The sequence below is a fragment of the Cyrtonyx montezumae genome, unplaced genomic scaffold (genome assembly GCF_038088225.1).
Source record: "Cyrtonyx montezumae isolate F1298 unplaced genomic scaffold, pur_monq_1.0 scaffold_61, whole genome shotgun sequence".
NCBI classification, from domain to species: Eukaryota; Metazoa; Chordata; class Aves; order Galliformes; family Odontophoridae; genus Cyrtonyx; species Cyrtonyx montezumae.
The window spans coordinates 461419-522366 of NW_027072069.1; the positions used below are offsets into that span (position 1 = coordinate 461419).

At 46.3% G+C, this 60948-nt stretch overlaps 5 protein-coding genes across 5 annotated transcripts; 2 read left to right on the forward strand and 3 right to left on the reverse strand.

Moving 5' to 3' along the window:
• Positions 1 to 20580: 20580 nt before the first annotated feature.
• On the reverse strand, positions 20581 to 29230 carry CALCOCO2 (calcium binding and coiled-coil domain 2). The gene is made up of 13 exons (XM_065750040.1): positions 29149 to 29230; positions 27615 to 27803; positions 26987 to 27089; positions 26497 to 26630; positions 25903 to 26028; positions 25292 to 25419; positions 25086 to 25176; positions 24808 to 24930; positions 23989 to 24075; positions 22959 to 23054; positions 22433 to 22574; positions 21998 to 22035; positions 20581 to 21515 (listed from the first exon to the last, which is right to left on the reverse strand). Exons 2-13 carry the CDS (start codon positions 27792 to 27794, stop codon positions 21333 to 21335), a joined length of 1431 nt encoding a protein of 476 aa, XP_065606112.1. The 5' UTR covers positions 27795 to 27803; positions 29149 to 29230; the 3' UTR covers positions 20581 to 21332.
• Positions 29231 to 30094: 864 nt separating this feature from the next.
• ATP5MC1 (ATP synthase membrane subunit c locus 1) lies at positions 30095 to 32020 on the forward strand. The gene is made up of 4 exons (XM_065749960.1): positions 30095 to 30168; positions 30687 to 30764; positions 31012 to 31187; positions 31777 to 32020. Exons 1-4 carry the CDS (start codon positions 30127 to 30129, stop codon positions 31889 to 31891), a joined length of 411 nt encoding a protein of 136 aa, XP_065606032.1. The 5' UTR covers positions 30095 to 30126; the 3' UTR covers positions 31892 to 32020.
• Positions 32021 to 33649: 1629 nt separating this feature from the next.
• UBE2Z (ubiquitin conjugating enzyme E2 Z) lies at positions 33650 to 45367 on the forward strand. The gene is made up of 7 exons (XM_065750007.1): positions 33650 to 34074; positions 35834 to 35906; positions 37816 to 38003; positions 39863 to 39974; positions 40546 to 40658; positions 41171 to 41261; positions 42805 to 45367. The coding sequence occupies exons 1-7, from the start codon at positions 33734 to 33736 to the stop codon at positions 42973 to 42975; spliced, it is 1089 nt and encodes a 362-aa protein (XP_065606079.1). The 5' UTR covers positions 33650 to 33733; the 3' UTR covers positions 42976 to 45367.
• A 105-nt stretch (positions 45368 to 45472) lies between these two features.
• Positions 45473 to 48969, reverse strand: SNF8 (SNF8 subunit of ESCRT-II). The gene is made up of 8 exons (XM_065750008.1): positions 48910 to 48969; positions 48548 to 48598; positions 48040 to 48178; positions 47628 to 47732; positions 47332 to 47404; positions 46626 to 46767; positions 46334 to 46408; positions 45473 to 45891 (listed from the first exon to the last, which is right to left on the reverse strand). The coding sequence occupies exons 1-8, from the start codon at positions 48961 to 48963 to the stop codon at positions 45754 to 45756; spliced, it is 777 nt and encodes a 258-aa protein (XP_065606080.1). The 5' UTR covers positions 48964 to 48969; the 3' UTR covers positions 45473 to 45753.
• A 424-nt stretch (positions 48970 to 49393) lies between these two features.
• Positions 49394 to 55797, reverse strand: GIP (gastric inhibitory polypeptide). The gene is made up of 6 exons (XM_065750009.1): positions 55777 to 55797; positions 53878 to 54005; positions 52791 to 52937; positions 52330 to 52461; positions 50464 to 50556; positions 49394 to 49417 (listed from the first exon to the last, which is right to left on the reverse strand). The coding sequence occupies exons 2-6, from the start codon at positions 53949 to 53951 to the stop codon at positions 49408 to 49410; spliced, it is 456 nt and encodes a 151-aa protein (XP_065606081.1). The 5' UTR covers positions 53952 to 54005; positions 55777 to 55797; the 3' UTR covers positions 49394 to 49407.
• Positions 55798 to 60948: the final 5151 nt, after the last annotated feature.

Below are 60948 nucleotides of genomic sequence, written 5' to 3' on the forward strand. Positions count from 1 at the left end.
AGGCTTCTTTCCTACCTTTAAATTTCCCTTCGAGGAACCAGGAGGGTTGAGCACCCGGGACTGACAAACCTGAATCTCCATTTCGGGGCTCTCCCTCCCTTTCTCCAAAATATGGCGTTGAAACTCCAGGAGGTTCCTCAAAAGCTGCAGCCCCTTTGGAGTATATCCCTCTTTGCCCCCCCCCACAGTTTGCCCACCTCCTGCTCACTGGGCAGAGGGTGGCTGACACTCCAGAAAGGGCCCATTCTGCCCTCACCGCTGCCTCCGTGATAGGAAGAGGTGTGGTTGGAGCCTGTATGGCTTTGTCTGCGGAGCAGAAACCCGAGGAAACTGGAGGCAATGTGGTCTGGGTGCAGCTTATGAAGCAAACGCTCCTGTCCTGGAGCAGAGAGAGAAAATATAAATGCGCATCTGCTACTGCAAATAGAGACATTTGCACATCCTCAACCTGGAAACAGCCCCATAAATACCACTGGGTGTCTGTGTCTGTGTTGTCTCTGTGCACGGCCCAGCTCTTCGAGTGATATTCTTTTATATATGGCGAAATGTGCATCTCCCCATACTCCCACGTGTGTGTATGAGCGGCTGTGCATCCATCCTGCCCTGAGTCCCACCCCACTGGAGCAGCACTTTTGCCTGAGCACATATCCCCTTTTGGCCGAGAGCAGCCATCACTGCACACGCCAGGGACCAGCTCAGCGTCCCCCAGGATCCTGCTCAGCTCAAGCAAATTGTTTCAGCTGCTGTGGGATAAAAGGGGAATTGCTTTGTGCTCAGCTTGCTGTACTTGTGATGTTTCATTCATTAGGAGCCATCCCACTCCTCTGAGCTATCCCATTGCTGAGTGTGGGTCCTGCAGGCAGCCTGCAAAAGGCGTGGTCACGTGGACGGTGGGGATCAGCTTGATTTTAGGTGGAATCCGGAATATCTTGGGGATATCCTCAAAAATGTGCCTGGGACTGGGATCCCTCTGAGGGAGGTGAACCCAGGTGAGAACTCAAGCAGGTCAGGAGCTGCCCTCCCACCGAGCACGGGGCAGACTGCAGGTGGGAACCTCACATCATAAACCATAAGCAAGTGAGCCTGTTCACATCCTGAGGATCTCTGTGAGGTAGCATTAGGACTCTGGCTGAACTCATTGCTGAAGCCCTTCCTGCTTCTTCTCCAGCCTGGCTCTACTTCACACAGTGGGTCATCATCTATTCCAACCTGTCCAGTAATTCGGAGGTATTCTCATACACAAGACCCTTATGTTTAGGACAAAGCCATTAGTATGACAGTCATGACCAATTCAGACAGTGCTGGATGTGATGCCTTACATTCCATAAAGTTCCCCTGATAGGAATAGGATGGAGCTCAGCATCCAGTGAGATGAGTGGTGGCCCCTCCAGCTCCAGGCTGGGGGCACAGAGTTGTGCAGACCTCAGCTCCTGCAGTGCCCGTTGCAAAGGGAATTATACTTCCTGATATTCGTGGCAAAACGTTTGGACTGAGGTCTTCAGAGCAGACAAAACATCAGGGATCAGAGCAGAGCACATCCACAGGGCATCCACTCTGTGGAAATGTCACTCGGGTCACAGTCAGAGGGAATTTGGGACAGTGCTTTTTTGGATGATGACGATTAATTGTTTTCATCTGCATTGCCAGGAGAGATTTGTGCACAACCAAAAAGCGGCCGGCTGTCTCACTCAGGCTACTTATGTCTTCTTGAGCACTGTCCAAAGGGAGCTACCCCCAGGCACAGGGATGGGTGGGTGGGCTCAGTGTCCCCTGGATGGAGCAGAGAGCACAGCAAACCTTCCGGGAGAAATTCGCGTCCTCCCCCCGCCTCAGCTCTTTAATCCAATCCGAGTGCTCAGGATGAGATGGGAACAGAAATAGGGAAGGATCGGGAACTCCGTGCCGTGAGGGGGGTAATTTCAAAGGTCACATCTCCCCCCTCTCCGCCCCGTTCCTCGTTCCCGGCCCCCTCCTTTGGGCAGAGGGTGGGGACACGGACTCCGCCTGGTCGCGGGATCCTGGGGACCTGAGCAGCTTTAGCAGTCGGTGAATGCCCAAACCCAGGTTCAGGTAGCTCCTGGCACTTCCAGCGACCAATTCACAGCTTCACACGGTTTAAATTGAACCCCGTGGCTCATTCCCAGTTGCGGGGACCGTCCAGCTGAGGTCGAGTTCATTTGGGTTGGGAAATGAATGCGCGGCTGTGAATTAATTAAACACTCAAACAGCATTTGTCAGAATGGGACAAGATAAAAAGCCGAGTATCAGCCGATGGTCAGTGAATCGTTTGCTTATGGCAACTGCCAGACTACATTAAATTCCATGCATGAATACAATGGAGGGATTGTCGGTTTACGAGCTGCACACGGTCGGATGCTGATGCTCTGCACTGCAGAAACTTAACTCCATCCTTTTCCGAAGGGCAAAAACACGGGGAAATCCCATTACTCGAGTGCGAAATCGCTTTTCTTCCCCTCTTTTCTATCTCAGCGGAGAAGACCTGGGCTTCCCCCCTCCGCCCTGCTCATTCTTGTCCCCGCTGGCAGCTCCAGGAGGATCCCAGGCGAGTGGGACCGCAGCTCAGAGCCACGCAGGTGTCGGCACACGGGGGGAAGCCGGATCCGGACGGCAGAAGCAGTTTCCGTTAATTAGGAAATAATTGCTTTGGGAATGAAGACATAGTCTCGAAAGATCACTGCAATAACAGTTTAAAGGAAAAGAAAATAAAGAAAAGAAAAAAAGTTAATTGCGACTTTCTACACGTCTTTGTTAAAGAAGCGCGGTCATTGAATTGGAGCCCGTAAAATGGCACAGGAACACATTTCTCCGTTAGTTTTCATGTTCACTGCTCTTAATGCTCTCCTGATACATACGGGCGGCGGCAGAACCGAGCAGAGCCGACCCAGCTCACATCTCCTGTAACACGAACAGAAATACCCCAAAGCTCTCCCACTCTTTCTTCCTACCAAGCGAGGAAATCCCTCTCATTTCCCCTCGGCCGTTTCAGTGCACAATCACACGCACGGTGTCGGGTTCTGTTGCAAACTATGCAGATCGAGGATCACCACGACCAACTTTCCATCGGATTTCATTTGTTTTTCAGCGCTGCAGAACGATGGGACACGGACCGACCCCGAGAGCCGTGAGCCCATTCCCACTCAGATTTCCCCTCTCCCAGCTCGCTGCCTTTGTCGACGTCGCCGAGAGAGTAGATCATCCAAGCCACAAAAATGTATTTTCTCTCCCTCCGTTAACGCAGCGGATAGAAAAGGTCTCTTTTTTTTCCCCCTTTCTTTAGTTAAATAGTACAGGAAAAGCAGAACAAAATAAACCACCAAAAAACTGACAAGAAAGTTCCGAGATAACATTGCAAAGTGGAGAAATAATTCCAACATTGATATATATATATAAATAAAGATCAGAAACGATTGATAAATATATATATATATATATAATATAAATATATATATATTTGCTATATATAATAAAAAAATATATAAATATTTATCAATCGTTTATCAATCGTTTCTGATCTTTATTTTTTTTTTCCTGGTCGCTCTCTGTGCTGCCCGAATTTTGTGACTTCCCTAAACGGGAGCGAAGCTTTCCTCTGCCCTCCCTCACTGTAACGTCTCAGCGTTACCTCTTTTCAAGTCGCGCGGGAAAATGGACCGTTTTTCTTCCCTCATTGTGTCAGCTCCGGCTTTGGGGATCCCCTGAGCTCCTGGATCCCTCTCTGCTCCCTCCGACCCCCACCCCTGCTCTCCCAGGAGCTGATCAGGGCACAGTGTTCCCCTCTCTAAAGGCGGTTGCTTCGGTTTACCCCCATGACCCGGATTATGAAAAATAAGCCCAAAGTGGAGACGCCTCTTTATGATGGGGAGAGGTCCCGCTGCAGTGGGATATCATCTATTTCGTTATTGCTGCTCGAGGAGATCTGCTAAACAGACTTGCTGCCAGCACTCAATAACTTCTTTCCTCCCCCCCCAGAAATCACAGCTTTCCTGTGCAATCACAGATGGAACAGGATCTGAGGAGAAAGATTTCGGTGTCTTTAGGGTGGATTTCAATCCTGGACCTCACCAGGAGGAGCAGAAGAGGTAAAGATGCCCCCCGTCTCCAGGCACCTCTGGGGTTCGGGGGTTCCCACAAAGTGCCATTACTTCAAGGAGAGGTTTGTTTGTAAACGACTCAGACGAGTGCACTTCCACATCTCACCTCTGTTTTATTTTGCTTTCATTTCCTTCCCACTCTCTGGTAATGTTATCCTGGAGAAATCTATGGTCTTTGAGATTCTGGAGGTGAAGGCATGGGAAACACCCTCGGCCTGGTGGGAGAAATCCCAGCCTTTCCCCACTGAATCAAGCCTCAAGTTCACGGCCTCAAGAAACCTTAGAAGAAATGAAATAATGCATTTCCCAGCAACATTTCCCAACCCAATTTATATCCTTTCACACCTTGATTTCGACGCAATCTCTCCTTCCTTGTTCTCCAGCAAAGAGAATCCATTTTCTTTCCCTAATTATCGAGCAATCAGGATGTAAAAAATAAAAATAATCAGATTGTGACATAATAAAAAATGAGAAGAATAGGAAAAAAAAAAAGACAACAGCTGCATGGACGGCATTAAGAAAACTATAAACATCTGGGCATTCTTTCCACCGTTTATCTCTCTGTTTTAAAATCATTCTCCCTTGCTCCCAAAGACCAGCTTGCCCGGGAGCATTTCTTCCTGTTCAGTGTGGTGCAGTGTTTGGAGCTGTCTACACACCATGGCTCCCACTCTAAAATTCCCCATTATCACAACTCTGATTTTCTGATATTCTTAAAAGTCTGGACTTAGAAACACTCAGATCCCAAACCTCCCAAGGAGCTGTGGTTTTGCTCTGCTTGGCTTCAAGCACAGAGCTGTACCCACCTGAGCTCTCCACCTCCTCCAGTTCCAGCTCGCCTCTCCCTGGGGAACCTCTCTTGGAGCATTTTGGTGCTCTCCAGCTGTGCTCTTCTTTCTCGTTTTAGTTACTCCTCATCAGATGCTTAGTAATGCAGACAGAGGGTAGCTTTGGTATCTGAAGCACAGCACAGGGAAAACAGAGTCACAAACCCAGAGTTATTCACTGCCACAGAAGAATGTTCTTAAAAAATATTTTCATCCATTCCTTTCCACAGATTTCCTCCTAACATTGCCCAAACCCGTTTCTACACAGCAGAAGAGGCAGAGAATGTGCACTTGTCCTTACCACCAGGGATTTGACTCAGTCACTCATTCTCTTCCCATTTCCAGGATCTCACAGATTTTCCAATACCTGTGCCTAAATCATTGTGTATTCACCATCTGGAGAGGCAGACCTGGCTTCTCCCTCCTTGTGTAGTGGGTACGCCACGCCAGCACTCGTCTGGCAGATGGCTACCAATTAATAGTGCCTTCCCACTGTCATTATGTACAACTTCTGCTGCTGACAAGTCACGTACGGCGAGACGCCAGGCAGTGCTGGCTCACTGCATGGATGCCAGAGCCAATAAATGCTTCTTGGTCCTCAGTGGTTGTCAGCGATGTCACCACCCGTGCAACTTAATGTAATAATGTATTGCTGCATCCAGGCCCCAGTGGTTACTGTGCCAGCGGTGGCTGCAGAGTTTCCATTCATTATTAAACGTGGTAGGAACATTACTGATGGTTGCTTAAGAAATTAAGAAGCAAACGCTGCGTCCTCCTGACTGCAATAATCTCATCTTCTGAGGTTTTGTTTTGCTGTTTGTAGGTAACATCTTTTCCTCGCGCATTCGGTATCCAGACATGAAAATCCTAAAACATCAGTACAGACTCCCACTGTTCCCTGTACATCTTGGGTGTAATATCCCTGGGAGTTTGGACCAAGGCTGCTGCAGTGCCTCTCTGGGCTGTGCTGTGGGGAAGGAAATCTAGAACAGTGCCAGCAGAAAGGAGTCAGGGCCCTCCGTGGGCCACGTCCCTCCCTGTCTCTGCTAGGACATAAATCCTCAGTTATGCACCGTAATGAAAGAATCTGTGCCATATGCACTGGAACTAATTAAATCTGAATCTCGTTCTCAACGCAGCGGATGCGCCCTGGGAGAAGCACGGCTCCTCCCTGCACACAGGCAGAGGGTAACATCTTCCTGCAGGCTGCCAGCTGGAGTGACATGCCCATGAAAACCACTGAGCAAACATTTCGGCTCCTGGGCTGCGTTCAGCCTCGCATTCTGCTTTTGTTCTGCTGCTGTTTGTTGAAGGAGATCTCTGAACTAAATGTGAAAGAACCCAAATGCCTCCAGTGTACCTTCGGGGAAGCAGAAGAAATGGATGTTGGGGCTTGTTACACCGACAGCTCCTGAATCAAGGCTACCAGAGGACAAATATTATCTGAAAAGCAATATGTGTGGGAACTGATGCAATTTTCACATGCCAATAATCACTTCAATCTCATTTTGTGTGATTATATTATTGCAAAGGGATTATGCACTGCTGAAACTCAAGATATCCTCCAGCCTAGATTGTTTCTCAGAGCCTTCAGTTGACAGTCTTGGTGTTCATAATAATTATAGCTCACGATTATCTTGATTTGCCCAGCTGTTATTGATATAACTCATCAGCTAGACGATGTCTGAAGTCACACTGATAAACTGAAAGCTGCTGCGTGCATAGAAAATATGATGGAGTGCAAAATAATAAACCAGTTACAGTGAATGATCTCAACAAAGTAATAGTCCCATGCAGTGAGACATGAAAGCCTTCCAGGAAGGGAAATTTACTAGAATTGTTTCCAGAATACACAATTCAAAGTGAGCAGAGCAAAAGAAGCTCAGATTATCTCAGTAAGGAGCTAATAAATACCAGGGAAATCAAGGAGATGCTATTCGAGGTTTTTACACGATAACATATCCCGACCATATTAACCATCCACATCTCAGCTCCTGAGGACAAGTGGCACCAAAGAGGGGTGGGAACCCCTCCCTGCTTTATAGCTAATTGATGGAGCTCATGTAAGCACCTTCCTGCAGAAACAGCCCTTATCCTAGCTTTTCTCTAGCTCCCATTTCTCAGGAATTACATTACAAAGTGGCATTCGCTTCCTTCCTCTGCCCATCTGACTTCCAAGTGGGAAACACTCCCAGGACAGCCCCATCCTCCCCCCCTGCAATGAACAGCGGGGAAATAGCACGTGTATCAGTGCAGGGACTGTAAAGTGCTTCACAGCCAGATGCAGTGAAGGCAGCTGGACCTGTGCTTGCCCTTAGCTGAAGGGCAGCGTTGAAACTTCATTTTCTTTTTGATTAACCCTCGGATTAAGTAATTTAAAAGGAAGGAAACTGGTTCTGCTGAGTGACACTAATTTCAGTCTGATTCATTTTACAATGTTGTAAAAACAATTATGTGCCTGGCACCCTCCAGAACATTGAGCACTGTTCAGTAACCATCAGATCTAGTGAGATGAAACTGATACAGCTTGTTAGAGCAGAAACTTATTAAAAATGTGCTTTGCAGCCAGAGATGGTGAACAGTGGCTTATTTTTTTTTGTAATACAAGCTCAGCTGTCTTCCTCCACTTAAATAAAGAGGTGCAGTTGATATGATCTCCTTGGATCTGGTTTTTAAAGGAGTCTAGCTCTCATTTAGTCATTCAATTGAAGTACTCTGACTTTCCAGAAGTATTCACAATCAGCAGGGTTATTTTTAAGGTGCTTTCAAAGGACTAAACTTCCTTAGCAGCTTGAGACAGATTTTCAAGCTTTTAGCAGTGATATAGAAGTCAGCAATGGTCTTTTCCCATTCAAGCTGTTACATAATGAGTGTGTTGCCAATTCACCTGCTCCCAAGGATCTGCTATCCTGGCCTTACTCACTGCTCAGCACCCTGATAGACTCAAAATTCCAGCTCTCCTGGAACGAATTGCTTTGATTTGCTGTTTCCTGACTTTGATTACAATCCTAGTCATTTTAATCCCTACACTGATACTCTGATTGGTCAGAACAAGGCTCTAGAGACAAATGTTATGGGATCTCTCACTGCCTGTGAGTCAATAAGAGCTGAAACCTTACTGAAAAAAATACTGAGGAGGAGTATCTTTGCTATCTGATCCAGCCCTGTGCCATCGATTGCTGAAGCAGGAGCAAAAACCAAGTTGAAGCTATCAAAATTGTCTACACCACAATGCAGAGAACAGTTTGGTTCTGTACCTCACTCTGTGGGTCACAGAGGAAGTCAGTGAGAAGTTCAGTCACAGAGATGGTCTTCTGCCAACTAACACCACATTCTGTGCCTCAGTTTCCCAACTGCCATACGACATAACAATATTTTCACAGTCCATCAGTGATGCTTTGTACAGAAGGTGTTTCTAACATGCCTTGCTTTAGTGCTGCCTGGACTAGTTTCAGAACTAAAGGGAAAAATGAAGAGATACTAATTATCTTGATAACTGCCCCTCAAGCTTGCCTTGGCTGTTACTCTGAATGCATTTCATTATGCTGAACTGGTGCTTCTCCATTTTCCTTTACACACAAATGTTCTTCCAGTCTTCTGCACCGTATTTCTACATAGGAAACAGAACATCATTGATGTGGGTAGCATCATTTGTAATCAAGCTTCTATTAAAATATATTAAAATATTAATATTTTATGGATACCTTGCATTGGAATGAGCCTTCTTGAAACACAGACACATCTGTTTCCCAAGGCAAAACAGCTCGTATCACTAGCTGCTTCAAAATAGGATTGATGGTATAGCCTAAATTCATTCCTGATGAGATGGAGTTCATCCACTCAGTCTATGTTACAAAGTTAACTAGTGTTAAAAATTAAGTAAAAATTGAGGATGAAGCACTGATTACCCATTGTTTCACATTACTGTTCTGCAGAGTTAATACGCAGCAGTAAGCTATGGACAGCGGGTGAAGATCTCAATGAAATATAATCAAGATAGCTCAGCTATCACTACATAAGGGTGTTCCCAAATTAAATTGCTGCTCCGTGATATACAGCTGCAAGGAGAGTGTGTACCACTGCTCATAAAGGTGTCACAGGTTGAGAATGGCTACTCCATTTTACAACTGTAGGACTGCAGAATGGACGTATTCATTCAAAGTGGACTGAAAGCATTTGAGGAAAGGCAGCAAACCCCATCCCTTCAGGCTTACAACACTTCTCCCACAGATTCCACCTCACTTGCTCTTGGTGCTACTGAACAACTCGCCTATCAACACAATCCATCCTGATTTCCATTTACTGTCATAGTCAAGGTTGGATACTCAATAGTTTTGCTGCTGGTTTCGCCAAGGATTTCTTAACAGCTACTTCAGCTGAAAAATATACTTTTTTATCCTATCTTACCCTTATCCTATCCTTACCCAGTGTGTCCTTGTTGTCTGTCAAACCAACAACAACAACAGAAAGCAGTGACAACAGCTGTTTTCCTCTTTTTCCTTTCCTTTCCTTTCCTTTCCTTTCCTTTCCTTTCCTTTCCTTTCCTTTCCTTTCCTTTCCTTTCCTTTCCTTTCCTTTCCTTTCCTTTCCTTTCCTTTCCTTTCCTTTCCTTTCCTTTCCTTTCCTTTCCTTTCCTTTCCTTTCCTTTCCTTTCCTTTCCTTTCCTTTCCTTTCCTTTCCTTTCCTTTCCTTTCCTTTCCTTTCCTTTCCTTTCCTTTCCTTTCCTTTCCTTTCCTTTCCTTTCCTTTCCTTTCCTTTCCTTTCCTTTTTTCCTTCTTTTCTTCTTTTCTTTTCTTTGGAAAAGGGAAAACTAGTCATTGACATGCTCAGTTTGAAATTATGGCCTGAAACTGAACACAGAGTTGATGCCAACCTAGTAATCGCTAGGAGTAGAAGGGAAGGAACTGGCATTAATTTGCTGTCCTCTGAGAGCCACAGGCTACACTGTCTGTGACCAAGTACATTCCACAGAGGGTAATAGCTAAGTCTGAAACCATCCTGCATGCAAAGAACTTGAAAGAAGCTGTCCATAAAAGTGGGGACTCCTGCAGGCAGGAGATGCTCCATGCATGCTCTCAGGGCTGTTTTTCCCCACCGAGATGGTTTCCCACCGATTCAGTGTAGTCTATCCCCCTCTGCCGGCCACCCATGAGCCATCCATAATCTGAGAGCTGCAGGAAACCCAAAGCCACAACAATTAGAAAGCGGTGTTGAAAGAGAGACGGGTGGCATCGAGCAACAGGCTGAAGAAGATAAGTTAATATAGAGTCACGTTTCAGGATCAAGCGGACATCTTCATATGGCAGAAGAGGTAAATAATACCCTCTCTGAGAGTAGCACTGAAATGTTGATTTCTTTTTACTTCTTACCGCCATTGTCGTCTTCTCTGCAGAATTAACAGTGTTCTGGTTAATGGAATAATTTGTCAGATGCATGCATACATTACCTGGAAATGAATGAACAAGATACAGGGTTAGGAAGGTATTAGCCTCCTCTCTTCTTCTCTACATGATCCTGGTCACACTGCATAATGTACAGAGCATCTTAATTAAGCACAGAAGATTTAATGGCACTGAATATGATCAGCTCTATACTGATCCCATTACTCTAAAGAACCCAATAAATGAGGCTCAACAGCTTCAATTTCACTTCACTGCAATCTCATCAGCATTCCAATTCCATCACTTCTGAGAAATCAGCAGTTTCAATTGAATAGAGCCCTCTCTCTCAGTCAGGTCCCATTCTACAACTACTTATTAGCAGAGCTAATTCTGTGTTAGAATGATCCAGAGCTACACAGCAGAACCTCTTCCAGCCATCAGCTAAGCCAGGACTTCTTTTCATAAAGAAGCAGAAAAAAAGATGTCTTAACATGGAGGCAAATCTTCTTCCAGCATTTCTTTTTCTTATAACTATCTTAAATAGCACCAAAATTATGGTGAAAGTCAATTTGATAAGTATTTATGGAAATATTAACAGGCCTAAAACTTATTTTCAGCTTAGATACAAAAAATATAACTACTACAAAAAGAGCTAAAGCATTTTATGCATGCTTTCATTCACGGAACTGAGGTTCTACAGATAGAGATTATTAACATTAATGGAATGCTTAGAGATTCCCAGATAAATAAACTTTGGACAACCAAACCACAATGTTTTCTCTGTCCCTTTGCAATGTCTTATATATTTGATTGTCATTAACATCTGCTAACATAGTTTACTCATGAAGCTACTATGCAAAGGGTCAGCTTATGCTGAAGTAGCAAAATGTGTAAGGTCAACATTACAGATAAATATCCTCAGAGGATCTCGAGATGTCACCAGCACATAAATCTGCAGATCAAACTTGTATCTACCAACTCTAAACGCCTGGGATGGAGAACATGAAGCCAATTTGCTTCTAAACTTGCTTGAAACACATGAAGAACACAGGTAACTCATTAACCTATAGAGCAAAGGTTATGAGCACAGTTAATGTCTCTACTGAACCCTTTCCTATGCTAGATATTTTTCCAGGACAGTAGCCCAGCTAATGCAGAGCTAGGAAAGATGTTGAAAATGTCTATTTCTGGGATGTATGTCCCAAACACTGATTCAACAGAGCCCATGGCACGTGAGGTGAAATCAGATGATCTTTAAGGTCCCTTCTGACCTAAGCCATTCTCTTACCCTGTGATCCTATGACTGCCTGCTTTCAACGAGCTAGAGTCTGCACGTGCCCTCTCCTCCACCTCTTACTGCCTTAACTTTCGTTCTTTCCTAGGAACGTTCCCTACAAAATAATGATGAGGTCAGATCAAAGTCAAACAGATTTACCTCCAAAAGTAAAGTGTATCCAAAGGTCCACAACAAACCAGAGTGAATTGAGGCTCTGCTTCTAAAATTATCAGGAATTCATAAAACTAGATGTTTACTGAGGTTTGTATATTAGACTTCATTAGGAACATGACTCCAAATGTCAATCAAAAATGCTTTGGTGAGGGACTTGTAGGGAGCAGGACGATAGGGCTTAACTGGACTCATGAAAAATGAGTATTGTTTAAGGGCTCATTCACTCATGAGGTAAAAAGTTTTCCTTCTCCGATGAGTCCGAAGGGCCTGAATTCTGGTCAAGGTGATTCCATCTCAAAATATTAGAAGCTATTTCTGAATGAGAGTTTACGCAGCGGCATGTAAAGTAGATATTTTTTCTTTTGACAGCAATGAATTCTTTTGATAGTGATGAATCTGAAGAAAATGACCAGTGAATGCTATTTATGGCTGACTGACCACATCAAAGCAAGGCTAAACTGGATATTAAAACAGTAGCTCAGTGACAGAACAGCAATCTTGAAACATGGAATGGAAGGGTTACCCTTGAGCTGTATTGCTGGAAGATCCTACCCTGTCCAGGTTTAATGTCCTCAGATTTGGTGATGAAGATGCCTCTTCCCTGACAGCCACCGTCCACTTTACAGATAAAAGTCCTGTGTTTCCTTGATATGCTATCAGACTGCAAATCATCACCACTGCGGGGAGAGAAACAGAACAGAGGGACTCTTCAAAAGTTATCAAATGCTTGCATTAAAGCTGCTTTCTAAGGTAGACTTTCTAGATAGTTTTTGAATCTTTTGCAATGGTTTTGCAAACAAAATCTAACTGTCACAAGTAAATGTAACATCTGGCTAATTTTCTAGGTAATTAAGTCAGGAAAAAAAAAAAGGTATTTAGATCTTCATCTCTTTGATTGCAAAAAATAATAAAGAGCCCTTCATATGTATACAGGTTAACCAGCTCACACTTGTAAGGACTTGATCTTCTGTTCACCAATCTGTTGAGATGGTATAACTGTCAGGAATGCTGTCCTCTCCTCATCATCTCTCGTTGCCCAAAGTTTCAGGAGAATGAAGAGCTGTAATTTCAAACTTTCCCCACCGAGGGAGATGCAGCATCCCCTTTCAGTTTGACCTCAGCAATAAAGCAAGGTGGATTGTTTCTGCTTGTTGCAGACACGTTATTTATCAACTGCATGTTTTAGATGTTAATCTGGGCAATTAGTCATAAAGGACTACCAAACAGGCCAACAGTTTCTTGCTGTTTCAGAAGCCACCAACAAATGCTTGAACAAACAGTTCCATTTATATTTCTGATGAGTGGTGAAAAACAGATTCCTGGAATACAAGCCTGAATTATGCTTTGTTTGAGTTGGGAACAGAGCCATTTGTAGTGCTTCTTCATGTTCTGCACTCGAGGCACAAATCCAGAAAGTACTGGCAAGAGATATTAAGTTTTGACTTCTTGCCTAACTTCAGTCATTAAGAGAGAAATATGTATCATGATCACAAGCAAGCCCTTCACAAAGATTAAACATTAGGGATAGTGAATGCTTGCAAAGTGCAAGTGTTAGAACAACAGGGGACACTCCGGGGCAATAAACAAATACTTTGCCTAATGACTGGTAGCATATGTCTGAACAAACTGCATCAATGGGGGAATTCTGGGACAGCCTGCCAAGCTCTGCAGAAGCAGACATGAAAGCTTTTTTTAATTGTAACACTGCAAATGACATTTTGAAATCATGTCATGACCCTTGTGCGGATGTCAATAGACTCGTCCTTCAGGGATCGACTGCACCACAACTATTTTGGCTTCTCCGAGTGCAAAGGACGCGTGAATGCTCTCGTGATGCTCCACGGTGATTGGTGGCCACTGGAGATCCTATCACGAGGAGTTGTTTTTACAAGAGTTCACCTCTATCACGGTGGCACCGGGCAGCTAGCACCTGCAAGGGATGGAGCGCTGGGAGCAGCCTTTAAAGACGACGGCTCCCCACCAGGCATGGAAGAACCGCTGAACGAGGGCAGCTCGAAACCTGCGGGACCTCAGGGGACCCGAACCCGCGACCCGAAGTCTCAGCGCGGTCGCAACAGCGCCATCTCCCGCCCAGGTGAATGCCAAGCCGCAGCCCCTACCCCCACTCTCCCGCCTTCTGATTGGACAAAACGACAAGCACCGCCCCCCTCTTCCCCGCCCCCTTATTAACATGTTGCCGCTCCATTGGGTCGAGCGACCAGAAAAGCTTGTGACTGGATAAAAACCGCGAGGGGGAGGGGCAAAAAAAAAAAAAAAGAAGCCTGCGGTTACGTCACTTCCGTGAGCCGAGGAAGCGCATGCGCATTTCAGCGCCCCCGCCTTTCTCTCCCGCCCACTTCCGGCTGCTGACGGCGCCGCTTCGCTTAAACGGCCGCAGCCAATGGGAGCTGCGAGCTGGTGTGAATATTCATGAGGGTTGAGGAGGGGTGGGGGTTGTTGGGGGCTGAGGTGTCTCCCGAGGGCTCTGGTGCTGGGGGGGGAACTGAAGGGCTTCGCTTGGGGCCCTCCTGTAGAGGTTTGGGGGAGGCCAGAGGGGGGTGAGGGGCTGTGAGGCCCAGAAAAGGACGTTTTCCTGGGTGGGATTTCAGGGCTCGGTTTTAAACAGCCTCAAGTTTGATGCTGGATCCGCACAGCTCTACCAGGGCTGCCCCAGCTCTGGGTAATGGCAGTGTGTGGGCCTGAGAGCAACTGCGTCTCAAATACTTGAGAAAAACGCACCAAAATCATCCTAGATAAGTAAGAATAATAATAACAAAACCAAATTAGCAGCCTCGGGGAAATGAAATTAGGTGTTGAGGTCTGCTGGTGCTGCTGACACAATGGGCAGGACCATTTACATCCAGAATTTGTGGCTGATGTATTAATTCAGTTCCTGCTGCCATGGAAACAGATGGAGCTGGCAGAAAACAGAGCAGGTTGTTCTGAGCTAATTGTCTGGCACACACGAACCTGGATTCCCTCTTCTTTTTGTGGCACCCTATTCTTTAAGCTAACCTGTTCCATTTCCATAGCTGCCCACAGCAGATTTGCTAGAATTCATTTGAAATGAATAATGATCCTGATACGTTTCACAAGGTTAAGAGTTTTCCAACACCTACAGAATTAAAGATCCAGTGAGCTTCTGTGATTTATTTGAGTAATCTGTGGTGCACTCAGTAAGGTGCACCCAAGTGGTATATAGGTATGTAGCTTCTCAGATCAAGCAGTGTATTTTTCTCTTGTTGCTTGTAAGCACAAATGTTGGGACCTGTACTGGGACCCAAGATAATTTCATTCAGGATCTCACGGTGATGCAGCAGGTCTATATTCTGTCTTTTATTGGGATTATTTAGGATAAAATGCAGGAATCTCATGTTTAGGGGTTGTCTTAGAAAAATTCACTGAAAAATATGATACAGCTTTTGAAGTTAATGCTTCTTTTTTTTTGCAAAATAGGTGTTAGGATTATGGGTATTTTTTAAGAATTATTGCTTTAGAAACAGAGCGGTGCTTTTGTAGGTAGCTAGCAAGAAAGTGTGTGTCCCCATTTTAATTGATTGATTAAGAAAAGCAAAACAAGTCATTGAAGTTGTAATATCAGAGAAGGCACTTCTTGAAGGTGTGAAAAACACAGCGCTGCCTGAAGGATTCTGACATTGCCTGTGTCATCTAGTGAACAGCCCTTCCTTTCCAACATACTGGATCAGATCTATCCTAGCAATCACCCTCCTTAAAGGAGAATCGTCAAGTTCAGTGTCTCCACTAAGAGAAGTGTGGGTTCATAAACTGCTACCATCAGGTAATAACTCCTAGAGATTAAAATTCCATATGCAAGCTGTACTACATAACATACAGTACCTGCTCTCAGAAATATAAGTGCAACTAAAAAGGAATTCACCACACTGTGTGGCTTGTGAAACTGCAACTTGCTATTAAACACAGACAATTGTAGTGTAAAAAATATTCAGAGTCTTTAGATTTCCCATATTTTTGTCTTTTTTTGTTGTTGTCATTATTTGTTTCTGGTTGCATTTAGATGCTATAATCATGACCAAGGCCCCACAGGAATACACATTATAAAAGCACATGCAATATTCTAGTCTCATCCTGTTAGTGGAGAAGGGATGCAGGCAGGGTATGAGACATACAGATGTAAGTGCCTCAGGGCTTGAGTTATCAACTCACTCTCACAGCAGCTGCTCCCACTGGCAGATTTCTTATGGATCTGCAGAGGATTGGTACAGGCTGATGAACCCCACCAGATTTTTCAGGCTGGCAAAACCATTGGGAAGGGTTAAAAACTCCCTGGAGTCTGAAGAACATCAATCCCTTTTGGCAGCCATCCATTTTTTTCTCCATCCTGGCTCACTTCTTGTGCTGTGCAGCCTTTCTCAAAATGAGTGTTAAATCTGGTGAGGGAGAGGAGGATTATGCCACACATTTTCTGAGAGACTTTGGCTAAATTCCTTCATGTTTGTGTGGCTGTTTCTGTATCTATAGCACAGAGGTAATATTTAATTACATAATATAGAGCATAAGTCTCTTAAGACCCACTTCTTCAGTCCTTGTGAGGTTGTAATGTGGAAGGAGCTATATTTTAAAGTAATTAATTTAGCATCTGTGTTGCTGATGGCTTTATTGTATTTTAGGCTTTCAGTGCCAGACTAGTAATTATGTAAGACTATAAGCCCTGGGCACTCTGAAGCTAGTGGAAGCTTTGTCACCAATGTCATTTTTTATTTCTATTACATGGTAAACCAGGGTGCAAGTGTACCTTTAAGCCTAAAGTGACCTTGCATACAAATTTTAATGAGCTCTGGAGCTCTTGAACTCTTAAATAGGGCACCATGTAGTCCCACCTGCTTTGCAAGAGGGATGGGCACAAATATGGCTGTGCCTTGATCCAAGCCAATCATAATATATCCCATAATATAGCCAATGGAGAATGGATGAGTGAGCTCAAGTTCTTTCCTTGACGGCTGAAGTGTTGCATGCAGCAGGATGTTATGATCTCTGCAGACAGCTAAGCTAATGATATTTTGGGGAGTGACTAAATAAGGTCAAGGAACATTGTAGTTACTGGCCAGATCCAGTGAACCACAGAAACATTGCTATTTGGATCAGGGTACGGTGTTAATTTTTCCCTGAAGGCAGTTTGGACTGACTAGGGAGGTTAAAAAAAATCATCCTGAAAAGTCCTGTTTTTACTAACAACAAGAGACAGTCTATATGGCATCACTTCAGTAGCTCTACTATTTAAACTGTGATCAAAAACTAACACAACCCTCTATTTGCTGAGATTTACTACTTCACAGACCAACAGAGCGAAATGTAAACTTCAGCACATCCATCTTTATTCCACAAGCATCTCTGGTTCTGTTATCCCCCTTCCCAGTCCCCCTGGATGAATAGCCCTCCCTGCCTTGCCATGCTGAATAGGCCAGGTGACTCCAAAACCAGCCACCCAGCAGATGCTTCAGCACTACCAACTGTTCTGAATCCCCCACCTCTTCTCCAGTTCATCTTTTTTTTTCCCCCCCTTCCTTTCTTCCCCTGTGTCCTACCAATCTAGGCTGCCTGGCACATGCTGCAAGCTGCAGTCCCACTGGAGTGATATTGTGATGGAAATGAGGGAGGGGATCCAGGCAGAACTGCACAGATTTACAGCACTCTAAGGGTTTCCATTAAAATCCTTGACAACTTGTTATTTATGAGTAGACCAACAGCTCTTCTAATATCCAGGGCCTAGACCCCATTCACTTCAATAATGCTGGTTTGGAATAAATGAGCCAGAGGATGGAAACCAGTTCTGTTAGTATAATGGAGGAGGCTAATAGCTGTTTAGAGAAAACAACTGATCTAATTCTGGGACCCAACCGTTTCACCAATGAAACTGTAAAGATTTGATTCTTCAGTGCTTTTCAGATAGGGATTTAATTCAGAACAAAGCGTGTGATAAACAGCAGTATTCTGATTTCATGCCTTTATGTACCCACTTTGACTGTCTTATTTGTGCTACTGTGCTAGAGCTAAGGGGACTCACTAACTCCTGGATAAGCAAGAATAGGTCATTTTGAATCTCCACAGCAAAACAAAGACAAAGAAAAAAATTGTCCTCAAAAAATAACAAAGGCAACAAAAAAAGCTCCACCTAAGTAATCTTAATTTTTCAGTCTCACAGGGACACGTGAGCATTTCCTTCCCCAGATTTTTCTGAGCTGCCCCATCTTAAACAGCCTGGCAGTTTGTTTCAGTGTTATTTTTAAACCATTTTTTAACCATGATTGCATTCCCTAGTCTGTTCCTTTTCCCATAATTGACATGCCAAATACAGAAGCACTGCCACTTGCTAAGAAAGTACAGCCCTGATCCCTGAAATAAGGACTCTGATGTTCAAAACACTTTAACTCTTAGGATGTGCATTATACTGCTGTAAAGAATTATCGATCTCTTCTGCTGTGTCTTAAAATCAATCTGACAAGTTGATTATCAAGCAAAATCACTCAGTTGCTGGCTTGGACATGGCTTTCCTTCTCCTCTATTGTTCACCTGCGCCTTGTCTATTTACATTCCTTTTGTTAGGAACCTTTTAATTTTCTTTCTGCTTCCTCTGCTCTCTGCAGGAGCCTCATTAAGGTGGAGAGAAGCAGCAGCAGGACTCCCAGCCTGCATTCTGGCAGCTCTGCCAGATGGACCCCACTCTATGCCTCTATCTGTCCTCACCCTAAACCTCAGCACTGTGATTTCTGAGGAGAAAGACAGTGCTGAAGGCCCACCTTGTTCAGTGAGAAAGAGGAAGGCATAGATAGGTAAAGAGAAACCAGCAAGGGTGGAGGAAAGAGGCTGCCAAAGTGAGTGAGGGGACTGTGGCTGTGAGATTGGGAATCAGTTTTTGAAAGGAGCAGAGCCACCCATCAGCCTTTCAGAGGCCCTGACTTTCAAGACTGAAAGAGATTGAGAATCTGGAAGCTGTAACTGTCTACTTCGTGGCCAGTCTCTTCTGCACTAAAAAAATAACTTTCTGGCAGGCAAAACAATGGTCTTTCTGATGGTCTTTTCTGCCAGTAGTTTGGTGCCCTGTGCCTTCGACAGCGTGCCGTTGCAGCTGGGAGATGTTGTCATCTGGTTTGTATTTGATATCCACAGACATTTGGCCTGCAAAACTTTTATATATTAAAATACAAATATATTTTAAATATTTATATATAATAAATGCCCATTCAGCCAGATTCCACATGATTTCAGATACATCAGTGTAAACTGGATCTCATCCAAAGTATATCTAATTATCAGCCATTTGAGCTTTTTCTATACTAAACCATACAATTGAGATAGGGTTGAAACGCTGTAATTCCAAATGCTAAATGCAGAAGCAGTGTAAATAAAGCTGCAAATTACAAGTACAATGAAAATTGGCTGAGAAAATACAGTGTAGTTTGAACTTGGAGGGAAATTGGTCCCTGGCTGCTCAGAATGCATCAGGCTGAAGCATGTTATATGTCTTGGAAGTCTGAATCTGCATCATTATTACACAAAACAAATGGCATACCTTAAAATGCTTTAAAAATGCAGCATCCTCACGAGATTTATTGCAGTCTGACCCCCTCTGCTGGCCAGCTGCTTGCTGACTGTGTCCTAGGGCTGGCACTCAAACCAGGCTCTGAGGTTTTGAGATGATAGGAGCTGGCAAACAGAAAACTGTAGGCACCAGAGAAAAAGGGGTGGAAGCAACACCAACACTTGGCACTGATAGCTCAGGGACATAGCTAGTACTGTAACACAACTAACCACAAGTGACAGGGTTTGGCTTTAGGATTTGACTGCTAAAGCCAGCATTAACATTAGTGTAGAAAATGAGCAGGCCTGATAAGTGGTATTTGGGTGAGCTACTGGGGTTTTAACAAAGACTGCTTCTGTCAAGATATAAAGCAGTAAAAGAATAAAAGTGTAATTTTCAGTGAGGGCACGTGGAAAAGCTTTGGGGTGGGAGCATTTTCTTGGAAAACAATGGGATACTTCCTGAGGAAACATGCTCAGTTAAAAAACAGCCTCATAACGATAGAACATTTGATTGTCAAAACTGGGATAAAGATATATATTAACGTTCCTGATGTACTATAGTGACCATTAACTTCGTATCCTTTGGCTTTCTTGATATATTCCCATGCTGAGAGGAACCAGTGAAGATCTGCCAGTTAAATATATGCTATTAAACAGCAGCATTCCCACTAATGACTGAGATATTATGTTGTAGCTAAAAGTGATTCAGAGATGTGCTTAAGTACTTTTTAGAGAAAAGCTTCAGAAAGTAATTGAAGCCTTGCAAGTAGCTCCATTAAGACAATGACAATTCCTCCAATTTATTTAAAATAACTTGACATGTTTTTCAAGGACTTTCTCAATACAGCTTTTATTTTTATCTGGTCTTATTTTCTGTTACAGAATTTTTAAAATAATGCTTACCTGTATAGTACATCTTAAAGACAGAAATACTCTATTTAACCCCAGATTGATTAAAATGTACCATCAAAATATTTTGAAATGCTCTTAATATATTGTCTTAAAACTCTATGTATTCTCTTGCTTCTAATGTGGAGCAGGAAACGTCTACTACAGCTGGATAATAAAACTTCACCCATTTGTATGTGCACAGACAAAAGAACTGTTAATCATAACTTGAAAATCCCAAAGCAGAAATAAAAATAGTAACTGGATAATCCATCCACAAACCATTGTAATATCCCAAGGCACTTAGCAGATTTGAATCACGTTTTGTTTTAAGAACAGGCCCTTCATTTTAAATCTTTTCATCACTTCCTCTAAATGGGGATGCCCAGTTACAAGACTGAGAAGCCATTTATCCTCAGCACTGTCATGACAACTCAGCTGCTGCTTTCCTATAGGCTCCATGGCATGCTGACTTTCCCTATTTCAGAAACATCAGGGTTCCCTCACCGTGAAATGGATGCATGACAGTGTCAGAGTGACTGCACCAGCACAGGTTGTATCACCATTTGCTTTAAGTCTGTTCTTACAGGAAGAAAAGGACAGCAGTGCATGCACCTTGCTCTACACTAAGCTATACTGCCTGCTGTAAGAAGAGCCTTAGAGCTTTAGATCTGCAAGTAAGTAGCTTCTTTATAATATGTGTTTCACTTTTTAAAGACTAAAGGCAAAAGAAGAAAGGAAACCTTTGTATTTCTTAGTATTTAACTCTGTATTCCAGAAGCTGAACCAGGCTGAAGGTGTGGTCCTAAAGCAATGCTTCTGGTCTTTGGTTAGCAATCACAGTGCTCTATTGAATAATAAAACCATTATAATAAAGCTGAATCAGCTGAGTACAGAAAACTGCTGTACTAGATCCATATGTATTTGGCCCTACCTGGATGAATAGTTACTAATTACAGCATTTGTAACTCGTTTAACAAGCACAGTTGTTTGATCCAAGACAGAGGAGTTAAAGGGATGACAATTCCATTTCTTATAGATCAAGTCTAGAGAATAATTTTGGTCTATTCTAAGCTGCAGCCTCTGACACCTGTTCTACAGAACAGATTGGGATTCATAATTTTTCCAGGCTATGGCAATACATATGGTCATCAAACACCTGCTGACAGGACGTGATAAAGGTCTCATTGCAGACTGGGCACTCCAGAAGATGGCTCTGCACATGGGCCTCGTAGTCTCTTATGTCAATATCATCAGGAAAAATGTCATTGCACACAGGACATTTCCTTACAGAATCCTGAAGAACAAAGGAAATACAAATAAATACAATCTGTATTTGCATTCAAAAAGAAGAAAAAAGTTTACTAGTCAGACATTATCACCTCTGGACAAGTCTTTCTGACTTGCAATACACTGAACTTTCCAAATGTCTCCAAACATCTCTAAATAATACTAAGTAAAACTCCCAAATAGCACATGTCTATGTCTGCAATATGAAATAAGGTATTTAGCAGCTGCATGCTGTTCATTCTGAAATTACATGCTGCCACAAGTTGTTCTTTAAAGATTAAGATGAGCAGAACGTCCCTTCCCCAACACAACTGTTATTAATTCTACAGGTTAAGTGCACGTGCTTCCACTTTGTTGTCCTCTATATTACCATGACTAAAACAACGTGGACAACTGCCTACAGAACTGAACTTGGTGCTTCTCAATTCCAACTACTAATTACTTTCTGTGAGGCACTAATTCATGACCACTCTTGTCTCCTTTACTTACTATTCCCACGGCTCTTGCCTCCTGGCTTTCTCCTGCAGCTGGGAAAAAAAAAATAAAAAGTTAATTTGGACACTTCAAATGATTAATGATGTCACGTGTCAATAACTAGTAAATGAAACCTGAGGATGTGGCTCTGGCTCTAAACTTTTATATTTAGCACTGTGGAAACTGGACGCAAGCCACAGAACTTGACAAATGAATTAGATAACAGCTGTCTCTCTCTGCAGAAAATGACAGACAGCTGATGACTTAAATCAGCTTTTAACATCTGGCAGCATTTTGCAGCTGCCAAGTCACCTGCACAGATACAAAGCGACGCAGGGGTACTGCTAAAAGTGTATTTTCTACAGTACCCAATTTCAAAGGGAGGACAACTTGTTGAGACCCTTACTGCCATGTGTTTGCAGTATCAGACAGAATGCCAAGTATTCTCACCATGATATGGATTTCTAAATACAAAGCCTTTTATTTCACGAGTTGGAACTGAAGCATTGGCTTGTGAAACAACAGAAGAGGAAGAAGCACCTCTAGTCTTAGAGAGACGCCTCAGGAGGGAATCATTCTCTTTCCTTAGTTTCTGCAAAGGGACAGAAGGGTAGAATTAATTTCCAGAAGCTCAGGAGACCATTTCAGTGAGAAGTTACACTTTGAACTAACATAGATCCTTTCTTAAACCAGAATAAAAATTGCTCTTAAGTTTTTAGACAGCTGAATCTCAGTCCAGCTTGACAGAAAGTGAAGAAAGGAAGTGCAAGGATCTATTCTGTGGCCTGCTCAGAAAGGCAGACAGGGTGACTGCAGTAGAGTAATACATTTTTAAAGACAGAAGAGAATCCTGCAGTCACACAGGCACAGGCAGCGAGCTGTTTGGTGGAAGGCCAATAGAACTGAACTCCAGCTGGACAGATTTGTGTGATATTCAATGTACGAGAAAGGCAAGGGACTTGTGACAAGTTCTCACCTGATTTTTCTCATCAGATTCCTTCTTTGCTGCTTGCAAATTCTGAAACAAACGCCTCTGCTCTTCAAGCTCCTTCATTAAGTCACTCTTTTGTTGCTATGAAGGAAGAGTGTTATTAGTTAAACTGTTGGACACTGGCAAACAAAAGGAGGTCAGTTCCAAGCGCTGTTCACATATACAGGCAGCCTCTAACTGCATTCACTACCAACACATAAATGTTCACTTGAAGTAGGAGTCTCACCATCTTGTAGTTTTTGACCTAGGACAACTCTGTGTCACCAATCACTTAAGCTCTGTATTTTCATTACAGCAAGAGAGGATCACCCTCTCAGACCTCCACAGGGAACATAGTACATGTCAAAGTGAGAGGTTAAAGAAAAGGAATGACAACAATTCCACCCTGGCAGGTAAGAGCCTTCCAAGTCTGACACACTTCCTGCTACTATGACATTTGCATTGACTGTGGGTAGCTAGTACATCCTTAGGAATTAATCTTCTATTAAATCTTGAATTCAATCAGTAAATTAGATAAGCTAGAGTACTTAAAGACTGTGAAGTCATTCTTGAAGTATTACTCTAAGAATCTTGAGTATTTGGCATCATAGCAGAGGCATTCACATCTATTTTAGGCAGCTAATTTTCAGAGTAGAGCCTCCAGAAGTGTCCTGAGTAGCACATGCAGAAAGGGAAACGTTTTTAGAAGGTCACAGAGGACAAAAGGCTAAAGATTTTCTTTTCTAACCTTCACATTCCTTCAAGGAGTGACTTTCAGGGCTGAAATTTGTCAACTGCTTCTAGAAGACCTGCAGGAGTTACCTAAGACAAGCAAGCCTTTTGACCATAAACTTAAATTCATCATGTATACAGGCATGTGCAATATCTTAGAGAAATTGTGATGGTTCTGCAAATTGAAAAAGGGTTTAAATAAATGTCAGCTCCCCTACACACACACACACACACACACACCAGCAAATTCTATGAGTCTTTTTGAGACCACCACCCCAGCTGCATCCCTTGAAATGCTGGGCACCTGTTCATTCTGCAGACGAATTGTCAGGTTGGCCTCTGTTCCCCTCAAGTGCTCCAGGCAATGTTTAAGTTCTTTCTTTTGCTCTTCCTGATCAGAATTCCCACATTTTCACAGGTAGAGTTGCAAAGGAAATGTCATAGAAAGGAGGTGTCAGGTAAGGATGTGAAGCAGAGCATCAAACTATAGAATAGAAACTTGATACTGTAAAGCTTGTTTCAGGGCATTCTGACTATATTGCATCTTTTCATGTCATTGATTATTAAACGCCAAATCTACAGTAGTAAAGATGAGAAAGTGACAAAATGTAAGCGGACAGGAGACCAGCAAGGTTGCTTCCATCTCTCCAGTTACTCATCAGCTTCCTGTTGGAGCTACAATTAACTACAGATAGCCTAGGCATATTTAAGATACTTGCTTTATTTATACAAGTCTCCGTCCTGAAACAGTTTTGCTCAGTTGCAACAGTTTGCAATCAGCTAAGTATCAATTCTGAATTCCTGCCTACCTACTTCATCAAAAAAGATGAAGACAGAGATTGAATTTTCTTGCTACAGAGAATCAGAATTAGGAAGTCTACTAATTCAGGCATCTCTTCCAAAACTAAAATGTCTGTATGTACTACAAGAATCTGTAAGATGGTGTATTCACTGAACTACCTATGTGGACACTCATACCACAATGGAGATTCCTCTCTCTGTCATGAAATCCCCTGCTCTTTTTGTAAGATTGAGCTGTATTTCCACATAGTCACTGCAAAGGACACCACTCAGCCTCTTCCCTGGCTTCCCCAAGCACCATAATATTCAGGAAAGGTTTTACCTTTTGAGTTATAGTCGCACATAACTGGTTATTCTCTTCCTTTAAACTTTCACACTGCTTAGTCTTGTCTTGGTCCACGTGAACCAGGTCTTCAATTTCTTTCTCACAATTCAGAAGCTGAGACTACGGAGAAAGAAGAATGGGCAGCAAGTGAATACAAATAGTTGTGTCTGAGAAGCACAGGCTCCTTTTGCTGCATGAAGCAAATCTCCAGAACCTGTGGGTGACCATCAGAGACGGTCCATAAACACAAAGGAGGGAATCTACTTGTTTTCTACCTGCAGGTGATCAACGTGATCCAGGGCTGTTTTCAGTTTGGTTTCCAGATGTTCCTTTTCAGAGGTTACATTCTGAACTTGCTCTTTGAATCTATTCAAAGCAAGTCAAAACACAGCACACTTTCACAAAAGGAAATTTAAACCACAACAGCAAGATGTTTGCCTACACGGAATCCTGTTTTAGTTGATCCTGTGGATACACTTACTGGTGCAGCTCTGCCTCTCTGCACTCATTCAGCTCCTTCAGATGTTTATTTTCCTTTCTCAGTGAATTCAGCTCCAGCTCCAGTTTTTCCGTGCTGCTCCTAAAGGACTCTAAAGCATCCTGTAGCTCCTGAAAATCAAAATGAGGTCAGGAGGAGGAAAAATGGGGCTCAGGCAATAGCACTCCTCTGCACTGGAACTGCAAAATGCAACACTTGTAGGCAGCCCATCTGAAGGAGGAAAATCTCTCCCTTGTATCTTTCAGACCTTGTTTTGTATATATTAAGCCCTGAGCAAAACTGAAAGAGAAAACAAGAGCATTAGAAACAGGACTGGGCTTGCAATTTTAGGACAGCCTACCAAACATTTCTGAAAACTCTCCTTCCTGTATGTTCCTGAACTCCGTGTTCGATGATGCTTCCTGTGCATCACTATTCTTCTGATCATAGCAGAGGTGCTGTACCTCTTGTTAAATGATTAAATAGATAACATGGGAAGAAAACTCCTAACTTTCTCCAGGAAGCATACAACAGAGCACAAACTGACTCGGTCTTTTTTTACTCTACCTTTCAGAATTAAAGCTTCTGACTTCACATATGAACTTTTGTTGTACCTGTGTCTTCTTGAGTTCTTCCTGCAGATCTCTGTTTTGTTTTTGGAGACTTGCACAGTTGGCTTGCAGCTCTTCATTTTCTTTAAGCAAATTTTTGTTTTGTAGTTCAATCTCTTCCACTTCTCCCTAGCAAGCAAAGTTGTTTAAGCTGTAATGGGAGCATTAAAAAACTATGCTCCAAATAGCTCTATGTGAAGAACAAAAAAAGAAGAATTCTGCAAAAGGAAACACCCAGTGCTTCCTCATGCTTTCACTAGTAGTTCAGACCAGATGACTTCTTCACTCTTTGCAGTCTGTCCAAAGCTGACCATCAACCCAATCCTTGAATACCAAGCACACATCACCTCTGACCTTTTAAATTTAAAAAAAAAATTGCAAAGGCCTGCAATTTTTTTTGAAGTTTGTAAGATTAGGAGCAAGCACCTACAGTCTATGTAATAATAAACAAAAGGGCTGTATACAGAACACTGCAAAATAAATGTGCTTGGCTTCACAATACCTCAGTTATTGTCCGTGTGCATGCTGTTACTCCCATCTAATTGAAGGCAAATAAAAGCAAAGGCAGGAAGAAACAGGGGAAGAGAGGATACACACCTGTGTGGTAACCACCAGAATATCATCCTCAGTCTCTGCTCTGAACTGGAAAGGCACACTGGCTCCACGGATCATACCATCCTGGTCAATGTAGCAGAACTGATAGTATTCATCATCTTTGGGCAGGTAGTAAGCTTCAGACAAACACAACAACACTGTCATATGCAGCTTCCAATTATTTTAGTACCTTAACTATAGAGCACAGAAAGTCAGAAGCTAAGAAAACAAATGTCTTTAATATTGTTCCTCCACCATTACTAGTTCTTTGTGACAGTGACTGGAACACAAACAACATCACTCAGTCAGGACTGTAGAGCCCAGTCTGTCTGTTAGGTTGTTGGGATTTGAAGTTTACCAAAGCACATTACTAAGATATTCTGTAATTCTGAATGTAACAGTTATTAATGGAAGCAGCGTGGGAGTTTGTGTGTGCATGCCTGCGTGTGCACCCACACGTATTTTCTGTGAGTGACCCAACCTCCCAGCCCACCTTTGAACTGGATCTGTTGCTGCACTGCGGTATCACCACGGACATTACTGGGCCGAGGAGCCCACATGAATGTGTAATATTCTCGGGTTGTCTTCCATCCCACCTGCAACAGCAAAATTCTGATAAGGGATTACACAATTCACATTTATCCTATGGCAACTGGACAGCATTTCTACATAGATGAGCTAACAGGAGGACTTCTGTATCAAAATTCTGAGCTCCTAGAGTTGTGGTCTGTGTGTTAATTAAAGAACCTCACCAGTTTATGCCTTATTCTATGGACTGCATGAGTCAGATGAGGGCAGCATTGAAGTAGGAATCACGCAGGAAGGGATGGTGCCAGTATGGCCTTTAATACAATTGTTCTTCACTGATTCTGTGAATCGTAGTCTTGCTTGATTAGCTGTGAAGCTGTTCAAGTAACAGCAATTTTGGCTGTCTCTCCCTGGGCACAAGTAAAACCTTGCATTACACAAGGTCATCGCTGAAAATAAATCCCTTACCCTGTTCTACCAAAGCCTTAATGCCTTTCTTAAGGCTGAAGTATTAAGTAAATGACAAATAATTTGTTTCTGTCAGCTTCTGCCTCTTCATACTTGGCATAGCTGGTTTCACACTCCTTACTTACCCGGAAGATGCCCACCCAGTCCTTCCCACGAGGAACTATGTTCTGTGTGAGAGTATAGTAACAGGTTACATCTCCTCCAGGAACATAAAATTTCTCCACATTGTTAAAGATGACTTGGGAGAAGTGGCCCTTGTCTAAAAGAACAGCAGAAGTGGGAGGTTCATCTGATATCCCATCCATTGTGGAAGTCTACAAGAGGAGAAAGTGTAATGTGATTACCTCACCTCCACACGCTGCCAATATAATCACGCCCAGGGAGGATATGAAGAGGACCAGTTTGCGAGTGACAGAGCTGTAAGGTCCAAAATCCTCTACAAATGGACCAGTATTTGTCAGCAGGGCACACAGGAACACTGCAGTCACTGCTGCCATGAGGCTGCTCCTTAGACCCAAGGCCATTTGGAGATCCTCTTAGCAATGTAAGACTGACCACTGCTTCCCAGCCACAGTATCTGGGGCTCTGGGGCTGCCACCGTGACACAACAACCTTTCTTCTGCTTAGTACCCTGTAAGCCAGACCCCAGTCGATCCTACAGATCTACCACACAGAAGAGAGGCAGCAGTGCCTTCTAGCAGTGAAAGCATGCACGCATGCCTACTGGTGAGATTCAGTGCCTGGATGCAGCAAAACAATGCATTTTGCTGAAAAAAGAAGAAAAAAAAAAGGGTTGTTTTCAGCAAAAATAACTGTAATCTTGCAGAAAAGCAACCCCAACGATCACACAGGCTGTGCTGATGATAGAGTGTGCAGCTCATTTCCAGGAATTAGAGGGGAAAAACATCTTATTAACGTTGAAATATCAACAGTTTGGAAGTGATCTGTGCAGGAAGAGGCCCTGTAAAGCTGCATCCATTACGACAGTCACTGCTGCACCTTTGCAGATGGCAATGAGTAATGGTCAGTCCCAACCCACAGCCGAAGTAATGAGATAATTACACCTTACATAGAGCAATATGGATCATACAGCACTTCCTCTGATATTCATGGGCCCACCTCTTTCTGGGGACTTTTGGTTGGCTTTCTTTTGCTGTTGCTTTCTCCTCTTAGCATTCCAAAAATTTACTTTGGGGAAGAGATTGCTCTGGGAAGAACTGACAGCAGCCTTCCAATACTTAGAAGCAGGAAGGAAATCAACTTTTTTATGCAGGTAGATAGCGAAAAGGCAAGAGGGAAACTTTTAAACTAAAAGAGGGGAGATTTAGATTACTGAGAGGTGCTGGCACAGGCTGCTCCCATCCCTAGAGCTGCGCAAGGCCAGCTTGGATGAGGCCCTGCCCAGTCTGATGTAGCAGCTGACAACCCTGCCCATGGCAGGGGGGTGCAACTATGCGATCCTCGAGATCCTTTCCAATTCAAGCTCCACCGCCCCAGAACCTGCGCTCACCGCCAGGAATCGAATGTGAAAGTGCCTTCGCAGCCAGCGAGCCCCGTCCCCGCCTCAACCTCGGCCTCTCACCGTACCCTGTAAGAGGCGGGGGGCAATGGGACTGTAGGGCGTCCCCAGGACCCCGCGCCCCGTCCGGGCTCACTCACCGAGAGGCACGGCCGGAGAGCTCCGGGCTGCGAGGAGGAAGGAGAGTACCAGGAAAGGGCCGGGCTGGGCCGAGCCGCCCCACACGGCGACACCGCCCCGGAGCCAGCCCCGCCCGCGCTGCTGGGATTTGTAGTTCGGTGCACCGGAGCAGGGACCGCCCCCGGTATGGGGTGGGGTCGGGGGGTACCGGCGCGGGCTCCCCGGGGCCGCCGGCTTCACCGAGAGCACAGAGAGCCGGGAACGCACCGCAGGCTGAGCATGCCGTGCTTTAACAAACCACAAGGGAGCACCGGAGAAAACACCCGAACCGAACCGAACCGAACCGAACCGAACCGAACCGAACCGAACCGAGCACAGCCGGACAGCCGAGCCCACCCCGCCGTGACCGCCGCCGTCTCTATGGTTGGAGGAGCGACCCCGAGCGCCGCATGGTCCTCCGGGAGACCTCCGAGCCGCCAGCCAATCGCAAAGCGAGTAGCAAAAATAACCAACCAATGGAGGCCCGCGTCGTTGACGCTGCCCTCCCGCCCTCGTGCTGCTATCCCGGATGCTGGTGGGAGGAGCTCGCTGAGCTGCGGCCAATGGGGAGAGCGGATGTTGTCCCAGAGTGCTGCGCGCCGCGTGCCGCGGCAGCCAATCGGCGCGGAGGACGCTGAGGGACACGGCAAGGTGAGCGGGGCGGGGGCGCGCTCTCCTTTCACAGCCGCCGCCGTCGCAGCCCCGAGCGGACGCCGTGCAGGTGGGGCTGCGAGCGGACCCCGCGGGCTGAGGCTTGAGCTGTGGGGTGGAGGACTAAGTCCTTCTACGGGGCTCGTCTGCTGTCCCCTGCTGCGGCCGAGGCTCGGTTGTGCTGAGGTGGTTCTGGGGAGTTTGGCGTGGGGAAGGGCAGAAATGCGGATCTGCAGGGGTGGGCCGCGAGGTAGCAGTGGTGGGATTCCTGATTCCTTCTTTTCGTTGTTAGTAATAGGTAAAGCAAGATGCAGACGACTCCTTTGGCTCTCCTCAGCTCGCCGGCTCTGGTAAGTCCTCCGTGTGCTGAGCGGTGTCACGGTGTGTAGTGGGACCGTGTGGCTGTGGGGGATTTCTCAGTGGGGCTGCGATCAGAACGTGGCTTTGGGTGACCCCTGCCGAGTGGGGGTCCCTTTTACACCTGGGTAACAAAGTGGAGAACAAGGTGACCTCTGGTGACCACAGAGCGATGCCCACTGTCCCTGCAAGCGTTGGTTGGGCTGTGATCCCCGGGGCTTCTTGTAATGTGTGATAAGCCATTATCACAGAGGTGTCATCCTTTTGTTGCTAAATGTGAGCTAGGAATGAAATCTCTGGGGTTGTGATCATGGCTGAGCTGTGATCCTGCAGCGTGCAGCCTGTGACAGTGTGCCTCAGGGTCTGCATCCAACTGCCTGAACTAGAAACACTCTGAGTCTGTATATGCTTTTGTTTTTTTCAGTCTTGACTTTCTAATGCTGTTCTTTTCTGGGGAAAAAGTGGTGTGGGTGCATCAAACTGTAGGAATTAATTGTCTGTTTTGCTTCAGTTCCGGTGCTGCTCTAGGGCTCTGGCCAGGCCCGTTTCGGTGTCTGTGTTCAGCAGGCCTGAGGCTCAGACTCTACAGGTAAGGCTCTTTTATGTGGTAAATTGGCTCCTCTATTGCCGTGCTTGATGACTTCTCCAGAGGTGGAGGAGTAAGATTTTACATCAAGAGAACGGCTAATAAAGGAATATAGCCTCTAGCCCAGACCAATGCTAGCTGAGCTTTTTTTTTCTTTGTCTCTGTCTTGAGTAGATTGTATGTGTTCTATTAAGATAACTTCCATTTTATGATTAGGTGTTGTTAACCTGTTTTTTCATGTATCCCACAGCCAGCTGCTATGTCCTCTCCACAGCTGACCCGCCGTGAGTTCCAGACTAGTGCAGTTTCCCGGGATATTGACACTGCTGCTAAGTTCATTGGTGCTGGTGCTGCCACAGTGGGGGTGGCTGGTTCAGGAGCAGGTATTGGGACAGTGTTTGGCAGCTTGATCATTGGCTATGCCAGGTAAGATGCCAAACTGGCTTGAATTTATTACTTTCTAGCACTAAACTTGGTAGAGGAGTGGAGATTTTTCTGGAGCTTATGCTCTAATCTATGTGTGTAGAGTATAGAAGCAGATACTTTTAACTGAAGCGTTTTTCTGTGGAATATAAAAGGAATGTTGTACTCCCATCATTCCATTAAAACAAATAAGAAACTGCCTGAACTCCTTGAATCCACTCTATGCTTACTATTGGATGATACAGAAGTTCTGTGGAGCTCTGCCCCCTCCTAGAAAGAATGAAGCACTTGTCATCAGTGGCTACTGCTGCTTGGTACCACCAAGCAGGTGGCATTAGCCTTTGGGGTTTTGCATGGCAATCACTAAACACAGGGAAGAGTTATGGGATTTTCATTCCAGATGGTGGCTACCTGCCATAAATCTGGTTCATCCTTCAAAACACGATGACTGTGTGGCATAACCTTGGCTTCCTGTGGTGTAATGGTGGGGTCTGATTTGTTTAGTTGTGTTTTTTCCCTGTCGCCATGGGTCCTGTTTTCTACCCTCTTTATTTTATTTTTTGTTTTCTTTTATTCCCCTGTGTACATGCAGGAATCCATCCCTCAAGCAGCAGCTTTTCTCCTATGCCATCCTGGGCTTTGCCCTGTCTGAGGCCATGGGTCTCTTCTGTTTGATGGTGGCATTCCTTATCCTCTTTGCTATGTGACAACTTCTGGCATGGCTGCAGTTTCCATCACTTTGTCCTCAGTGGTTTGAGTCTGCTTTCATCAGAGCGTTCCAGACTGACAATTAAAGAAAAGATTTCTCTAAATAAAGTGGTGGCTTTATTTATTTATCTCTTTATGTGCCAGTCCATGAGTGGGGAAGCTGTTAGGGGATGTTGGTGTATTGAAGGAGGTGATATTCTAGGTCTTGCAACACCTGCTGATAAAGCAGAATGGGAATGTGAAATGGTGGTTGCAAGAAAGGAAAATGAAGACAACCAGGTAAAGTGGGATGTCCTTGAACAGCTCAAACACTGTGTCAAATCTATTCAGCAGTCCCAACAAGCTTTGCTCTAATGAAGCAAATACTTAAATGTGAGCTGAACAAAGCACTGCTTTCTGCACATAAATGTCACTGAAAATGACAGTGTTGAAAAGGTGATGGGTACAGGTGAGTGTACATAGAACCGTGGTGTATTAATGGTATTTGGATGATAAAAACAACCAGTAAAAATCCTCAAGGATATACATTACTGTACCATCTCTTAAGAAGAGCTGGTTTCAAGGTCACGCTGTTCATAGGCCCCCTTCAGAGCACTGGTTGAAGCACAGGACCACAGTGTTATTTCTTCTTCCTCAACAGTTACGTGCCCCAGCTGTTTCAGAGTCTGGAGCACGCTGAGCAAGGAGGAGTTTGAAGGTCTAAGCTGAATCTTGGAGCTCAGTGTAAGACAGCTGTGTCTTTATGGAAGGTGACCACGTGGGAAGCTTGTCTGGTTATCAGCTTTAGGTAATTGAATTAATGCAGTGTCTGTGTATACTAAAGCCTCTGAAGCATGGTTGTGACCTGCCTGGGGACAAGAATTGGACATCAGGAACTTCTCTGTTCCTTTATAATAGCTGCATGTGCAGTGTGAAGGGAGTTGGGAGAAGGATTTTGATTTCTACCCCATAACAACAAACATTTTCTTGAGACGACTGGAAAAAAGAGGAAAGGTTCAGTATATTCAGACATACATTTCAACTCCAGCTAAGGCTTAGGTGCTCTAAACATTAACCATGCTGAACTGCAATAGCAGAAACCCCTCCTGACAGAGAAGATGATGCACAAATCAACTTGTGCTTTTGCATTTCCTTTAGTGAAGTGCTGAAGTGCAGCACAGACAGCTGAGAGCTGGGGAGAGACAGACATCTTTCTCCAACCGTGGGGGAAGATCTGTGCTCCCTGTGAAGTGTGGTGGGCAGAACTATCAGGGAAGGTCTCTGGGAACCTCCGGTCTCGATGGTGTAGCTGGCAGTGTGTCAGCTGCTCGCCTTTGTGACTTCAGGAGCACAGTGCTGTGTTACCTGACCTTTTTCACCACGTGAGCTGGTTGCGTTTCCTCTTTACGCTGCTCTTTTGTGCGTGAAATGGATTAAATCAGATTCTTCCGTATCCCTGGTAGGGCAGCAGTGACCTTGGGAGTAAAATGGCTCAGTGGGGCCGCGCTCAGCGTCTGCGTAGCAGCCGCTTTCCCACTGAGCCTCAAAAAACCGCTTTCCCCGTCTCGGACGTCTCTTCCACTGCAGTCGGCTTCAGTCCGCCGCCGCAGTAGGGGGCGCTGTCGCGGAACGGCGCATAGCGCGGTGAGGGGAGGGCGGTCCCCGTGGAAGGGCCGCTCTGGTACCGAAATGAGACTCTATGGCATCCGGGGGGAGTTGGTGCCGGTAGTGGGAGGGCGGCGCGGGGGAGGTGACGCTCTGGGCGGCGATCGGTGGTGGAGGCGCAAGGCGGTGGCCGCTCTGGCCGGCCGACTCGTTGGTGCGGAGTCCCGGAAGCAGCGTTCTCCGAGGCCGGGCGCGGAATGGCGGAGAGTCCGGCCGCCGAGGAGGCGGCTCCGGCCGCGGTGCTGGCGGCGGCGGGCGGCGGCGGAACCTCGGCCAGCTCGGGCGGCGGCGCGGGGAGCCCCGGCGTGGGGAACCCCGGCGTCTTCATCCCCGCCGAACTGTGGGCGGCGGCGGGTTTCGGCTCTTCTCCGACATCCGCCAGCGTCGCCCCGGGCAGCGGCGGAGCTCCCATCGCGGCGGCGGCGGCGGCGGCCGCGGGGGCCGCGCTCCTCACGCATTCCGCCTTCTGGGACCCCACGGTCAGCGGTGACTGGGACAGCGAGCGGCCCAGCTCGGCCTGCCTGCTGCGGATCAAACGGTGAGCGGGGCCGCCCTGCCTTGCCCTGCCCCGGGGCCGCCTCCCGTCCTCCCCCGGCCCACATTGCTCCGTGGGATCCCCGCTGTCCCGCTCCGTGGCGGTGCGGGGCCGCCCGGGATCCTCAAGGACGCCGGTAACGGTCCTCAGGGCCGCGCTGTCTTCTCAGTGCGAGGCTATGGGCAGGCCTGGGGGCTCGGCCGGTTTGGGGGCTGGGGAGGGGTCCTGGGGCTCAGCCGGACGGTCCCTGGTTGTCAGTGGGGAAGAGGAAGCTCAGGGGAGACCTCGTGGCTCTGTACTGTGCCCTGAAATGAGGTTGTAGCAATGTGGGGATCGGCCTCTGCGCCAGGTAGTGGTGATAGGACAAGGGGTGGTGGCCTCGTGTTGTGTCAGAAGAGGTTCAGGGTGGGTGTGAGGAGAAATTTCTTCTCCTAGAGGGCCGTCACAGGCTGCCCAGGGTGGTGGTGGTGATGGAGTCGCCGTCCCTGGAGGTGTCTGAGAGCCGTGGAGATGTGGCACTGAGGGACGTGGTTTGGGGGTGGGCTGGGCATGGACTTGTGGATCTGAAAGGTCTTTTCCAGCCATAATGACTCTATGATTCATTGCTGTGCCCGGGGGCTCTCTTAGGTGCAGCCCCAGGGTTCTCTGCTCAGGTATTTGGGTGAAGGCCACAGCCCCTCCAGGGCATCCTCTTCCTGCTGCTGCTGTGGCCTTCGGCAGCCACGCTCTGTGGCACGTTGCCCTCATCCTGCCCTCGGGATTGCCACGTGCTCCTTGGAGGTGCTGCTGAATGGGAGGGGAACGAGCTCCTCAGCCCCCATCAGCAGTCAAGTTGAGTTTTGCAAGATGTTATCCTAAACGTGCCGGTAGCAATGCTGTTTCCTGCTGGTGCTCACCCATTTGGCTGCACCGATTCTTTAAGAATCATCTGGTTAAACCTGGTATGTCAATAGCCTTTGATATCATGAGCAATATGGTCTTTTATTGTTCGAGACGTTGGTTGGCACTGTTTCAGCAAGTTCTTCCTCTTCCTTCCGAGCAGTATTGCTGCCTGCCAGGCCCTTGCTCATCCTTGTTCTGTTGCTTGTTCTAGAGCTTATCTAACGTCTTCCAAAGATGGCACCAGATATTTTGGCAGTTTTCCATCCAAACACCAAAAGCAATAACTTAATAATGTTAGGTAGGAAGGCGAAGCTCTCCTGTTGTTCTCAAACTTGTCCTTACCCTGAAAACCTCTCTGAACTCTGGTTAATTTCCTGAACAGGTCTAGTGGTAGCTTGTCCCAGGGCACAGTGCAGCTCTGATTATGGTGGGGAGCTTTTTGGCAATAAAAGGTGATGGGTGCTGTTTGGTCAGAAAGGACTTTGTAAGCAGTCCAGGTGTGCAGAGGGAAAGCACAGAGGGAAAGTTTTCTGCTAAGCAAAAACATTCTTCAGTGAGATCTTTTTTGTGCCTACCTTAGGAGTTTATTGTTAAGTCTTGTGCTGGAGTTGATCTGGGGCAAGGCAGCAGGTAGCCAAGGTGCTGAGGCCTCACTGAATGCTGCTTGTGGTCTTCAGCTGTTGTCTAGAGTAAGTTAGGAGAGCTCAGCCAGGAAGCAGTCAGACCAAAGTCTTGGCTCTCACTTTGAGTTGCAAATTTCCATCTTAAAAATCTGTCCCTTTGCATCTCCACACAGATTTGGCATCTAGAACATTCCATGCCTCGAGGGCTGATGAACACCAAGGGAGATCTTGACTAATTCCTGTTTCCTTTGTTCCAGAGATATTATGTCCATTTACAAGGAACCGCCCCCGGGAATGTTTGTTGTGCCTGATCCCCATGACATGACCAAGGTAAGAGACACTTTGGACTGGGTTCAACTTCCCACCCTTCTGTGTGTTGCTGTTGGTGGTTGCTCTGAGGATTCTCTCACATGGTGTAATCCCTTAATTTTTTGTGAGAAGTCAGACTGAGTCCTGTAAGAACACAGTGCAGCTCTGGTTTTCTTGGTGACAATCTGGGCTGCGTTTAAATGGGAGGAGGCTGTCAGGGAAAAAAAAAATGGTTTTGTGGAGAGATACCATCACAAGAACCTGAGGAGTTTCCACAGGTAAAGATGGCCCTACTTTGTGGCCCTATGAATTAGTGGGGTGCCAGTCCAGCTTGTTCTTCCCTCAGCTGATGCTTGAAAAGAATCACCAGATTAGCTCAGAGAGCTCTGTGAAAATCTGTTGGCCATGGGGGACTTTGTGAGGGGCTGGAAATGAGGAACACCTGTCAGTCACAGGTAATGCTGAACTATCTGCATGTCACCTATAGAAGGCAGAAATGTTTAGTCACTGTGACCAGGCAGTGGGATTTATCCCTGTCCTGCTGTGGAGCTGCCTGCCTGGCTCTTACAGGTAACATCTCTTTCTCAGAGAGGTCCCTGGTGACACCCAGGGTTAGGCTGGAGCAGGTTGTGAGCACGGGATTTGAGCTTTAGTTGTCCCTGTTCATGGCAGGAGAGTTGGACCAGATGGCCTTTACAGGTCCCTTCCAACTCAAACAATGAGCTCATGCAGATCTGACCTGCATAGCTGCTCCCACCACATTACCTTCAGCACATCTGCTCTATAGGGCCAGGCATATCTCTGGCCCCTCCTGCCCCAGTTCTTCCCCTCCTGGCTGCCTGACTCTAGGGATTTTCCAGGAAAGAGAATTGCCAATTACCACCTGAAAGAGGGCAGTGATCTGGGAGGCTGAGGTTGCTCAGATGGTGTTCTTGATCCAGTGCATTCCTTGGCTGATGCTTCCCTTTCTCCAGCCAGTGTCACTTCATCTGGCTGTGCTGGATTCTGAGAAAGCTGTGTGTGTGTCCGTGTGTATGCGGTTGCTTTGGTTTCTCCTCTGCTGCACGCTTCTCTCACCCCCCTTGACAGACTTGGCACTCCCTTGATTCCCTCAGTGTGAGCACCTGCCTGGCTTAGGGCTCTTGGATTTTTGGAGATAGTGCAAAGGGAGTGGCTGTGTGCAGACAGCTCAGACCTTGGGCATTTTGCTGGAGCTCTGACCTCCCTCAGTTTGGAAGCTGGAAGTGCCAAAATGCCCTTCAGTGGAAATGCAGGTTTGTAGAACAGCAGCCTTGGGGTTTTTAACTAACGATCATTAAGGGAGATTGCTTGGATCACTTCAGGAGGATGGAAGAGGAGGAAGCTTCCCTAGTAGCCCAATGGGAACAGATTTCCTGGTACAAAATTGAGACTTTTGGTGGTAATTAGTGAGAGGAGCACGGGGTCTTATTTTCAGATCCTGGCAGAGGTAATGAAATGATTGGTTTCAATAAAACCAAATCAGCATGAGGCTAGAAAGTCGAGGAACGTTCTGGTTTTGGTGGAAAATCCGACTTCTTTTTATTCTAAAATTAGACATTTTTTCTTTTTTTTTTCGTATTTGAAATCTTTATAAGGCAGAGCTTACCAGCTGAACTGTGATTCAGTCCTCTTTGGGCTGTGTCGAGATGTATGGGAGGCAGCTGCTGTGGACCGTGGCCAAACCTCGTGTTGGAAACCTGCTCTGCACATTGAGTGTGGCAGAGGGGAGAGAGAAGTGTGCAGTGGTGGCTCTGGGGAAGGAGGGGGGGTTGTGTATGGCCTGCACGTGGCGTGTGCTTGGGGGAAGGTGCTGTGTCCATGCCTGGGTGGAGGTTTCTTGCCTTTGGTTGGCATTTGATGGTGCTGCACAATTTTGAAGTGGTGCGCAAGATGGGCTTTTGTTTTCCAGATTCATGCATTGATCACAGGCCCATTTGACACGCCTTATGAAGGGGGTTTCTTCTTGTTCCTGTTTCGCTGTCCTCCAGATTATCCCATCCACCCACCAAGGGTCAAACTGATGACAACGGGAAATAACACAGTGAGGTTTAACCCCAACTTCTACCGCAATGGGAAAGTCTGCCTGAGCATTCTAGGGTAAGAGGAGACTTTGGCTGTTTTGGTGGGAAATCAGGAGGTAGCTGCAGGCTGCACTGTGCCTCGTGCATCTTTCTCAACACGCTGAGCCCTGATCTTGCCCCAGACATGCTTGGATGCACCTTTATGCTTCTGTGAAGTTATGCACTGGATCAGAGTCGTAAAGCAGCACAAATTCCTCTCCTGAGCTATGAGTCTAGCTTGTCTCTAAAAGCATCTGAGAGTGTGGAGCAGGGGAAGCATGAAGTTCAGTGGATACTGCCACTTTCCTCCTTCTTTCCCTCGCAGAGTCGTAGCCTGAGCACTGCCTTCCTTTTGCTCTTGCTCTTTGCAAGCTGATCCTTAATGCTTTCTGAATGCAGGTTTTTGTGGTTTTAATTTCCTCCCTCTGTGTGGGTTTAAAAATAAATAAGATTAAAAGCCTCTAAGAACTTCCTTGAAAGCCATTTGAGTGCTCTGGGCTTCCACCTACATGTAGTATGTGGGGCTGAGCAGTAGCTGTAATGATTTACAATCACTGCTCCCATGCTGCCTGTTCCAACAGGCTCCACTGCTGCAAATGCTTGCTGCTCACCTCCTTGGTTGTTAAACCGAGTCCTGGTTGATTCAGGGGCTTTTAGGCTCTACCAGAGAAGCTCTGGCCATAGTGTGATATCCCCCACCCCAGCTGTGATGGTTTCAGTTGCAAGTAAAGGAAGGGTTTTTGCTGAGACTCTGGACTGGTGCAGGTAGAGGCAGCCAAGTGCAGAAGGGGCAGTGGTGGCTTGAATTGCTGTAGAGGTTTCATCAAACAACAGGAGTTCCCGTGGTTATCAGACTGCCTTCAGGGTGGTTTCAGCAGCACTGTGCACATGCCCCTTATGCTAAAGTTGTTTCAAGTCACTGATACTCATCTGCTGGTCTGGGGCTGGGCGAGAGATGCAGTGTGCTGGGAAATGTTTTCCTCAGTGTATGAGCCTTTCTGATCCAGTGAGCTGGATGCCAACGCCTGGGAAGCACTGAGGTGTGCAGGGCTTGTCTGCAGCTCAGGGGGCTGAAAGCACAGTGGCTTCCACACAGGCTGCCTCGTTGCTCGTGTAGTGTAGCCTTGGCATGGAAGCTAAATTATTGGAGGGTGAACAAAAAGCCTCAGCCTTATCAGCAATGGGAAGCTGTGAATGAATTTAGGAAAAGCATATGTGGGTCAGTACATCCTTGTTCAGCACCCAGGGAAGCAGCTCTCTATCTGGAAGTAGGATATTAATGGTAGGTAGCAGAGCAGCTTTTCCTGACCTGTTGTTCTGTGCAGAGGTTTTTTGCTACATCACATGCATTAAATGGACACCTTGTTCCTGCAGCAGTGTATCCACAAGGGCTTTTGGTGGCAGCTCTTGTGCTGAGCATCTGCATTACAAACTGCCCAAGAAGTGATCTTGCTTGAGTCTGCAAAGTTAAATTTGATTATTCTTTAAGAGTTGCAGTTCTTGACTTACTGTAGTGTTGGCAGCATGAGTTGCTTCTGGATGCTGTACAAGGTGATAGCCATAGCTCTGACGTGCCCTGAGAGGAGTTTGGAAATGTTACTTTGCCTCAGCTCACGTGTGATTCCCTCTGTGTGTTAGCTGTGAAGTTCCCCAACCTCTGGCATGGCTCAGAATTAATGTTTTCATCTGATGGAAAGAATAAACTGCCTTCAGCCTGGAAACTTTCTCGGTGTGCAGTGCTTTGTCTTTCTGTAGCAGCTATTACTTCTCCTGTCACATTTCTATAAGATGTAGATGTGTTTTCCTGAGCTTTCTGATTTTTGGTAGTTGGAGGGATGGTGGTCACTGGGCTGATCTTGTGTTGTTAATTGATGCTTTTCTGTTTTCATGCTTCAGCACTTGGACCGGGCCTGCATGGAGCCCAGCACAGAGTATCTCCTCAGTCCTCATCTCCATCCAGTCTCTGATGACTGAGAACCCGTATCACAATGAACCTGGCTTTGAGCAGGTGAGAGTTGAAGATGGTTCATCTTTGTTTCCACAGCAATTTCTCTCTTTGCTCCACACCTTCACCTGGTAATGAAATACATCCTGGAAACAGGGACGAAGCCAGGCTGTGTCACATGGCTTTTTTCCAGCTTGCTCTGCCTCTAATCAGAGCTTGAGGGGGGAACTGTAAAGCTCTGAACTAGAGGTTGCTTATCTCTCATATGTGTAAAATAAAAGAAGAACGAGAGGCATTTCTCTGCTACGTAACTCCTGATCCAGCTTTCTTGAGACACACTGTCATGCAGAAACCAAACTGCTCAGGTTTTCATGGTTCTGGCATCCCAGAGAGGCAGCTTTCTATGCCAGCCATCAGCTGACCTGTCTTCCCAGCTGTGCGAGTCCAAGGCTCTGTAGATGTGGAAAATGGTGCCAGCTATTTTTTTTTTTTCCCAGTGTAAATTAGCTCAGCATACACAAAACAGAGAAAACTGTAGTGGGTTCATGCACCAGTGAAATTCATCGGTCTCAAGAGAGAGAGATGAAGAGCCATTCCAGTAACATGGACTCACTGGCCCAAATTCTATTTCCAGGAGAGGCACCCTGGGGACAGCAAGAACTATAACGAGTGTATTCGGCATGAGACCATCCGAGTAGCAGTGTGTGACATGCTGGAAGGAAAGTGTCCCTGTCCTGAGCCACTACGGTATGGAAAGGAGGCAGGGAGGGTGCATAAGAAAATGGGTGTGGGGAAGCAGGTTAAGATTCTCTGCTTGCCTTTCCTGAGATCCTGAGAAGTGCTCCAGAGAAGAGCAAGTCTTTAATTCATCCTGCTCTAGTGCAGAGTGGTTTTGTTTCCTCTGAAATGGATGACTGCATCTGTGTTGTGCCCATGAGCTGTACGTTGACCAAAGCTGTGTTACTGTGTGCAGTGGCTGCATCCTCTGATTTCTGTTTGAGAATAAATGCCCCTTCTCTTAGAGGGGGAAAAAAAAACAGAGAGAAAAGCACAGCTGCTGTAGAAACACGTGCAGGATTCATTCAGCTGCAGCAGTGCTGCGGTTTGTTTTGTTCTGGGTCCTGCCTCGCTGTACCCATTTAGCTCTGCCTTGAGTTGATTACATGACTGAAGTTCAGTGGGACACTGTGACCCTGGGTGATGCCACCATTGTAACACTGTCATTCTCTGTTGACTCTTTGCTCTCTGATTATGTCCAGGGGTGTAATGGAGAAATCCTTCATGGAATACTATGACTTCTACGAAGGGGTGTGCAAAGAGAGGCTTTATCTCCAAGGTCAGACGATGCAGGTGGGTGGCAGACCATTTTTCTTGTCCATTCAGAATTTTGAGTCAGAATACACTTGTTAGTGACAACCAGTTGCACTGTGTGATGTGCAGTAGGAGGTGGATCTGGACCTTTTCTATCAACTGTATGTTTCAGCTTTGAGTTAACCACGAAACTGAGACATTCCTGTGGCTAAAACACTAACTTTCCTGAGTTCAGAGCATGCATACAGTGTTTTCAAAGCTGTAGGATTTCTCTCAGTGCTGGACTTGAGCCACACCCGGGGCAAGCAGATACTGATTACTGCTGCCTAAAGAAGTGCAGTTTGCTTTCGTGTGGATTTGGTATGAAGCAGGGAGGGCACATGGAGTCTATCCAGTACTGGAGGCAACTGAACTCAGTGTCTGGAGGAGGAAGGAGTAGGGGAACAGCGACAGTACTGCAAATACATCTAGACAGGTTGAATAGAGGAGCTTATTTCTGTGGGAAAATAGACTGCCAAGCTATTTGCATCTGAACATGTGTCTTCCTCCCTCATCAGGCACCTCTTGTCTGACTCATTGAGAAACTGCACTGTTAAGAAAAGATGGAGGTGTTTGATTTAATGATCTCGTGTCTCTAATGATCTGAGCCCTTCTTTCCTGTCAGTGCCATCATTGTCTGTGTAATTCATAAAATGAAAGCAGTTCTGATGAGTGGAGTGAGAAATAGCTACGTACCTACAGAGAGCACAGAGCTGAAAGCTGTATTTGGTGAGATCAGAGGATTGTCAGGTGTGATCAACTCTTGTTCCTTCTTCAAGGAGCCTGAGCTCAGCTACTTCTGAAGAACTCTATGGCTTGGGACTGCTGTGCTCAGTTTCCAGAGTTAGTGGCTCTCACACTGCTCACTTGTAAATAGCAGTACAGGAAGCTTGAACACAATGTCCTAGTATTGCCAACGTTGTCTCCACTGCCCTCTATTTAAAATGAAGTCACTCTAGATAGATATGGTATCGGTTTAGTGCTTGCCCGATGTGCTGTCCTGTTAACTCTGGAGTTACATCTTGGTCTGATGGGACAGGTGAAACTCCACCACTCCTTTATATTGCCTGGGCAATGTACCTTTAACATGGAATGGGGATTAAAGCAAAAAGTGTTAAAGCAGCTGGGCACTTTGAGTTAAAATCAGAATAGTTATGCTTTAATTTGGAAGGGGTCTGTAGCACTGATGTAGAATGTGGTTAAGTTTTCAGCCTCTGGATTTTAGAGGTTTTTGTTTGTAAGTTTCCCATGAAAGTGAGCCTGAGAGCAAATCTTTGACACAGATGTGGTTTCACAAAGGGCAAGTCGTGCCCAATGGCTCTGGTGGCCTTCTACAACAAAAATGACTGTTGGTGGGTAAAGGAAGAGCAATTGGTATCAGTTTTGACTGTTGTGAAGCTATTGACATGGTCTCGTTGATCATAAGCTGGAATTTAACCCTTAACTTTCTGTTTTCTGGCCAGTTATTGTACAGCTTTCTTTAGACCATCGTCCTTCTGGTGAGAGGTCTGTGTTGATAAGTTCCTCTCCTGTTTCCTTCCAGGATCCTTTTGGAGAAAAACGAGGCCACTTTGACTATCAGTCCCTATTAGTCCGTTTGCAAGGAATTCGGCAGAAGGTGCAAGAGAAACATCAGCAGGAGAGTACAGAAATAGACTCTGAGAGCAGCTCCTCTGAGACAGAGACAGACACTCAGGGCTGCTCCAAAGCTTAGAGCTGTGTTATCAGTGGAGAGGCCGAGCCGTGGGGATGTTCTGTCTTCACACGAGAGTACCCCTGACAGACTCAACAACCAAACCAACACCAGAGTGGAGAAAACTGTGGGATATCTTCTGTCTTCTTTTACTGCTCTGGTGGATGACTCTGAACGAGAAGACTTCATGCTAGACAAAGCCAAGCTTGTGACAGGCTACTCTTACAAGGTACTTACTCTACTAGAAATCCGGAGCATGTGGCATCAGGTTATTTTTTTGAAAACATCTACACTGGTTATTATTATTATTATTATTTTTTGTCTCCATTTGATTAAAGAATGAGATCTAGACTGCGACTCCCCTTGACAGCTTTTCTGTTCCTAGACAGTGAGCCCTTCCCTGGGGCCATGCTGAATATGGAGCTGTAGCTGTGGGAGTGCTTTGCTGAGTCTGGGGTATGACACAGCCCAGGCACTGTGTGCCTGGATGGTAAACCTTTTTGTGCAGACTGGGAGAGATGGAGCCTGTCTGCTCTGTAGGGCCCATCTACCCGATGTCTTTCTTCTAGACTCTGTTCTAGACAGACCAAAGATAAAAGAGCAGTGGTGGAATCTGGGCTCCTTGCTGAAAGCTTTACACAAGCCCTTGGGTGGCTTCATCCACTGAGACTTCAGGCACAAAAGGAGAGGATGGAAAGGCAAGAATCCGTACACTGAGTGCACATCTGTTCACCGTGGTGGTTTTGGGGAAGGGAGGGTGAGAAAACCATTGGTTCAGAGATAGGGGAGCAGTAAAAAAGATAAGTCTAGTTTGTCTAATTCTTTAAAGTTTTGGTTTGAATTTAGTATTCTAGAAATATTCTATTCCAACTGCTCGGAACAGAGCTGTTTTGTTTCCTTAACTGAAGTACTTTTCACTTTCCATCTCTCCAGTCAGTGTAATATTTCATTTTCCTCCTGCCACCTCCCTCCCCACATTTACCTTCATTGCTCAGACTGAAATGCTAGACTAAGGGGGAATTCTAGCTCAGGAAGCCACTGTTTCTGGGTGGAGCTTTCCAGAGGTGTACACTTAGTTACTGACTGCAATTCCTTTGCCAAACTTGGCCAAGTGCAAGCTAGATGAGTGTTGTAAAGTTAACACTTCAGTACTTGGGATGTTTTAAAGGGCAGCTTTTTACTGTGAGCAAAAGCAAGCCTGGAAGAGAGGGGTGTGCTGGAGAGGGGTGTGCTGGCTACAAGTGCAGTTATGTCAAAGATGTATTCAGTGCAGCTTGGGTGGAGGTGAACAGAAGTTTCTCCAGGTGAAAGACCCCGGTGATGATGGATTGAACCAGTAACATGTTTCGTTGGTAAAAATAGCTTAACTGACTTCTTTTTTTTTTCCCCACGAGAACGCTGATAGGAAGCTGAGCACAAAGTTGCACGTTGTCCCAGGCCCTCTCCGTTTCCTTAAACGCTTTCCCCCAGCACAGCCCTGCTGCACAACCCCAGTGGTGATGGGAGAATGTTTGGTGCAGTCATCCTTGTTCTAAAAGAACAAAAAGCACAGGAGGAAAGGCCAAAAGACCCCTGCCATGCACTGTACAGAAAGGCATCGTCCTGTACGTCACTGAATTATTTTCAGCCTCTGATTTATATCGGCTCTTGCAGAACTTAGAAGCCTGCACGCTGCTCTCGAAGCAGCTCTGGAAGGTGGAAACACTTCTGAACTGTAAATGTGCCATTTAACAAGTAGGGGAAACCTTTCATTCCCTTTTAGGAAGCAACCTCCCCTGGGTCTCTCATTGGTATGAATTAGACTTTAACATTGTCTTCCCTCAGGGGAAAGCTAAACTGACATAGGACTCACTCGACACGTACACCAAATTGGGAGTAAATAAAGCTGTGTTCACCTTCAGATAAGGTCTCAGGGTGGCAGTGGGGTCTCCTGAGAAACCATGAGCAGTATGCTACTTTTCTGCCTCTGTAATCCTGTTGTAAATGTCACGGTGTTTGTCACCATTCAGTAGCATTGTGGATAGAGCTGTGACTCTGCTGCCTTCTCAAGGCAGAGCTGGTTCTGAAATCTGTTTGCGATGCATGTGGCATTACCATCCACCATCCAATGAAACAAGAAAATGCCTTATTGTGGACACTATTCACATAACTAGCATGTGGCTGTGAAAGAGAAGTATTAGTTTTATAGCTCTAATGTTGTCTGTCCCACCATTTCTGAATGTTTCCATTTCCAAGTGACAATCCTCCAATGACTGCTCTAGGCAGAGATGTTTTAGCAACAGATTTTTAGACCTAACTGAGTTGAAAATATATGCACAAGAGTCACTCTAAGATACCTTGTTTATATACTATTGTACATAAGATTTGTTTTCTTTTTTTTTTTGTGCAATAAAGTTTGTTTTGGCAGAATCTAGACTGTGGTACTCCTTAGTGGAATGACAACTAACTCACAGAGCAGGGGACTGCAGCACAGTTTCTGAGTGAAATCCAGTTTCAGAAGCATCCCTGCTGGCAGCCAGAATCTTTAGATGCTCACATTTGTGTCCTCCGTGCCTGCAGTTGCAAGAGCAGTAATTTTCCTCTTGCTGTGACAAGGTAACTACTGTTTGCAGTAATATTTCCACTCACACGAGAGGAGAAAATTCCAAGGTAACCATGCATGAATGAGTCCTATTAAACTTCTCAAGCTAGACATTTCTCTTTACAAAATTTTATTTCAAGTCCATTATGCCTCTGTTGCAGGTGATATGTAAGTACCCTCACACCAAGTCTGGGCTACAGGCACAGAACACTTAGTAGTCAAGGTATTGCCTCCTTGGCTTCCTCTGGAGTGATTTCCTGAGAGTACAGCTCTGTAAAAAGAGCAGGCAGCCAGTACTGAGGCTCTCCTGCTGCCTGCGTATCCAGCCAGGCCATTCCTTCCTTCAGCAAGTGTTCCTGTTCAAACAGAGCAGAAACTGTGAGTGAAGCTTAATGAAATAGCAGACAAGCTGTACACAGTGGAGGCCTCGGCCCCTGTTTACTGTAACTGTAAAGGGAGGGTGTAGAACACAGGATTTTTTACTCAACCTGAGCAGGGGAAAATGTAGGTTGGGCATCTACTCATTTCTAGCCTGCAAGTTTATGCAGGACCTGAGCTAACACATCAAGTTTTACTGAGATTAGCAAAGTCACAGGGATATCATCTGCAGCTGCTGACACTCTACTTTCCTCAACTTAAGTAGTCTACACTCTGCCTTTGCTCTACCACTTAGCTCAGGACCCCCTGTGCATGCTGTGATAACACACACTCACCAAAGCATCTGCAGCTCTGCTGCAAGGAGCAGCCACTCTACCCTGTCACTGAACTGCACCGTGCACAAGAGGCCTTCATACATACCAGTATTTGCTTTGCACGTTCCACCTCCCACTTCAGACTGGACTTGATCTCACTGACTGTTACGTAGCCCTTTTTCTGAAATGAGAGGGGAAAGAAATAGCATGCTTGTAGTCAAGACTTAAATCCATTGTTGAGAAGAGCGTGGGCACTTTAGCCTCCAGGCCTGATCTAACCATAGCACAAAGATTCAGTTTCTTGCTGGAATTTTGTTTCTCTCCATACCACGTGTTCCCTGTCACAGAAGCAGGGAGATCCTTTCAAGGTGATGCTTTAAAGTCTCCTGGCTCAGTACCTCTGCGAGCTGCAAGACGACCGTGTGATCCATGTTCAGTTCAGCTGGTACAGACTGAATCAGGTATGTTCCACCAACAGGGATGATCCCAAAGCCACTCCCTAAGACCTTCAGTTTCTTGATTGCACGAAGGAGATCATCTCTGCAAGGAGAAGTTAGGCTCTTGGCTTAAAGCCCTGTGTTAAGTTCTGTAAATGTGAAAGAGTTCATGCGAGGAAGGTATAGGATAGAGCTGCTGGAGCTTGCTGCAACTTCAGATAATCACCAGCTGATTTTTTTTTTCTTAGGGTAGAATTAATTTATCTGTGCTCCTCTACAGAAATACAGAATCCCATTAAAGGGAACATTCAAGCTGCAAGCACTAAATTTAAGATTCAGCCCCAGTTACCACTCCTAGTGAACCGTATCCTAAAATCTACTTCTCTAAGGACAGGTGTCAGTCCCTTCCTTACAGCTCAGACCAAAGCAGCTTCAGCAGACTGTGACAGTAGGAGTGCAGCAACTGCAGCCCAAGGCAACAGCTCCTTATGCTTACAGCTCACTCCTGAAATAGTCATCAACTACAGAACACATGTTAATTGGACTCCAAGTTCTAACCATCGAGTCACGTACAGCAGCACCTTCAGCATCAGCACCAGATCAGTCACTCAGTTTTCTTTCTCAAATGTTACTTGATTCCCTTCTCCTGTAACATACAGACACTCACTGGCTGACTTCCTGAGCAAACTTCCCTCTTCCCTTCAGCACTTGCTGATGAAGTTCTTCCAGTGTTATCAGACCTAGGAGCCAACAAAAGGGGACAGGAGAGTATAACTGCACAGCAACAAAATGAGTCCAGCAGTAGCAGTGAAGACTTCTTTGTGTGCTGACCACTGGCTCACTCTTTTCCTCACATTATACTCCCACAGTATTCAGATTCCAGATTCTGTTGGTTTTACTGTTGCCCATTCTTGGCTTCAGATGGCCCTCCTGGAGTGAAGACAGACACAGAGAGATCCTCACCTCCATTCCTGTGTTTCAGAGCCAGGCACACTTCAATAATCTGCACGCCCAATTCATAGTAGAAGTCTCCAACTCCCAGCATTTCTGACCAGAATCCTTTACCAGCTGTGAAATGATAAAGAAGAAAGTGATTGGATCATCAGCAAAAACACCTTCCTTAACAGTTACTGGTGCCAAGCAGCATGCTCACAAACCTCACTGTGAGGACTCTGATGTCTCAGTGAAGAGTCTCTTTGGTTATCTCCACCTTTTTTCCCCCCCTTTTAAGTTTATATTTCACCTAAAAGCACATTCAGCAAACCCCAAGAATCAGTACACCATCAGATTTCTTCTAGGACAGTTTCTAACAGCTGCACTGAGAATCCTTTAAGGGAGGACCTTTAGCCATTAAGCCCTGCTGCCTGGTCCTCACATGCTAGAGGATCCACTCCAATTGTTGCACACATATCCTGGAACTGGACCCGGAACTCAGGGTTTTTACGGATTTCTTGCTTGTGTTTGCTGGCAAACTCTTCCAAATTGGTCTTAAACATATCCAGCTGCTTAGACATCTGAAAGACAGTTACAGAAAATAATTTTTTTTTTGTTTCTTGTCCTTTTCCTGTGAACACAGCCTCCAGTATACACTAAGCAAGCACAGTCCTAAGATAACACCCAGCACTCTGACATACTGCCCACCCTCAGCGCACTCAAAAGGAAGGAAACAGCTCTACAGAAATGAGATGTTGCTACGATGGAGAGGAGGAAGGCAGAGCAACACCTGCAGCAAACAGCACAGTTCTCAGAGGAAAAAGCAGCCCAGTGGGTGCCATCATTCCCCATAATAATGCTCCAGACCCCCAAAGCAATGGGAGGTGAAGCCTGGATTTACAGCTGGGTTCACAACCACGGTTATACCACAGCAGCAGTGGATCTCCCACCTGAGCCAACTGGTCTTCGGCCAGGACTGTCCCTCGCTCCTTGTACTTGGCCTGCAGGAGGAAAACACAATGGCAACAACAGCGCTGGAGAAGAGAGGAACCAAACCCCAAATCTGAGTGAGGGACACGCTCCTTAAGAACCAGGAGGACCCACGCCCACGGGCAAGCGAGGGAGCTGCCAGAAACCTCGGGACACCCTCAGCTTGAAGATGACACAGCTGAGAAGGACCCCACCCCGCGGCACACGCCCTGCCACAAGCGGCCTGGATCCCTCACACGGGATCCCGGCAGCATCCCTGTCCCGACAACCCCCCACAGACGCACTTAGGGGCTCCCACCTATGCCCGGACCCCCCCCCTCACCTCCGCCAGTTTCTTCTTGGCGATGGCGCCCGCTCCCACCCCGCGCCGGTGCATCGCGGCGGCGCCCACCGCGCGTCGCGGACTTTATGACGTCATCAACCCGCGACGGGCGGGGCTTTCCCGCCACTCCCTCACCTCAGGGGGCGGCTCTGGGGAAGGGGTTGGGGGGGGCGGCTCTGGGGAAGGGGTTGGGGGGGGCAGCGATGGCTTCCAGCTGTCAGGTGGGGCTCAGTCCGTCCCCATCGGCCCTTTATGGCTCAGCAACACCGCTGTCTCCTATACTCCTGCATACCCGCGGCCAGGCTCTTTCTGCCGTTCAGTTCGGGCTTAGCTGGACCCCAGCCCTCCCCCCAAACCCTCAGCCCCCTCCCCAAATGAAGGCTTCGTCTTGTTGCAGCCTGGGGATACAGATCTTTTATTTCTTGCATTGGCAAAGTGGGCGATGCGCAGCGCAGAAACCTCTTCGGTGCTGTGGGAGCTCGTCGGGCGGTGCTGGAGTTACGCAGCCCTGAATAGGTGGGAAAGCAGAGCCTTACATCCCTCTGCCCCCACATTTACCCCATTTTATTGCGGCTCTGATAGGGAAACGGAGTACAACTCGTGGCCTTCTTTACCCCCTCTGGCGCCTGGTATGCCTATATTTGATAGCGTGAGGTTATCCAGTAGTAAATACGACTTCTGAGAGGGCAGCCACAGAGGTCAGAGGAGCAGGACTCAAAACGTGTGTCCTTTCCCTGCAGGATGAGCTCAGCCGTTGGCTGTTGCCTCTGCCTTGCTGCTGGCTGCTTGCTTCCCGTGCTCTGACCAACCTGCACGGCTGGTCACACACCCTCTGCCTCCTCCATCCATAGAATCCCTCAGGTTGGGAAAGACCTTAAAGATCATCGAGTCCAACCATGACCCAACCATACTACCCTATGACCTAACCATACTACCCCCTTCATGCCCAGCACTTTCATCCTGGTCTAACCATTGCCACGAGCGGAAATACCTCTTCTATCTCTGTTTTTCTTTTCTTTTTTAATTATTGTAGATGTTGGCTGCTCCTCTCAGCCTTCGTTTCCCCAGTGATGTGTATCTTGCTCCAATGTTCTGCTCTGAATACTCTTCCTTGCATTCTCACACCCCAGAATCCATATGATGTGCTCTCCAATCCCTTCAGCCTCCATGGGACCCTCCCCTCAACCTTTTGCATCCATGTTTCTTGTAATTCTGCTTTTCATGCTTATGTGTATCGAGTAGAAAAGAAACATCATTTCTAAGTGATGAACATCCTCTCTTCTCAGAAAAGCAGGGTAAAGGATTTATTAACCTGCTTTCTCTATTTGGTGTTTGTGTATCCCCCAATTCATCGTTGAAGATTCTCTTGCAGAGCCAAACTCTGACCAAAGCTCTCAACTCTCCATGAAATCCATTTAAGCCATATCATGTGAGCACTCAGTGGTCATCAGAAGATGGAGCACTGAAGCAAATACCCTCGGGACAGGGGCTTTGTACAGTGCTGGAATGGAAGAGATGTCTTTTAGCACAGGACTAGACAGAACAGCCACTCACCTTGGTCTGCAGAGGTCAGTTGACATTAACCATGTCAGAAACTCCTGGTTCACAACATCCTTCAAATCTTCTGAACCTTCCAGAGAAGGAGAGCTGCAAGAAACATGCCATGCCACCAAGAGAGGAAACAATCTCAATGCAGTATACAGCAATCTTTACCCAATCAGATCAAATTCACAGGGATATTTTGTATTCCTTTGATTTAATATATTGCTTGCCAGCTTGTCAACTCTTCCTCCTGGCAGCATTTTCTTCTTTTAATTCTCAGCACTCTGTTATTCTTAACCAATTTTTTTTTCACTATGTCCTTAAAATAAAAACATTCTTAAGAAGGAACCCTTTCTCCCTCCTTATTCTGAAAAATCCAAGTGCAAATCTCTGCCATCCCAGTCTAGATAGAAGTATTAGTTAGTGCCATATGGCTTCAGGTCTTTTAGGTCTTCTCCATCATCTTTCCCTCCAGGTGCCACTTGGATTTTTGGCAAGGTTGGTCGTTTGCTCCTTAGCAGAAATCCCTCTGCTGCCTCCTGGGCATCGCAGTAGAGCCAAGGATAGGAACAAGGAGAGACAGTTTGAAAGATCACTGTGCTCTCAGCAACTGCTTTTGTGTTCTGTGAAATAGAAACGCCAGTGAAGAAGAGAGAAAAAGGGACATCTTGATGGCTGGGGGTGTTCCCCTAACAACAAAAATCCCACCGAGAAGCTTGAAGCTATTTTTGACGTGGTGAGATGCTGCTGCAGAACACCACTTTGATCTTGGGATGTTTGGGATGCCGAGCACTGAACGTGTCCATCAGGCTTAAGGGATGAGAAGGAACAGTCCCCCAACCCCCTCATCCCCCCATGTCCTCCCTCAGCCCCAGCAGGCACCAAAACAAAGGCAGAATGTGGGTGAAGCAGCATCTGTGCTCCAAGATGACAAAGAAAAGTCTTTGTTCCCAGGAAGGACTTTCCCCCACAAGTTGTGCTTTTTAGTTGCAATTAAGGAGATTAAGGGAGACGCTGAAATTGATTATTAATATTATTAGTATTTTAAATGCAGCTATTCAAGCTGATGAATCTCTAGTATCAAAGGTTTTCTTTTTTGCCCTCCCCAGCCAGAACAGGATAGACAAATATCTGTCAGGAACGGTTTCAGGCAAGCTGATCCTGCCTTGTAGCAGAGGTCAGAGTGAATGACCTTTCGAGATCCCTCAAAGCCCTCATTTCTTTGATTCTGCATTTCAGGAGGACCAGCAACTCTCAGCGCCCGACTTTCTGTGTGTGCTTGGAGTTAAACACCTCTGTGAACCATAGCAGCATTTGCTTCCCCCACCCCAGGCCATCCCCTGCACCCTTGTTTCTAAAGCAAAGGCTGCAAAAGACAACAAGTGTCCCCAGGGTGCTGCTCTGGGTGACAGTCCCGTGAGTCCCTGTTACCTCTCCTTCTTCGTTTCACGTTTAGATCTTTTCCCAGGAAGAAGGTGGAGCAGTGATACATGGAAATAAATGCTTTGCTTCCTCGTTTCTTCCAGGAAAACATCAGTTTCCCTTCATTTGTCACTGGAGAAGTTTTATTTCGATAGGGCTTTGAATAGACCAGAGCAAATATAACCAAACCAGGTTTGGGTAACTCAAAGCACTTCCACTTGAGCGGTGATGCGAAGGATGTTGGAGGAATGGCTGTGTTTCAGCTCTGCCAAAAGCAGTGTTCAGACTTCAGCAGAGTGCTGGTTCTGACATTTCCCAAGAAAAAACAGCCAACCAACCAACAAAACCCCAAAGCAACCCACAACCTGAACGCCCTCCATCCTCTCCATGGTTAAACACGTGGGGACCTCACCCCCCGCCTGGGACCGGACTCTAGTTTCAGTTCTCCGCTCTCACCTCTGGTTCTCTTTGGCTTTTAGGAGCCAGGCAAGGAAATCTTTGGCTTCGTGGCTGAGCAGATCCAAGCTTTGGTCACCCCCTGCGGATACCTGGGGCTCGGCTTCTCGTTTGTACGGCTCGATGACGTTGCTGGGAAGGCAAAATGGGCAGAGATCTCAGCCTGAGGAACCGCAAGAGGGTGCTGGAATGCTGCTTTTCCAGCTCCCTCCCCACTCCGACAGCAAGCAACGGGAGAAGGCGGGCTCGGGTACAGAGGAGGCTGTGCCGTGTGCCGACAGAGCAGAAAAACCTCTAGGATTTAGGAGGAAAAGAAAAAAAAAGAAGAAAGGAAAAACAAAATCCCCCAGGGAATCACTGCTGCAGTCCAAGAAAAATATCCTCAGCTCTACATCCTAATGCAGCCATCACTTGGCTGACGACAGCTGTGAGTTTGGAGCGCTGGAAGTCTAAGCACTCACTCGCTTTTCTTCTCTCTCCGGGCCAGCAGCCACTCCACGAAGTTCTTCTTCAGCATGCTGTCCATCGTGCGGCTGTAGTCGCTCGCCAGCGTGGCCTCCGAGTAGCGTCTTTGCAGCGGTCTGGTGCCAGGAGTCCTTACGCTGAGGCTGCAGGAAGAGTACCGAGTGAGTGCTGACCAGGCAAGGAGCTGGAATGCTCCTCCTCCTGGTAACCGTTATTGCAGCTCAGGAGGAGGTGAACTTGGGATATTTGGAGCCAGCATGACTCTTCATAGCATCACTGAATTGTTAAGGTTGGAAAAGTCCTCCACAATCATCCTGTCCAACCACCGTCCCATCGCTAATGCTGCCCACTGACCCACGTCCCTCAGTGCCACATCCACTTTCCTGCCATACTCTGGTGGATACGGACTCTGACTAAAGCACCAAGGATGCTCAGGCACCTTCTCAAGTGAGCTGTACACCAAGGGAATCTCTCCCTGCGTCCTCCAAGAGCCTGAGGGGTGGATGGCAGGTGACAATTCGAGACCTTCAGACAATGCAGATGTGGTTGGTGACTACCTAAATTAGCCAAGGATATCAGGGCTGATCCTTTGTTTGTTGTATTAGCTGGATTTTGTCAACTCCCACTGCTCGAATAGGGATTCTTTTGGATCTTCTCAGGTGGTGGCTGGAGGTTTTGTGTTGGGAGTCGAAGAAAAAAAGTCTTTATTATGTCCCTGCTTTCTGTAACTGGTCACGTATTTAGAGGCTTATAAAAAGAAATGCCCCCTAGCCTACTTCTTACGAGATGATTACATCTTGTTCTAGTTCCCAGCCAACCTTCTCTCCCTGGTTGACTTCCAGCTTGTTACTCCCAACCTGGAGCAATAAAGTTTCTAGGGAAAACTTGGGAGTTCTTGGCTTTGGCATAAAGGCTCTAGTTTGAGATCTCTCTTATCATTTGTTCATCTCTTTATATCCAAGAGCCACCTCAGGACTCGTGTTCTCACCTTTGTACCAAGATGCCAATGGAAAAAATCCATTTGCTTTCAGCGGGAACTTGGAAAAGGCTCAAAAGACATCGTGTGCTTTCCAGAACACTTACCCCGAGACGTTCTCTTCCATCAGAACAAAGCTCAGAGAAGCAAAAAGCAGCGAGAGAACTCTCAGAGACATCATTTTTGTGGCTGATTTCTCTGTTGAGAAGCGGAGGGTGATCCAGATGTCTGGCCTCTGGGACACAAGGGACAGGACAGTGAGCCTGGAGGGATGCGAATGGTTGGGCACAAGACTGTACCTGTTAACGCTGCTCCTCAGCCCATGTGCTTGGAACAGCCTCCTCCACCACACACAGCCCTCCTTTGCCATTGCCAGTTCAGTTACTTATTCAATACCAATGCTCTCCTGCCACCGTGCTGTCTTTCAGTGCTTGTTCCCCGTACCTTTATTGTAACCACCAAATTCCTTGTGCTTTGCACATTCCTGAAGGCAAGGACGTTGTCCTGCTCTGTGTCTACAAGCTGACCCCGAGGGATCTGTTCTATCTTCAACATGTGAATGGGAATGTACGTAGGATCAGGATGCCAAAGGGGAGAAACATGGCACCCTGCCCCTCCCTCCCTGCAGCTCTGCAGGATTTAGGACCCGATCTGATGCGTTTTCTGTTGGTATGGATAATGCCTTACATAGGGAACAGATCCAGAGCCCCTGGATATCAGCTGGGAGAAGTATCCCAGGACAGTGACAGGACTGAATTCCAGGGTTTATTGGTTTCAGGCTGTTCCCAGTCCTCACGTCCACAGTTCGGCTCAACAGCCCTCAGACATTTGAGCCCATAATTACTATTCCAGCTCCGCAAACTCTGTACAAAAATGGTTTTGATCATGGCTCACGGACGTGGTTTATTGTCTCTCACCTCACTCTTTGTTATAGATGTTTCTGGATTCTGCATTGCGCTGCAGAGCTACTGTTCACAAGAATCAAACAATAACAAAAAGGAGAAGCGTGGATCAGGACTTGAGCATCCCATCCTTCCCAAGTGCATTCCTACACTAATACAGCCCTGCTCACAGAAGAACTCACGCTCTCACAACAGCTCAGTTATTCATTTGGAGAGAGAAAGTTTTGGTGTCGTTGATAACTGAGGCACTTTTTATACTTTTTATACCTTTTCACAAACGTTTTCAACCTTTCTCATTTAGTTGGGTTCTGTCACCCCAGAGACATCACCTTCAGAGGAATACCTCCGAAAGCAAAGGGTGTCATCCTGAACACTCACAAAACCCCCAAAAGATTTACAGCTGAAGGGATGAGAGGCAGCTAGTTACAGAGTGCATTAATGGAAGTAGGTTTCATGATATAAAAAGCTGGGGGATATTTCATATGAGAAATTTCATATGAGAAAGAGGTTTCCCCTCTTATTTGCCCTTCATTACATACATTGATGTAGGGGTGATAGTGAATCTGAAAACAGTCACTGTGCAAAAATATGGTTCTGCTGAAGGTAATTATTTACAAAGGTGGGAGAAGAAGTGCATCATAGCCTTAATTTGAAGGAGGGGTTGCGCTCATTCTCTGTGGAGTTTGCCAAAATAGGGAGGAAAAGCAGTCTGCATTTTCAGAGATTCTCGAAACAAACATTGCTGAGTTCACACAGGACCCCTTTGTCTCCGTGATGCTCAGCTCAAGCTCAGCTCGACCCGTCTGGTGTGGGTTTTGCTGCAATCCCTGTGCTGGTTTACCTTACAGTTTCACTCCTTCAGAAAAGGGGAAAACATTATCTCCTGAAGGATCTCAGGTCTGATCCACTGAAGGATTGTGGTCTTCACTTCTCAACAGCTTTTTCCTGCAGACCCTACCAAGAAAGCTGCTGCTCCTCCACTGCTTGGGGAGAAACTCAGCCCAAGGCACAGCTCACCCTGCTGCTTTCAAGCAACTCTCATGCTCGTATTAGGAGAAAGAATAAAAATAAGAAGTAAAAAGAGTCTGACAGAGCACTTCTTACCTTCCTGCTCCCCTGAGGCTGCCCAGATGCTTCCAGCCAATTCTGGTGCCCAGAAGAGACCCTTCACAGCCTTTATATACGTTCCCTGTGTGGGACCAAACCCACTTCCATGAGGCAAACAGGAAATGGAGCACCAATCAGAGCGACCCGGACCCGCTTAGATCTGCTCCATTAGGTCCATTGACCCACAGAGCAGGAAAATAACCTTTTAAATTATGTTTGCATTAATGGTAATTAAACATTAGGATATCGCAAAATCTGTGGGCAGGATACATACGGTGTTGGTCTAAAGCTTATTTCCACACAGCACCTGCTTCCCTGGCAGCTTAATTCCCATCTCTTCTGTATCAGGTATTAATATCACCTTGGGGAGACCCAGTGTGCTGCTCTCCCACACAGCAGGAACGACCTGGCTAAAAACGAGAGCTCCAGTTCTTATTTCTGTCCCTAACACACACACAGAAATCCGGGGCGATGGGATACAGATCTCCCTATAAATGCTTGCTAAAAAGTGCACTTCTGCTGTGACGTGCTGCTTTTTTGGGCAGCTTCAGACACCACCTGTATTCCTACACCAGGAGAGCACACGATGATATGCTCACAGCATCCTGCAGCCCTGCCTGGCACAGGGCTCTGTGCTCTGCAGTTACACAACAGCCTGGCACGGCCAGCCCCCGTTGCATCTATATTACATTAAGATAAAGGATCAGAAAGACTTGTTTTTTTTCAGGCAGATTAAGAGCTCAGCACTATTAGGGAGTAATTATTACCTTCACAGGAACTACTTAACATTGGGCTGAATCCTTTAACCAGCAGCACGCAGTCACGCCAGAGCAGCCAAAAGCTTTTTGCCCGTGCAAAAGCGTCGTGCCTGCTGTAATAAATGCTGCACTGTAATAATTACAAGTAAGCAATTCACACTCTTATCACTGTTGCTAATCAATAAAGTGGAGTATTTAATCGTGATGCCTTTATTATACGGGTTCTGGGCTCTCTGCTCCCAGCCAACTTGGATATCTTGTTTCTCCAAAGTGTAAGCTGTTTGTTTTCCTCTCATTTAGTGCCTCTGTATGGTATATAAAGTTTATAGAGTGAAATTAATATCCGGCATTAAATGATGGGCTGCTCGCAGATATGGTTATTTCAGGGTGTCTGTTTGTGATCCACTTTGGACAGCAGAGCATCGCTCTGAAGTTTCTCACAATCTTTCAGACCACATATAAATATAAATATAAAAGTATAAAAAATAATTTAAGCCAAACCAACCGACCAAGCAGACACACAGACACCAGACACGAGTGCAGAGACAAGGAGCGAAGCACTGACATAGAAAAGAGCCATGTGCTGCTTCTTTTTTCCCCCCAGCATAACAGAGGGTCTATTAAAGATGTCGACCTTGCTCTCCTCCAGCCTTAGCCCATCACAGCTCCCCTTATAGCACTGCCTGTGCTCTGCTGTGTCCCCTAATAACAAGTTGCTTCATGAGCTTCAGCTGGGTCCTGGCTTGGGACAAAGGACACTTCTGCTAAGGTTTCACCCAGCTGCAGCATTTCCCTCTCTGAAAATAAAGCTGGAGAGCTGGGGCTGCCCCATGTCACCCACCCAGAACCCTGTGCCAGTGCTCTTTCCTCTGCAGCAGAACTGACTGAGCTCTGGGAATCTGAGAACGTGTTGGGAAGATCACAGCTGTGTTACTGACACAGTCCCACTCCGCTTTGAGACACTGAAGCACCTCGAGGGCAACTTTGATTATAAAGTGTTTCAAGCATCAGACATCCCTGTAATCATGGAAAACGGGGTTTGATGTGACCTGAAGAGATGGACCATGCTCCCAGACAGGCTTAGCTCTGCTTAAATCATTCCCACTGGGTGAGAGCCTGATCTGTCCCTAGTGGTTTTCAGAACTGGAAATGCTGTGAACTTCCCAGTTAATGTCTTGCAGAGTTGTGCTGTAACATCCCACTTTCAGTGGTGCAATTTACACCTCTGTCCTACTCCCAGTGGATGTGGTGGGCAGGACCTTCCCTCTGGAGCAGTGCTGTTCAGCTGCTGTTCTGTGTGGCAGCAGTAAGGGGATCTCTTCTGCCACAGGAGAAGGATTTCGGGTGTTGCACATGCCACAGAAACTTTTTGCTCTGTTTTGCATGCAAGCATTGTGCTGATCTGAGATTTCTGGTGTGATTGATCTCCATCAACATTTGCTCCGCTCCCCAAAGTGACAGATGGAGGATTTGGGGTATTTTTTTTTCCTAAACCCCCTCCCCAAAATCACAAGCACTAGAAGGAGTTTTCTGCTCCTGAGTCAGGTCCAATTTTGTTATTATCTCACCCTCACTGCTGTCAGAGGCAGAGAGGCTCAGAGCTTTTGTTGGTTCTCCCTCTAAAGCAGCACCAGCAACAACGTTTGCAGGGGATTTAACTCTTACACATTTTCATCTTCCTCATGCTACTTCATCTTGCCAATGCTAAATATTAGCTTCAGTTCCCAACCCCACAGCCCAGGTCTGGCTTCCATCTCTCCTCCAGGACCACTAATCCTGGAGGGAAAGCACACCTGTCGTTCTGTGAGCAGTGAGGCTTTGCCTGGCTCCTCTCCTATCCCTGGTGCTTAAACCCACATAGTGTCCCCATTTATCTGCACTTGGGACATCAGCGATGCTCTATCTGCAGTCACAGAGGATCTTCTGAGTGATGAGCATCGCTTCATCCTCTCTTCTTGGTTCCAGCCTTCCTCTCTCCCTGGGCTTGCAGGAATGGAACAGGTTTTTTCACCATAGCAAAATGCCAGATATGTTTTTAAATGCCAGTACACAGATTTAACTTCAAAAAACAAAACAAAAAAAAAAAACCCAACCAGACCCTGGGGCCTTTTAAAGCTCTTTGCAATTGTTCTTGATTAACCAAACAGACCGGTGTGGCTGTCTCTGCTGCTTTGTGACTGCCATTTCTTTTTTGGGAAAATCAAAAGCTTAAAACTAAAAAAAAAAAAAACCAAACCAAAACACTTAAATAAATGGGAACTGTGAGACATTGGGAGAACACCCTTCTACATTCCCACTTCTCTCTCTGTTTCTTTTCCCTTAGGTGCTTATTCTGCACCCCAGGAGCAGAGAACTACAGGATGGCAATGAGCGTAGCAAAAAGCCAATGGGGACATCAGGGCATGAAAAGTTTGTTTGGTGCACAGAGCTCTCACTGGATAAAAATCCCTCTTCTATCCCTTTTACCTCTATGTAACCGAATGCTGTCACTGCTTCAAACGGGTGGAGTGACGATCTGGAATTGCCATAGCATTAAACCTACCTGTGTGCTGCTCCTTGTAGCACCATACCTCACTGCAGCTCCGTGAAACCCACCCTTCAGCCCATCACAAAGCAAACACAGAGCCAGAACCGAACAGCTGGAGAGATTAGAGCAGTGCAAACGCGGGAAGGGAGAGGAAATAATCAGTCCCGATAAATCCCAGCCATAGAGCAGCAGGATGAGAAACGAGACGGCACAGTCCCCGGCACGGCGCCTGCCCAAGTGGCCGGTTCAGTAGCGTGAAATTATTTCCATCTTGTGCCCTCACTGCTCCCTACCAGCACCTTTCCAGCAGCACAGCAGTACCGGTGCCCCGGCGCAGGCGGTGGGGAGCAGTTGGAGGTTTGGATTGTGAAATGACCTATATTTTTGAAAGTGACCCACAATAGAAACGGTCGCTGCGCGGTTCCCCACCTCCCGGGATAAACTTGTTTTGGGTCTGAAGAATTAAGGATGAAATGGGATGGTGGTAGTGCTGAGAATTTCAGTGCCTCCCGCTTCAGCCAGATGAGAAAGCAGAAGGGTGAGGGGAGCCCTCCTTTCTTGGGGGGATTTAAATGGTGCCTCGAAACGTACAAGAGCCCTAAATCTGTACTCATGTAGCACCAATCTGATATAAATGTATTTAGTTTGGATGGGAGGAAATCTGATACAAATACCTACCAGGAAAACTTTTGATCCATGCTTTATATGTGCTGCAAACGCTTGGAGGGGGGTTAAAAAGATCAGCTCCTGCCTGAAATAAGGTCAGGGGGAGTTCAGCAACGGCAGGATCCATCTCCCACGGTGCCTTCTGGGCTACATTGGTTTAGTTTCTCATTGCACCAGCACCAAAACTTCCCACCACCTTCGCAGCCATGGATCTTTCTGATCATCCAGAGGAGGAACGGTTGCTCCAGTTATCTGTCCCACAGCTCACAGTGATTTTGAGGAGGAAAAATAACAATTTGGCAAGTGAGGAAGGTCTGCTGGAAAGAAGTGGGGGTGTTTTCGAAAGCTGAATTAAAGAGGGGGGGAATGAAAAATTAAAGGGACCCTTTGAACAGCACAATTTCAGGGCTCCTTCCAAGAAAGCATTTTCCTTTTTCCTCGTGTTTGGGATTTACTTCTTAACCAAAGAAAAGGACTGAACCACCAAAATGAAACCCAATTGTTTCCATCGTGGGGGAAAAAATTAATATTATTATTAATAATAATAATAATCGATGCAAAGCAGCTTTGTTTCGCTGAAGTTTGACCCACACTCAAAGTGTTTGCTCAGCCCCAGTGGAGAATTCAGATTGCTGCTGCAGGAGTGCAGGAGAGGAGCACCCTGCCCTGCAGTGGGAGCAGAAAGTGGCTCCAGGGCAGACGGAGGGAGAAGAAAATCAGTGTTTGGCCGTGGTTTGCTGTTGTTTGAAAGGAGCTCCCTCCTTGAGCAGCAGAACAAAAGGATTTTTCAGAACGTGAGCTGATGCTGCAGCCTGAGTTTATGGCAGCGTGTGCTGTGTGTTTAACCGATGTGCTGCAATGCTCGGGCAGTGCCCCAATCTGGGAACCATCCCCATACTCAGCACTGCTCCCTGGGGCCCCCCACCCTCACAGTCCCCCCCGGGGCAGAGGGGCATTCTCCCCACCCGGGGCAGGGTGCTGCTCTGCCCATCAGCTTCAGCAAACAGCCCTTGGGATCAGCGTTGTGCCCAAAACGCACTGGGAATGAAGAAATTATTACTGATCGATTCTGAGCTGGAATTTTGTTTTAAATCCAATTGATTATTGTGCAGTGAGTTCGGCTCTTAACTGATTTGTGCACTCCAGCTTTAATCCATGGGATCAGCTTGCAGATAGGAGCTTCCTTTTCCATTCACCAATGTTTCCCTCCCAACAAAA

Bases quoted from the DNA above. Each gene is read 5' to 3' on its own strand.
- CALCOCO2 (XM_065750040.1), bottom strand. From the start codon at position 27,794: ATGGATGGGATATCAGATGAACCTCCCACTTCTGCTGTTCTTTTAGAC. The intron at 26,029-26,496 runs GTGTGTATCCTC...TTTGCTTGCTAG, and splicing joins TTCTGGTGGTTACCACACAG to GGAGAAGTGGAAGAGATTGA. The intron at 24,076-24,807 runs GTAAAACCTTTC...AATTCTGATCAG, and splicing joins GTGCGACTATAACTCAAAAG to GAAGAGCAAAAGAAAGAACT.
- ATP5MC1 (XM_065749960.1), top strand. From the start codon at position 30,127: ATGCAGACGACTCCTTTGGCTCTCCTCAGCTCGCCGGCTCTG. The intron at 30,765-31,011 runs GTAAGGCTCTTT...TGTATCCCACAG, and splicing joins CTGAGGCTCAGACTCTACAG to CCAGCTGCTATGTCCTCTCC. The intron at 31,188-31,776 runs GTAAGATGCCAA...GTGTACATGCAG, and splicing joins TTGATCATTGGCTATGCCAG to GAATCCATCCCTCAAGCAGC.
- UBE2Z (XM_065750007.1), top strand. From the start codon at position 33,734: ATGGCGGAGAGTCCGGCCGCCGAGGAGGCGGCTCCGGCCGCGGTGCTG. The intron at 34,075-35,833 runs GTGAGCGGGGCC...CCTTTGTTCCAG, and splicing joins TGCCTGCTGCGGATCAAACG to AGATATTATGTCCATTTACA. The intron at 35,907-37,815 runs GTAAGAGACACT...TTTGTTTTCCAG, and splicing joins ATCCCCATGACATGACCAAG to ATTCATGCATTGATCACAGG.
- SNF8 (XM_065750008.1), bottom strand. From the start codon at position 48,963: ATGCACCGGCGCGGGGTGGGAGCGGGCGCCATCGCCAAGAAGAAACTG. The intron at 47,733-48,039 runs GTGAGGACCAGG...ATCATTTCACAG, and splicing joins TGGAGTGGATCCTCTAGCAT to CTGGTAAAGGATTCTGGTCA. The intron at 47,405-47,627 runs GTGAGGATCTCT...GTTGGCTCCTAG, and splicing joins TCTGAAACACAGGAATGGAG to GTCTGATAACACTGGAAGAA.
- GIP (XM_065750009.1), bottom strand. From the start codon at position 53,951: ATGATGTCTCTGAGAGTTCTCTCGCTGCTTTTTGCTTCTCTGAGCTTT. The intron at 52,462-52,790 runs GTGAGTGCTTAG...TTGCCTTCCCAG, and splicing joins CGGAGAGAGAAGAAAAGCGA to CAACGTCATCGAGCCGTACA. The intron at 50,557-52,329 runs GTGAGAGCGGAG...TGTTTCTTGCAG, and splicing joins AAAGCCAAAGAGAACCAGAG to CTCTCCTTCTCTGGAAGGTT.